The sequence below is a fragment of the Nelumbo lutea genome, chromosome 2 (genome assembly GCF_056320005.1).
Source record: "Nelumbo lutea isolate HS-2025 chromosome 2, American lotus-T2T, whole genome shotgun sequence".
Classification (NCBI taxonomy): domain Eukaryota; kingdom Viridiplantae; phylum Streptophyta; class Magnoliopsida; order Proteales; family Nelumbonaceae; genus Nelumbo; species Nelumbo lutea.
Genome location: NC_142685.1, coordinates 92,012,547 through 92,084,635, shown reverse-complemented (window position 1 = coordinate 92,084,635; position 72,089 = coordinate 92,012,547). Strand labels below are relative to the sequence as shown.

General features: G+C 41.9%; 1 protein-coding gene across 3 annotated transcripts; it reads left to right on the top strand.

The window, feature by feature from the left end:
• The first annotated feature begins 13,816 nt into the window (after positions 1–13,816).
• On the top strand, positions 13,817–46,103 carry LOC148871966 (binding protein). Of its 3 annotated transcripts, none has more exons than XR_016108139.1 (17): positions 13,817–14,038; positions 14,158–14,471; positions 14,554–14,714; positions 14,807–15,992; positions 16,509–16,700; positions 23,040–23,705; positions 23,891–24,067; positions 24,162–24,229; positions 28,053–28,275; positions 28,360–28,459; positions 28,541–28,656; positions 28,735–28,792; positions 44,415–44,566; positions 44,656–44,842; positions 45,060–45,236; positions 45,296–45,403; positions 45,863–46,103. XR_016108139.1 is itself a non-coding variant. In XM_088973599.1 (17 exons), exons 1-17 carry the CDS (start codon positions 13,906–13,908, stop codon positions 45,880–45,882), a joined length of 4,020 nt encoding a protein of 1,339 aa, XP_088829725.1. In that variant the 5' UTR covers positions 13,817–13,905; the 3' UTR covers positions 45,883–46,103. The 3 variants fall into 3 exon arrangements, 2 of the variants coding, with proteins under 2 accessions (XP_088829725.1, XP_088829726.1); XM_088973599.1 differs by having other exon boundaries at positions 45,314–45,403; XM_088973600.1 differs by lacking the exons at positions 44,415–44,566; positions 44,656–44,842; positions 45,060–45,236; positions 45,296–45,403; positions 45,863–46,103 and adding an exon at positions 38,506–38,804.
• The last annotated feature ends 25,986 nt before the right edge of the window (positions 46,104–72,089 follow it).

The following is a 72,089-nucleotide window of genomic DNA, read 5'->3' as shown; positions in this document are numbered from 1 at the left end:
AGCCCAGTTTGAAATGAGCTTTAGGCCCATCAAGCTTATGTGCTCACTTAACCTTCCTAACTGCTGCCCAATTGAGCTTCCTTGTATGGCGTGGGACCCAAGCATTGATCTACACATCAGCCACATGGGTTCGACCCAGCCTTTGTTACAAGGCCTGGTCGAATACACTGTTAAAGACAGTGCACCCCCTGAAACCCATCGAATGGGCTCTATGGGCCCAACACTTACCCTAAGTGGTCCCTGGGCCAAACCACCTTGTAACACCCAGGGACTGTGGGCAGATGCAAGATTAGCCCATCAGGTATTCTCCTCAATGGTCATACACTTAACCTCTCAGCCCTTAACGATCATACACTGCTCGACAAGAGAGGACCTCTCCCTCGGCTGCAAGGAACAGTGTTGCACTCTCCACTTATATGGATCCCGGGAATTAAAACCTTTTGCAAACATTTTAGAAACCATAATATATATACTTTTATATCTCATATAAAATATATTTTGCAAAACAAATCTCAACGGTTGAAATCAGTTGCCAACAGTCTTGGTTTCCAACAATGAGAGCGCATCCCCGATCATTACCTTTGTCCGACAAAGGGGCTGATCCTGTCACTATGATCACCCACTCAGATGAATTCTCGGATTGTCCCAACATACCCAGGTTTTGACCCCCGCTAAGGATCTCACTGATTGGTACATCAAAGACAGTTTGATCCGACACCTAGTGCAGTATCATAATCAAGTCTAGGGGTCGGGTGTAACTTTTCAGTTTTGCCCATCAATCTCCAAGGTCTAGGGCAATACTGGAAATCTGGTCTAGTTCAAATATTCAATTAATCCCACACTGTATGTGCTTAGGGTCTCACCCCGGTAGCTGAGACAAGCCACCCCAACCGACTTGGTGGCACCACAGTGTCAGCCTTGTTAGGATAGGTCTACCCAGATTGACCCACTGGCTGTGAACATTCTAAACTAACACAAGTCTCAATAAGTGTCCAGTTTAAGGGTATTACACAGAAACATACCAAGGGAACACGAATCAAATATGCACTTTTATTCATTTACAATAAACTCATAAGGTACATCAATTTTGATTGAAGCTAAGGGCATACAAAACTGTCTAACAAACCGCTGATAGGTAGTGCTGACATTCTTGAGGCCGAAAGGCATCACCTTGTAGCAATATAATCCGTGGTCGTGATCAAGGTCATTTTCTCCTAGTCATCTGGGTGCATCTGGATTTGATTGTATCTTGAGAAAGCATTCATAAAGCTCAGGAGTTCGTGTCCCGCCATTGCGTCGACGAGTTGGTCGATCCTCAGCAGGGGAAAGTTGTCATTGGGATAGGCTTTATTAAGTCGGTGAAGTCAATGCATATTCTCCACTTCCCATTGGCCTTCTTCACCATCACTACGTTGGCCAGCCAGTCGGGGTATTTCACTTTCCAAATGAAGCCAACGTCGAGCAATTTCTAGACCTTGTCAGTGATCACCTACCACCGTTCAGCGGCAAAGCTTCTATTCTTTTGCCTAATGGGTCGGTAGCGCGGGTCGACGTTCAAGTGGTGGGTGATGACCTTGGGGTCGACCCCCGGCATGTTCACCACCAACCAAGCGAACACATTGGCATGATCCTTCAGTAGCTCTACCAAGTCTTCCCAAAGGTGGTCGTCCAGGAGAGAGCCAATCTAGACCGTTCTCTTGGGGTCTTCCTCATTAAGCGGCACCTGGATGAGGTCTTCGACAGGTTGGCCGCGCTACGTCTTCACCTCATCCTGCAAGTCATAGGCTTCATCCATTAGCGTCTCTGCAGCAGGCGCAATACTCAGTAGGAAAGCAGGTAGCATTGCCATGCAGCCCTCTAGTCTCCACGTGCCACCCCTATGCCATATTGGGTTGGAAATTTCATAACAAGATGGAATGTGGAAACCGAGGCTGCAGAGCATTGAGCGTTGGCCTACCGAGGATGGCACTGTAGGATGAGGGACAACGGACTATGATGAAACCCACCATGGCCGTTGTAGTGGTGTTGCCATCTCCAATCAAAAGGGGGGGGGGGGGGGTTATCCTCCCGGTTGGCAGGAGAGACTCCCCGGAGAAGCCCATTAGGGGAGTGTTGATGGGGGTGAGGTGGTCATTGTCGATGTCCATTTTCTCGAATGCTTCTTTGAAGAGGACGTCAGTGGAGCTACCTGTGTCAACCAGGATGCGTCGCACTTCAAAGTTGGCAACCTCAACTGTGATTACTAGGGCATCGTCATGTGGGTTTTGGAACCCCCAAAGGTCATCACCAGTGAAGGTGATCAGTGTTAGATAGTTTTGTATGCCCTTAGCTTCAATCAAAATTGATGTACTTTATGAGTTTATTGTAAATGAATAAAAGTGCATATTTGATTCATGTTCCCTTGGTATGTTTCTGTGTAATACCCTTAAACTGGACACTTAATGAGACTCGTGTTAGTTTAGAATGTTTACAGCAAGAGGGTCGGTTTGGGGAGACCTATCCTGACAAAGCTGACACTGTGGTGCCACCGAGTCGGTTGGGGTGACCTGTCTCAGCTACCAGGGTGAGACCCTAGAAACATATAGTGTAGGATTAATTGAATCATTGAACTGAACCAGATTTCCAGTATTGCCCTGGACCTTGGAGGTTGATGGGCAAAACTGGAAAGTTACACCCGACCCCTAGACTCGATTATGACACTGCACTAGGTGTCAGATTGGGTTGTCTTTGATATACTAATCATTGAGATCCTTAGTGGGTGTCAAAACCTGGGTATGTTGGGACAGTTTGAGAATTCATCTGAGTGGGTGATCATAGTGACAGGATCAGCCCCTTTGTTGGACAAAGGTAATGATCGGGGATGCATTCTCACTAATAGAAACCAAGACTACCGGCAGCCGATTTCAATCATTGAGATTTGTTTTGCAAAATATAGTTTATATAAAAGTATCTATTATGGTTTCAAAATGATTTGCAAAAGGTTTTAATTCTCGGGATCCATATAAGCAGAGGGTACAACACTGTTCCTTGCAGCCGAGGGAGATGTCCTCTCTTGTCGGGCAGTGTATGATCATTATGGCTGAGAGGTTAAGTGTAAAACCATTGAGGATAATACCTGATGGGGTAATTTTGCATTTGCCCACAGTCCCTGGGTGTTATAAAGTGGCTTGGCCCAGAGACCACTTAGGGTAAGTGTTGGGCCCATAGAGCCCATAAGATGGGTTTCAAGGGGTGCACTGTCCATAACAGTGTATTCGGCCAGGCCTTGTAATAAAGGTTGGGCCGAACCTATGTGGCTGATGTGTAGATCAATGTTTGGGTCCCACGCCATACAAGGAAGCCCAACTGGGCAATAGTTTGGAAGCTAAGTGAGTACATAACCTTAAATGGGCCTTAAGCCCATTTCGAACTGGGCTGATTTGATCAGTCAATTAAAAAGAGGCGAATTCTGAGATGGATCAGCTGATAGGATTGGACCCAGACCCTATCCAATTAGAGAGTCCAAGATCTAAATAAGATTTAGATCTGGAGGCCTCCTAATTTGATTAGGAGATGGCTGATCTGATCTGCAGATAAGATAAGGGTTATCCCTTATCACTTAAATGGACTTCTAATCCAAATATGATTTGGATCAGTAACTCCTAATGGGATTAGGAGCTGATCCCTTTAAGTCTATAAAAGGAGGAGGGGGCGGCAGCCTTTTGATATGCAACCAACATACTCTTGTCTTCAGAGCTGAAATCACGAGAAGAGAGAATTCTGCACCCTGCAAATACTCTCTTACCGCCTCCTTCCTGCAGCCGCCGCCTCCAGCAGTTCGATCTCCTACTCTCTACAGGAGTAATCAAGATTTGATCTTGATACCAATCTTTTGGAGAAAAGATTGATTGGAGTTGTATTCACAAGCCATCCTATTGGTCTCGCACGAGCGCATGTACTTCTTACACCCCAAGATGCTCTCTCCTCCCACAGCGATCCCTCCTAATATCACATGAATCACACTGGTAGGAGGAGCTCGAGGTGGTGGCCAAACATTTTTTATAAGCGGCTCTTCTTGTACTAGCTTCTCACTCTTGTAGACGAATCCACCGAGGTACCCGCGCTTGATGAGGTCCTCAATGTGATTGCGGAGGTCAAAGCAGTTTTTTGTGCCATAGTCGTGCCTGTGGAACTCAAAATACTTGTCGCAGTTCCTCTTGTTGCCCTGTGTCTTCATCTTTTTGGGCCATCAGACATAGTTGCGGTCGCAAATCTGCATCAGAACTTCAGACTGTGGTGTATTCAATGGCATGAAGTTCTGATAGGTCGGCGGGGGGTCCGTGGTCTGTGGTTGGGCCAGCGATCCTGCCTCTTATGATTTCGACCCGATCTCTCTGCCTTCCGCTCCTCTGTGTCCCTCCTCTTCTTGTTGGGCCTTTCTTCCTCATCCCGTAGCTGTGCCTGGGCTTCTTCCGCGTTGATGTACTTCTGGGCATGGCTCATCAGTGCAGCTAGGGTCTGAAGAGGGTTCTTAGATATGGAGAAGTTGAATGGTGAGGGGCGGAGTCCGTGTTGTATGGCAGTGATGGCCACGGACTAGTTCAGGTTCCAGACCTGTAGTGCTTCTTTGTTGAATCTCGCTAGGTAGTCTTTGAGAGATTCTGTCTTCCTTTGTCGCACTTGCATGAGGCTGGCCAAACTTTTCTAGTGTTTCTTGCTCGCAGTAAACTGTGCCAGGAACTGGGTCTCCAGCTGCTCCCATGATGCTATGGAGCACGAGGGAAAGGAGGAATATTAGGTCAGGGTCGGGCCCCTAAGGGTGGCCATAAGAGCTTTACACATCAAGCCCTCGGACGATCCATGCAACAACATCTAGGCCTTTAGTGCTTCAATATGGTCGTCGGGGTCGGTATTTCCATCGTACTTGTCGAACTGAGGTGCCCGCCACCTCTCAGGAGGTATCTCATCCACTATCTCTTAGATGAAGGGCGGCTCTCTAATGGGCTGAACTGTCGACTGCACGGGCTGGTCTATAGGCGGTGCCATGCTTCGCTGAACTTGGCTGTGCTCCAACTCCATCAAACATTGTCAGAGCTCCCGAATCTCAGTGTCCTTGTTGTCTGGGGCTGTGGTGTGCGTGGCCCTCTCCTTCTTGGAATGTGCAGGACGCTCTTTTACTGAACTGGACTCGACAACAAAGACCACATGGGGCGGCGTCCGCTTGCCGAGCCTCTCTTTAGTGGGGATTCGTATAGTCTAATGCGTCCTACTACGCTTGTCAGGTTCACGAGAGCGGGCAGAGGAGACAAACTTTCTTGTCGTGTCTTGCTTTTCTTGATGGGACTGCACTCCCTTCTTGTTCGACCAATGCGTTTTGGGGTCCTCGAGGCAAGGATTGTCCTTCGTATTCATCGGGGCAAGAGGGGGGATGGTCTGATTGGGCAGTGCCGTGGACCCTAGTGTTTGCATCATCTCAAAGATCTTGTCGACCTTTCCTTGCATCGCCTAGAACTACACAGGGTCGACCGCGGCTAGAGGTTTTTGAGTTTCTTGGTGTGGGGGAATGCGACAGCGAGATTCCTGAGATGGGGATTAGCCTATTGATTGCTCGGAATGATTTTTAGGCATCTTGATCACTTTTTTTATTACACGGTGAGAGAGAGATTTCAAGAAAGGCTTTTTGTGTGTTTCCCACGGACGATGCCAATCTGATACTACTCGATCCGAGGTGGTGCATGAACCGAGGTTGTAGTCAGATAGTCCTTGCCAATAGAGCATAGCTGAGATGAAAGGATAGAGCCATGCTTTAAGACTTGTGATTAAGAAATGAAGGCCCGAGGAGTTTATCCTCGGATAGGCACTCTGACGCTCAAGTCAGTAATGGGTGGTGGATGGTCGGGCCGAGCAATGAGGGTGCTAGTCCGAGTAAAGTAATAGTATGGGTGCTAGAAGTTGGAATCCCTTACCTTGAGTGGGAGATACCTTTTTATAGCCGAAGGTCCGTGTCCTGATCGGATTAGGCTTCTGGGGCTGCCAGGATGAGGTTAACCGCCAAGGTCTTAGGGATAGAGTCCTAATCCCCAATGGAGTTGTCCCCATCTCTCTCCTGTTCTTGGTCGTACTTATCCGCATGACGTGGAGTTGATGTGGCTCAGAAGATAAGGTGGGGACTACGGAAGCAGCGTAGCGCAGTCATGGTCGTGGAGCTTGTAGGGCGGTGTCGACGTGGCATTTAAGGCCAGCTCAACCATGACCCAAACAATATTAAAAAAATAAGTGTAATAAAAAATAATTATTTCTATTGGTAATGAAAATGAAATACATAATTTAGAATTGACCAAAAATGAAATTATTTTACTGTATAGTAAGATCAATAGTTCAAAATTTGGGTCAAACATGCTAACCTTTAATGTCGTAAATAAATAATAAAATATAAAAATACAAAAATGAAAAAATACATAAATTTTACAAAAAAAAAGCATTTAGGCACGTGTATAATAAAATATATTTGTCATATTAAACAAAAAGTAAGTGTTACATATTAGAATTACTTTTACACACAAAAATACAAAAAAAATGTTATAGAAAAAACTAAACATATTTATAATTATATTTACATTGCTATTAAAAATATGAATAAGATTATGGAACTTTCTTTTGACTAAAATACTCATTTTTTGGAATTTAGTCTCTATTTAATTATGAGGTTTAAATTGTAAAATGAACTACTAATTTTCACCCCATTCAATTCCCTCTATTTAAATATTACAATTTTTGACAAATGAACAAAAAAAAGATACACCAACAAGATTAAAATATTACAAAAGGAGAATCTAGCCAAGCAAGTAGGCCTATCAATGATACTTGAAAATTTAAACTCAACCTGATTATCATATATTTGGATGAGGTGTTTATGTAATCAGATTTAAATTTTCAATCAGCATCCGATTAATAATAAAAAAACAAAAAATAAATAAAAAATGCATAAAGTTTATAAAAAATTTTGGATACATTGTTATATATGTGTATGTATATACATATATATGTTAGAGAGAGAGAGAGATTTGTGCTTGGACATCATTTGTATATATGTATGTATACATACATATATATATATATATATATATGGTGTGTGTGTGTGTGTGTGTGTGTGTGTGTGTGTACATATATACGTTAGAGAGAGAGAGAGAGAGATTTGTGCTTGCACATCATTTGTGGACCCACCATGCATGTGATGTGTAGATACATATCGATATCATGTAGGAATGGCAACGGGGCAGGTTCAGGGTAGGGTCATATTCCATGTTCCTCGATCCGGATTCTAAAATTAATCCCCACCCCGTCCTCAATCCTCACAAGGGATAAAATTTGTCCTCTATCCCCGATCCCTGACGGGGATGGGTTTCTTGTGGGGACCTGAATCCCCAAAATGTTTTTAGATAATATTATTTTTTGAAAAATAAATTTACTTAAAATAATAAAAAAAATTAAATTATAAGTAATATTTTAAATATTATATAAATAATACAATAGTATATTTAATATAAATAACATTTTAATATATATAATCAGGGTCGAGGTGGGGCGAGGACCTCAATCCCCATCCCCGACCCCAACCCTTATCGAGGATTCCTATTAATCCCCGTTCCCGTCCCCACCCTGGCAAAACAATTCCTGATGGTGCACGATCTGGTAGCTCCCTGTTAGTAGACAACTCAGACGCCAAACGTGGTAGGTCGCCTAGCTGATATGCAAAAGACGAGGCCATAGTGTTCGAGTTGCTTTACTAGGGGTGTGCACTCCAATGCTTAAGTCAGCAATTTGTTATTGATAATGTGAGAACTAGAAGACTAGAGGGGTGTGTACTCCTAGTTGATATGCAAACACGTCCGAAATCTCTAGCTCGTCTAATTTGGAGGTGGCTCCATGCCCAGAGATAGACTCTGCATAAGTTGATAATGCTTATCTAGTCTTTTCCGAGGCGGGCGAGATCGATATCAGCCCCGTTGATAGGTCATCGTGATCCCAAGGGAATTGAAGACAGCTACCTACCCGAGAAGGAATTCACCTGTTACGCCGACCTGACATCTATCGAGTTGTCCATAGGTTGTCCTGACGAGGTGGGGCCAATGAAATCGAGGTAGATGCCAAGTGTCCAAACTTTGCTTGCGTGGTGCCAATATGCTAGAATAATTCAATAGTGCCACGTGTCGTGATATCATTGGCGGACCAAATCACCCTTCTTCAATCCCCATCCCTAACCCCATCGGGTCGGGGAAGTCGGGTCCCCCATTGGGGATTGGGAAAATTGCCACCCCTAATATCATGTTTGAACTAGGGGTTATCATGGATTAGGCCGGGTGGGATTTTGCACTATAATAATGATTATAACCATTGCCTAGGCTTATCCTATTGCCCCACTCCTCAATCAATTCTTAAAATCTCTCACTCCAATCTATATCCACTATCTCTCATTTAAAATATTCATATAATCATATCTATACTATATTATAAAGCATTTTGGTTCCACGCCACCACCCATTCCCTCTTCTCTCTTCTCTCCTTAAACCTCTCTCATTTTTCCCTTACCCCTTTCTAGCTCTCTCATCTACTCTATCTCTTTCCTCTTCTTCTCTACACAGCCCACTCATTAAGCCACGCGGCAAGGGAGTTAGTTATCAAGGAAAAAAAGATAGATTTGGTTTTATAATATCTAGCCAAGTGGCAACACTTTCCCCCACCTTTCCCTAAATTATTTATAATTTTTATCTCTAAAATAATCTCTAATTAGGTAGAGAGTCTCTCTCTTAAATTATCTTTAATTCCTATATATCTTCTCTCACTTTTGATTTATATACATCTAAAAGAATTTTGAAATACAAAATTTAAGAATTATTTAAATATTATAATGAAATCATGTAATAACTTTAAAATATTTATTATCAATACAAAAATAGTATGTTTAAGGTTATTCAATTTAATAAATAAATAATATTTTAAATTTTAAATGATAGAATTATTTAAATATTATTCACATAATAAAAATATTATTTAAATATATCAATAACTAAATATTTTAAATAAAAATATTAAAAATAGATAATAATTATATAACATAAAATAAATGAAAATTAAATAAAAAATTTTAAATGTTTTACATATTATTAAAATGTTTATGTAACTAAATATTTTAATATTTATTATAAACACAAGAATAATATTTTTATGGATTATTCAATTTAATAGCTAAATAATATTTTCAAAATGTAAATGAAAAAATTATTTAAACGTGAAAAAATATTATTTAAAATTTTTAAATATTTTACATATTATTTAAATATTTAAATAACGAAATACTTAACATAACTAAATTTTAAATACTTAAAATAATGAAATTATATAATAATAGTACAAATTATTAAATTCAATAAATACTTAGTAATTTAAAATATAAATAATGACATTATTTGAATAGCTAAACAATATTGTAAATAACTAATTTTTAAATATGCTCAATATAAAAAGTTTAATAACTAAATCATATTTTGAATATTAATTAAAAGATAGTTTAAACAAGGAAATTATGTAATAACTTTAAAAAAATAATATTTATTCATAATAAATTTAAAATATATTTCTATATTTATTATATATTTTTATATGATAAAATTAATATTTAGTGTATTTTCAGTAATTATTTATTGTATTTATGATAAATACATTTTGGACAATTATGTGTAAATCTATTTTTGTTTTGTTATTTAACAGAAAATTTTCAATAATCATTGGAGTTAAAATATTATTTAACTTTTAAATTTATTTTTTGTACTTATTGGATTAATTGTATTTTTGTTATAATATTGATTAATATTTGTTAAAGATTAAACTATTATTAGATATTACACTATTTATTGACTTATTTAATATATTTATAGTAATTATTGTATTTCATAATTATTATATTCATTGTATATTTATTAGTTATTTGTTGTATTTTCGTTATCAATTTATTTTCAATAATTGTGTATTTTTGCTCTAAATTCTCGATAATTATTGGAGGTTCAACTATTGCTATTTATTAGAGACTAGACTATGAATTTGATTAAAATTAGGAGTGTTCGTGGGTCATTTCAGTTTGGTTGAAGGTTGTTTGGCGAACTAAACCAACTTGGTTGGACTGGGGATATAGTTGGTCACCCGAAACTAGATGTTCATGGGCTGGGTAGCCCGATGGGTTGGCCTGGCTTGGCCCATTCAAAACTGGGCTTGGATAATGTTTTCAGCCCACAGCCTCAGGCTCGGGCTTTAAACATTGGGCCTGACTATTTTTGTGCCAAGCTTGAGCTTTCTCAATAAAGCTCATCCCAAGCTCGACCCAATAATATTGTATATAGTAAAAAATATATAATATACATTAATAATACACAATATATTATATAATAATAAAATTAGTAGTGAAAAGGTATTATACATTATAATATATAGATAGAATAATATAAAATATAATTATTAATAATGTATAATTAATACAACATAAAATATTTATCTAGATCGGACTTCAGGCTCAAGATCTAAGCTTGATGGTTGGGCCAGGCTTGGGCTCAAGCTTGGCCATTTTCTGTTTATAAAGAGGAAAAGCCTGGCTTGGGCCTACCGTGCACAAGTCTACCCTAAACCAACCGACCATTAGTAAAAATCGACATAATTCAAGTGAAGTTAGGTTGGGTTGGTCGATTTCATTGGTTTCATCAATTTGATAAATCATCATAGCTGAAATTAATTATTATTATTTTTTGTATTGCAAAAAAAATAAAAGTATTATACAAAATATAAATAGTTATTAATTATTTAAAATTTTAAAATATAAAACAATTGTATACTCCTATGTATTTATATTGTAAAGCTTTTGCTTAACAAAGTCTGTCCATTGGACATGTCCCCACTAGTTAATTAATAAATAGTTAAATACGCTTAATATTTAATCAAACTCATATTCAACGAGTATTAAATAGTGTTATTACAAAAAGTTAATAAATATAATTAGTAAATTACCAAAAATTAATAAGTGTTATTATTAATTAATTCATCATGACTTTTTTAAAGTATTCTGGGTAAATATTGTTATATTAATGTTAATTAACAACATTTTATAAAAAATGGAAACTCTTTAACTAATTTATATAAAATTAAGAATTATGTTTAACAATTATCAAAAAGTATAAAATTTTAGTTGTTTCTATTATTATAGTTAATAATCAAATGCAGATGGGGAATAAAATATTATAATGTTGGAAAATTAAATTATTAATTAATTTATATTAGAAAATAAAATATATAAAATTTTTAAAGTTTATTTAAAATGTATAAAATAATTATTGAAAATTATTGGAATATTTTGGAAAAATTATTATATTTGATAGGTTTTTGAAAACTATCGAAATATTATGTAATTTTCATTGTAAATTATTAAAGCTAAATGAGTATGGGAAAGGGAAAACTATAATTTGCACCTAGTACAATATTGGAAAAAGGAAATTATTGATTGGTTTATATTAGAAAAATATAAGACAAATTAGTGTAGTTCTGCATGTAAACCATTTAAAAAGAAAATAAATCATTTAATAACAATTTAAAAATAGATGTGAATAAATTTTCCAAATTTTTCATAAAATTACATTTTTGTAAATTAAAGACAATTTAGTATACTTTCAATATCATGTGGTTGATACTAAGTATATCATTTTGATCATTTTTGTTGTCAAATTGAATATTGGGTTGACGAGGAGTGGGTGCCTTGCTTTGAACCTGTTCAACATTGGGGACGAAGCGGAGGAAATTTGAGGATTCCCCATCATTGATGAGGAGTGTGTGTCTTGCCTTGAACTTGCCCGACAATGAGGACGAGGTGGGGATGGGGTAGAGTGTCTTGATTATGGGGTGGGGACAAGGATGGGGTGCCTTGCCCTGTTGGCATTCCTATATAATTATTAATTATTAGTGAAATTAATAAAAATACTAGCTTTTGTAATTATTTATATTTATTTAAATTCAATCAAAATTTCATTTAAAAGAATGAAAATATTAACAATTATTAAAATTACTACAAATGATTAATAAAATAAAATTTATAAAAAATATTTGTTCATATTAAATTGACAATAATTATTTTCTACATATAAACATTAAATGAAAATACAATTATTAAAATTTTAAATATTGACAATAACGTTGAATGCTTTTAGTTAATTAACAACAAAATTTGATTATTAATTTATCAATTAATTAATAATAAATAAAATTATCCAATCTTTTTCAAATTTTTCTATGCATCGCATGGGTCTCCGCTAGTAATTAAATATATAAGAGCTAGTTTGGGCTGAACAAAAAAGCCTATGACCAAATTGGAAATTTTTGGGCTATATTGAAAATGATCATCTCTATTTGGAATGTGTTGGAAGGGATTATACGGGCTGGGCCTAAAGAGAAAAACCTATGACCAAGTCCATAATTCATGGACTAGGGTTGAAAATGATCACTAGACCTGTTCATGGGACGGGTACCCTGACGGGTCAGCTCAACCCGATCTATTATAAGTCGGGCTTGGACATGAATTTAGGCCCGCGGGCCTGAGCTTGGGCCTAAAATACCAAGCCTAACTTTTATTGGAGTTGGGCTCGGGCTTTTTTTGAAAAAGCTCGGCCTGAGCCCGAGCCCGAGCCCAACTTGATATTATATTTTATAGCAAAAAAATGTATTTTGTATAATAAAAATATACATATAATGTGTTTTTTTTTCTTTGTTCCTCTTTTAGATTTTCAAGCTTTTATTATTTTTGGGTTTTGAGGTATTTTAATATAAATAAAATATTTTTTTATATAGTAAAAAAATAAAAAATTTATATTTTTTCCAGTTTTCTCATTGGGCTTCGAGCTTTATATGAGGGCCGGGCTCGAGCTCAAGACCTAGGCCCGATGGTTGGGCTGAGCTCAAGCCTGATTGTATTCTATTAATATATGAAGACAAAGCCTGGTCCGGCCTTACCCATGAACAAGTCTAATAATACCCCCAAATTGGAATGAATTTACATATGCTTCCTACAAACTCCCCACATTCACATCTCACCATGCATTGGGAACATCTCCCGATGTTGTCAGGGGAGATATTCCCAATGCACGGTGAGATGTGTGTGGGGTGCATATTTGATCTCTCTCAATTGGAACGTGTTGGAAGGGATTCTTTTTTTGATAAACGAAAGGGATTTTTTTGTTGGCGGGAGATCCCGATTAGCCCGGGCATGACCACTCCTTGGTCAGGCTTCTCACACTTGGGCGCTTCACATGCACATCCACCATGCATTGGGAACATCTCCCGTGAAAAATAACTTACAAGTACGGGAGATGTTCCCAATACATGGTAGGATGTGCGTATGAGGCGCCTTATGTGAGGAGCAGAACCGATCTCCCTTGGTCCTGGCAGTCTGGCACCTATGTGCGATTGGACCGGTTCGGCTCAGTGATCAATTCAACGTTCATCGTCCGCTCGATTTTCCAAAACATGGACCGACCAACCAAACCAATCACAGGTGCATCCGTGCATCAGCAGACATGTAATAATGCTCCACCGGCGCAAGTTAAACCTTACCAGTTCTTAAACCAACGCGTGAGACCTGATCTGCTCCTCACACAAGGCGCCTTACACACACATCCTATCATCCATTGAGAATATCTCCCGTACTTATCAATTATAATTCACAGGAGATGTTCCTGTGAGGCGCCCATCTGTGAGGAGCAGATCCCATCACGTCACAAATACCAAAAGGCTTCCTTCCCGCTCATCTGGGTTTCATCCTTACTTGAATGAAAAGAAAGAGCTGAAGGTGCCGCTCCCTTGTACACTCCTCTTACCTCTACCCTTTCCTCTCTCTTCATGGTTCCTTCCTTCAATTTCCCGCCAAATCTCCGTGACCTCGAAACAGAGCACGATGACGACCGCCTTTCGGTTCAAGCCCCCGTCGACATTGGCTCCTTCCGTCCTTCCGAACTCGAAGAGTTCGTTAAAGGTCAGTTCTTCCTCCTCATTCTCCATAGAAAACCCTAATAACCCATTTTGTTTCAACTTTTACCATTCCAATTCTAAATTATTTTTGTCTTTTTTTTTTCTCTAATTTGTTTGGCAAAGGGGTCTCATTCGATCTATCCGACAAGGAGCTGTTCTGCGTGGAAGAGCAAGAGGTGTTCGATCGGGTGTATTCCGTCGTAAGAGAATTCTCTCTTCTCACCCCAGCATGTAAGTTCAATCTTGTCGAGAGCCTTCGGTCTAATCTCAGTGTTCTGCTCCCCAATGTTGATTCCCTCTCACGAGCCCCCCAAGATGAGGCACCCATCCTTGATCGCATTGCCTCATATCGTAACGCTTTTAAAATCTACTCGTTCTTCCTACTCAGTATCGTCCAAGTCGAGGAGTCCAATCAAAATGCGAGCAACAATTCAAAGGTAGATTATTGCTTTTTTTTTTTTCATTATATGATTTTGATTTTCCGGCGCTGTTTTTCTTAGTTTTGATTTATGGGTTTAGGCTGCTATCAATAATCGGAAGAAACATTCTACGAACTCGTGGAATTGGGAATCACAGAGAGGTCGGGTTCTTAATTTAGTTGCTAATTCACTAGAGATCAACCTCTCCTTGCTTTTTGGATCGACCGACCCAGATGAGAATTACTTGTCTTTCATCGTGAAGTAAGTTAAATGGTTTATCTTATATCCAACTGCTTTGGATTTTTTCCTCTATCTTCATCTTGATTTAATATTACTATTATGGGGTTTTCTAGAAATGCATTCTCCCTGTCTGAGAATGCAGCCTTACTTAAGGACTTGGAAACGAAAGAGGCGCTAAGTCGTATAATTGGCACCTGTGCAACCAAATACCATTATACAGCACAGTCATGTGCTTCAATCCTTCACTTGATCCACAAATATGACTTCGTTGTAAGCCACATGGCTGATACTGTTGCGGGGGCGGAGAAAAAGTATGCTGATGGTAGCTTGGCAATCTCCCTCATCAGAGAGGTTGGACGGACAAACCCAAAAGACTATGTCAGGGATACTGTTGGGGCTGAGAACATTGGCCGGTTCTTCGTGGAGCTTGCTGACCGGCTTCCAAAGTTGATGTCAATGAATATAGGAATCTTGGTTCCACATTTTGGTGGGGAATCTTACAAGATAAGGAATTCTCTGGTTGGGGTATTTGGGAAATTGGTCTCAAAAGCATTTAAAGATGTTGAAGGAGATATGAGCTCCAAGTCCCTCCGCCTGCGTACCAAACAAGCCATGTTAGATATCCTTCTTGAACGATGCCGAGATGTTTCGGCCTATACCAGGAGTCGTGTACTTCAGGTGTGGGCTGAGCTATGTGAAGAGCATGCTGTTTCAATTGGTTTGTGGAATGAGGTTGCAATGATTGCTGCTGGACGATTGGAGGATAAGAGTGCAATTGTAAGGAAATCAGCACTTAATTTACTGATCATGATGTTGCAGCACAATCCATTTGGACCCCAACTCCGTATTACCTCTTTTGAAGCAACTTTAGAAAAGTACAAAGAGAAGTTACGTGAACTTGAGCCAGCTGCCACTGCAGAGACTACGATGGATGATATACCATCTGATGGTGGTGCCTGTGAAGCAAATGGTGAGATTGAGCATGAAACCACTGAGGCAGAGGTTCCCAAACAGCAAGATAGTATCACAGATAGCTTGCCTCCTGTTAAAGATGATATGGTGCAAACGGATTGTTCAATACCAGATGTTGGGAATCTGGAGCAAACAAGGGCCTTGGTTGCATCGCTTGAGTCAGGTCTGAGGTTCTCAAAATGTATATCAGCTACTATGCCAACTCTTGTTCAACTTATGGCATCATCTTCTGCAACAGATGTTGAAAACGCGATTCTCTTGTTAATGAGGTGCAGACAATTCCAAATCGATGGCTCAGAAGCCTGTCTTCGTAAGATGTTACCTCTGGTAATGCACCTGAGTTTGGTTGTTCCATGCTATATTACTAAATTTTTTTGAGCATATTTCTAATTTGTCAACAATGTTAAATGGGCTTTCCTGAATGGATAAAGTATCCATGTCAAATGTCAGATTCTGACACATAAATTCTTGAGGGTACACCTATTCTTCTTTCTTGTTATTAGACATAAAGGAACATCTAATATACATAATGAACACCAACTTTTCTTATTGAATGTTTCTAGGTATTGAAAGATATACTTCTGGTTTTTTTGAGAAATCTTCAAATATATGATAATGGAAACTCACAAAATACAGAAACTTTTAAATAATAAATTCTGATTCTGGACTTCTCTAAGTCCATATTTTTCCATCCTGCCAAGTCAGACTGCAGGACACATGTCATAGTTTTGACTCCCGTGTCCATGTCTATGTCCATGTAAAACTGTTTCTCAGGTTGTTTTTGACATAAATTGGTTTGTTGACATGCACTCTTTATTAACGTTGTATGTATTCTTTCTTCAGGTATTTTCTCAAGACAAATCCATTTATGAAGCTGTAGAGAATGCATTCATTACAATATATATACGAAAAAGTCCCATGGAAACTGCTAAAAATCTGTTAAGTCTTGCCATCGATTCCAATATTGGAGATCTTGCAGCTTTGGAGTTCATAATTGCGTCCTTGGTGTCCAAAGGTGATATTTCCACTAGCATGGTACGTTTCTCTCTTTTCAGTTTTTGGATAATTTCTTTCTTTGTAAAAAAATTTCTATGTTTGGTCCATATAAATTTGGCAATGGAAACCGTGATTGACACAAAATTTATTTATTTTTCACCAAATGGTAACTTTGCTCATGTTTCATAAGCTATTTAACTAAAAGGGGTACAAAACTGAGAATCTTACATAAAGATTTGAAACATAGGAAATGGAAATATCCAAAACATATAAAGATGACCCTTGTACAAATAAATACGGGGCCCAACATAAATGAAATCTCCTCATACCTTTCCTAACAAGCCCATCAACAACCAATGGTAGCACTTAGATTCTAGAAGAATGAGGGGTTGAATCTAAGGATTCATAGTGGTGTAAAACATCCATCTAATCACAATATGGGAATCATTCTCGATAAGGATTTACTCAAATAACATTGTAAAAGAAAGTTTGAGGCCTTGAAGATGGGGAAAAGATCACTCCAGCCACCCATTACATTGAGTACGAAAGGATCTCTTCTCTATTGCCATTTGAGGCCCCCTAATTCTTGAGTGCTCATGCTTATAGAGGGAGCATCAATTAAATTGAACTTCATGGTATCTCAATTTGTGTGTGTGTGTGGGGAGGTGGGCCTGGTACTAATCACCATCCTAGTGGGATAGAACCAAGCAATTGAATGGGGGAACTTGGAGGACAACCAATACTAGAAAAGAGATTCTGAAATCTGAATAAAGAAGAAGGAGAAAAAACACTTTAAACTTGGTCTATACCTTTACCTTCTAATCTTTCATGGTCTAGATACAAGAAGGAGCGTTGTTGCAAGAAAGGGAGGCCTCGCCTTGGGTTGTAATCAAGAGTCTGGTTGTGATGATGTGGAGAGGGATAGTGTGTTATCGCAGAGGAGTTCCAAAAACATTTGAGTAGAAGTGATAGTTTGAAAGATTGGAGTTGATTTGTGTAGGAGGAAGTTGCTTGATTCCATTGTCTCTGGGGATGGCTCAGTGGCTATGAAGAAATTCAGAGGATTAAACAAATCACAATTTCTGCATATCACTAAGGTTTTCTTGTGTTTGAAAGGGGAGCTTGTTGGGGCTGGCCCTAGTAGTAAATATAAGAGAGTGTTTAAAAGAAGGGAGAATATAAGTGCCATGAATCGGAAGGTCCTTGGAGGGGTAAGCATTGATAGCCAAAATGATATTGCAACACATCTTTCTGAAGGAGAGGTTGGGAGGAAGGGAGTCTCAGAGGAAAAAAAAAGAAAGAAAAAGATGGTGACTGTGAACTTCTAAGGAAAGCTAATGATCTAAATATAGAGTTGGAGGGAGGAAAGAGAGGAACCCTGGACATAAAGAAAATTATGGATAGGGATGTGGAGGTTGGCAAGGCTTGGAGCTTATTTTTGTGGGGCAGAAGCTGGAGAGGCTTTTGCTAGAAGAGCTTTTGAAGAATTTAAGAAAACACAAAAGGAGTAAAGGTGTAAGGAGATCATTCTAGGGGAAGGGGAGAGACATGGGTTGAGGGAGAAGGATAGGAAGAGAACTTTGATGGGAAGGACCTATCTTGATGTATGGGAGGAGTTTGTGGGTTTTTTCTTTGTTTTGATTTTAAAAAGGGGAGGTGAATTGTATACTTTTGATTAGTGTGACCTTGCCACCTTTAGAGAGATACCTTGCCTTCTAGGATACCAATTTTTGGTCCATCCTTTTTAGGATTGGGTTCCATATTGCTTTAGAGATGCATCTGGTGCCAAGGGGCAGACCCAAATAAATTGAAGGCAGTCTACCCACTTTGCAGCCCAAGTGATCAACCAAGCTATGGTTGTTAGGCACTTCTCCCACAGCCAATACTTCACTTTTTGCTAAATTCACCTACAACCCTGATACAATCTCAAACCAAAATAGCAGACATTTTAGGTTTAGGATTTGGTCCTCCGAAACATTACAGAATAGGAGGGTGTCATCTGCATATTGCAGAATGGGGATTTTTGTTCTGTTAGGACATCAAAACCCTCCAAGAGATTCAGATCTGAGGCCCTGTCAACCAATTTACTGAGACCTTCCATCACAATTAGAAAAAGCAAAGGTGATAGTGGGTCTCCTTTTGCTGACCCATTTAGTAAGATTGAGAACCTTGGTGTGGAAATGCAAACTTTTATCCAGTTTCTCCACTTTGAGCCAAAAGGCATTCTTTCCAACATATAGACTAAAAAAGCCCAATTTACATGATCGTAGGCCTTTTCTAAGTCTAATTCACAAACCAGCCTATTCTTCCACTTCTTTTTCTTGAGTCAATTAACTCATTGACTATAAGAACTCCATCATGGACTTGTTTGTTATGTACAAAAGCACCTTGGTAGATAGAAATCAAAGAGTCCAGTCCTCTTAGCCTAGTTGCCAGGATTTTGGCTAAGATTTTGTACACACTACCAATCAAACTTATTGGCCTGAAGTCCTTCAGCTCTTTAGCTCCACTTTTCTTAGGCATTAGAGATAAGAAAGTTGCATTCAAACTTCTCTCTAGAGCAGCCGATTCATGAAATTCCCCTAAAACCTTTTAACAGATGTGTTTTAATTAGATCCCAAAATTTCTTATAGAAAAGGATAGTAAACCCATCTGGCCCAGGGGCCTTTTCCCCTTCCAAACTGCCAATGGTACTCTTTACCTCTTCTTCAGAGAAGGGTTCTTCTAACTCCATAGCCTGCTGTTCTGGGAGAGGCCCAAACTGTAGATCATTCAGCTTTGGTCTATGCTTACACGAATCACTGAAAAGGTTTTTAAAGAAGCTTTCAAAGGCTTCACCCAACTCCAGCTGATTTATGGAATTAACTCTTCTTCTAGTGTTCGCTATTTTATGAAAGAAGTTTGTATTACTGTCTCCTGCTTTCAGCCACATTGCCCTTTCCCTTTGTCTCCATTTAATTTCATTTTGATAGGTTAAGAAATCAGTCTTTTTTTGCCCGTGTCCTTTTCCTTCTGTTATCTTCATCCAGAGGACCTGCTTCCTTTGCTGCATCTAGATTATCAATTAATCTCAAGCACTCTTCCCTTTTTCCTCATCCTTTTTTGACCTTTCCTTCTGCTAAAGCTTTAATTTAGATTTTAGCCATTGAAGATTTTTGAAAAAAACATGACTGGCTGTGCCTTCAAAGGAGGCTTCATCCCATCACTGCTGAATGTTTGACACCAGTTCCTCTGAGTCCAGCCAACATTGTTCAAGTATAAAGGGGGAGGGATTTTTCCTTAAGCCACCTATGTCTAACATAAGTTGAATATGGTTTGAAACAACTCTAGGAAGAGCTTCTTGCTTTGAGTTGGGGAAAGTTTCTTCTCATTCCGGAGAAATCAAGATCCTATCTAACCTTACAAGTCCTGATTATTGGTCCAGGTGTAATTTTCTCCGGAGAGTGGTGGATTAATTAAATCCCATCTTTGAATAAATTCCATAAATATCTTATACCTCTATTAATCCTTGTACAAACTTTCTTGTCTTCTAGGTTGACAGTGACATTGAAATCCCCCCAATTACCCAAGGTCCTCCCCAATCTCTTCTAACCGAGTTTAGTTCTTCCCAAAAGACATCTTTTAGACTTGAATCCACTAGCCCATACACCCCTATTACCATTAATTGTTGGTTATTTGCTTCCCACAAAAACCTAGCTCAGATGGAAAACACTCCAATCTTCTTGTCTAAGAGTTTAAAGGCATTATTGTTCCATAAAAGGGCCATTCCACCAGCAGTGTTCACCGCTGGTATTTCAAGCCAATCGCAAGAGTCAAAACCCCCAAATGCTTCTCGCCACTTTGAAGGTTAGTTTTTGCAATTTAGTCTCCTGAAGTAATAGGGAACTAGGCTTTTTGTTTTTTAAGAAACCATCGATTACCAATCTTTTTCTACTAGAGCAAAGAACTCTTAACATTCCATGATGAAACTTTGATCCTCTCTATTTGTTAACTTTTTGAGTTTTTGTTGTCTCGTCTCACACTCCTGACGATGTTATTTAAGCCCTAGGCTAGTCTCAGTAGTTCTTTTGATTGCCTTTTGTTCTTTTTTCCTTTTTCCACTAAAAACTTGCTTTCAATGGCAACTAGTAGGGCTTTTGTTTCCTCTTCTAACCCTTTAAGGATACCCCCAAGAATTCCCTAGAGCTTAAAAACTTAGAAAGAACACATTAGAAATTTCATTTTCTTCAACATCCTCAGATTCACCATTGTCCACAACCTTATTAATGTCAACAACTTCATCAATTTGATGCGTTTCATCTATACAAGCTTCTTCCCAGTGTTTTAAAAGCGCAAGGCACAAGGGCGAATTTGCACCCAAGGCGAGAGGTGCAAGGTGAGGCGCACACCATTTTGAAGCAAGGTGCAAAAATACAAAAAATTGTTAAAAAATAAAAAAAAGTGTCAGAAAATTCAAAAAATGCAAAAAAATATTAAACACAATATTAGTAAGAAATATCAACTTAATTTTTAAAATTAATGGTTTTAGAAAACCTATTATCTAAAATTAAATCTTCAATTGCATTACTTCAAGTAGCTAATGTGATGTAAAACATATTACATTCCTAATTCTACTAGTTGCCTTTGTGCCACGCCCCTCGAGGCAAGCCCAAATAAGTCCATGTTAGGGTCCTAAATTCTTAGTTCTCAGACAAAAAAATAATGATTTAATAATTTTAATTGCTTTTTAAGAAAATATTTTAGTAGGATGAATGAATGAACAACATTACCAAAAAATAGTGATTTTAGTAGGAATCCTAAATACGAAATGAAGTCCTTGAGAACTTCTTAATTTGCAGTTGCTCATGTACCAATGTAGCCATTAGCCAAGACAAATCCGAACTTATACATTGTTGGTGTGAAAATTTTAATAAATTCTCATGCAACATAATTCCACTCAGTCAAGTGATTGAGTTTTTATTATTTTGGGTAAGGCCCATTCAGGGAATCATACGGATTATTCCCCTTAATTATTGCAAATCTGTGTTTTATTTAAAGTCAAGATTTGCAGTGTAATTACTGCATCAACATGTTTGCTGAAACAGCGTATCTGCTGTTTATTTAAAGTCAAGATTTGCAGTCTAATTACCGCAAAATTGGCTAAAAAACAGCAAATATGCTGATGCAGTGATTATACTGCAAATAATTACATCCCCACGAGAAAGTAGAGAACACCTTTTGATTCTGACTTGGAGAAATGAACGCATAGAACAAAAGAAAAGAACAATAGGATACTTAAAAAAAGAACTTTTCATTTGCTTTTCTTTTACATCAGGTGTACAAGAATGAGAAGAAAGAAAAAAAAATACAATTGAGAAACTATACAGCAATACATTTCTCTTTTCTTTAATACAAAGAAAATTTCCTTCTCACTCCTTTCTTCATAATAAGTTGTAGTCAATCAGATGAAATTCTGATTGTAGACAGCCTTGCTTCTTGGAATTTTGCATACAAAAAGGGAACTGTAGTCAGTCAAATTGAATATTTGATTGTAGACGATTTTCATCCCTCTGCTCTTCATTTTCATTTGAAGGGAACCATAATCAGCCTTTGAGATTTAGACTGTAGATGGTTTACTCCCTAACTTTGTCTTGAAAGAGGGACCACAATCAACCAAGTAGAGGCACCTGGTTGTAGATGGTTCATTCCCCCTCACTCTTCATTTTCATTTGAAGGGAACCATAATCAGTCTTCGAGAATTAGGCTGTAGATGGTTTAATCCCTAACTTTGTCTTGAAAGAGGGACCATAATCAGCCAAGTAAAAGCACCTGGTTGTACATGGTTTATTTTCCTCTTTTTCCTTTCTCAAAAGTAATAACAAAAGGGAGAGAAAGATGAATAGATAGCAGAAGACATAAATAGGAAGTATTCACAGAGAGGACTTTCCTTCTATCTACTTGTATTAATGAGATTTTTCCTTCCTTCCCTTCCCTTGAGCACTTCTCTCCTTATCTTTGTTTTTCTTAAGAATCTCTTGTGAAAATTTTCTCCAAAGAGTCTCTCTGTGTATGTGTTTCTAGCTTCCCCTTAAGGAGCTTAAATAGGGAGTGGGGTGGTTATGTAACTACCCCCTTCTCCTAGGTGAAGGACACCTGTCCCTCCCACTTAAAGAGAGAGAACTCCCCACTTAAGAGGGGGAACTCCCATACGGGATACTTTTTTATAATTTTAATGATTTGGCTAGTAGACTAGCTAGCCCACTTATTACAGATTATTTGAATAAAAAAATGACTTCAACATACATATTTTATGTCCACATTCTCTAGAATCTTCAAATCTTGTTCTTGTTCTGCCTTGCTGAGTTCAATTTCCTTCTTTATGTATCGTTCTGTTTGCAGATATCAGCCTTGTGGGATTTCTTTAGCTTTAATGTTAGTGGTGTCACAGCAGAGCAAAGTCGTGGAGCTTTGTCAGTTCTCTGCATGGCAGCAAAATCATCTAGTGCAATTCTTAGTTCCCACTTGCAGGATATAATCGACATTGGGTTTGGCCGTTGGGCAAAGCAGGAACCTCTTCTTGCAAGAACATCATGTATTGCTCTTCAAAGATTGTCTGAAGAAGACAAACATAAGTTGATTTCAGGTGCTGGAAACCGGGTCTTTGGTTTACTACAAAGTTTAATAACTGGTTTTTGGCTACCGGAAAACATATGGTATGCAGCTGCAGATAAAGCCATAAGTGCCATTTACGCCATTCACCCAACACCTGAAACCTTAGCTGCTGATATGGTGAAAAGATCTCTAAGTTCTGTATTTGATGGTAGTGAAGGAGGTGAAATGCCAAATGGTATTAAAAGTGGTACCTCTGTCAACCTTACCACAGTGCAAGTTGCTAAGCTCAGTAGATTTTTGTTTGTTGTAAGTCATGTGGCACTTAATCAATTGGTCTACATTGAATCCTGTGTTCGAAAGATTCAGAAACAGAAAGCAAAGAAAGAAAAATCAGATGCTGAGCCTCAAAATTCTCAGGATAGCTGCGAAAAACTCGCAGATGCACCTATAAAGGTCAGAACAGGATTTTGTATATTACTTGATTACTTCATTGATGGACCTGATTGCTTCCAGTAAGACAATTTATTTTTGTCTTTGGCAAGAAATTCTGCTGTGCAGCACAATATTCATTTTATTTTTTCTTAAATTGATATTCCATTTACTTTAACAGTGTTTTCCTATTTGTATATGGAATGCAGGACAGTGGTATAAATGCTGAATTGGGTCTTGCTGCCTCGGAAGATACAATACTTGATGCTCTCTCTGAGAAAGCAGAAAAAGAAATAGTCTCAGGGAGTTCCACTGAAAAGAGCTTAATTGGTGAATGTGCACCCTTCCTGTCTAAGCTCTGTAGAAATTTTAGTTTGATGCAGAAGGTAATTCTCTTCATAGAAATACTGTAGAGTGCATGGTTAATCTCCTAGAAAATTTATACTCGCATAACTGATATGATCTTTCTGTCAATTCTAGTATCCGGAGTTGCAAGCTGCTGGGATGCTTTCACTTTGCCGGTTCATGATTATAGATTCAGATTTCTGGTAAGATCTAATTCATTAGCTAAAGTGGTTAGGCAATGACTAGGGGGCCGTTTGGCAAGTCTTTTTGGGAAGATCTTCTGGTAGCTCTGACAGTCAAAAGACGCATTGACTTTTGCATTAAGATCTGAGCAGCCTGAAGCCTGTTTGGTTAAGACATGCCTTTTCGCACGAAGACGAATAGAAAAAAAAAACGCAAAAGCTCCGTTTAGAGCTTCTCGAAAATTGCCCGTTTTGGGCTTCTCGCGTCTTTTCCGTGTGTCGGCTTTTGGCGGATAAATCTACTGTGGACCAAACGGGAAAATAACGAATCGCGGTCTGTCGAGCTTGTCGACAGACGTGCTGAACGGGGCCTAGGTCTAGGTGTTTTAGATTGTTTCAGTAGTGCTGAACTGGCCTTTGAGCTTCAAAAATTTTGCTTTTAAAGGATCAGGTGGATAATATCTAGCACTAAGGCCTCGTTTGTGTTTTGGTAAATGGGGACGGGTAAGTTGGTCAGTGCGAGAGCTGACCAACTGACCTGCATTCGTGTTTCGATGTTAGTGGGTCTCAGAAAACTATGATTCCCGAGCAGCTCAGTTACCTGGGTAAGTATTACCCTGCGCCCACTTGGGTAATTAACTTTCTTGTCTGCGGTTGAGAATTGCTAACATGTGATGGAGCAACATTTCCCCTTCAATAATGGCACCTTTGTAGATAAAACGGTCATCGTTTAACTTTATCTGGGAAACAAAAGAACACTAGTAAGTGCACTTACCCGGGTAAGTGTTTCCTAGGAAACATTTACCTGGATAAGTGCATTTACTTAGGTAAATGACTTCCCTTAAAATGAACTATGCCTAAATCAAGAGGTTATCTGGAAAATATTTTTCCTTTTCAAAAAAAAAAAAAAAAGTAAAAGAGAGATTTTCATAAAAAACAGAAGAAATATACAAGATGTATTCAGGGTTTTTGGCCCCAACATCCTTCATGAAGTTTTACCACACGCTTAGTTGCCAAGGTGCCAAGGAGCCAAGGCATAGATAGTGCCCTGTTTCCTATTCAATGGATTTTAAAATAAAAAACCTAGATCCTAGGTGGTGGTTTCCTAGGTTTTGAGAAGCCACTTGGTGAGGTTAGGAGACTCTCAATGGATGCCTTGTTGCCTAGACATCACCTTGACAGCTATGACTGCACCCAACAATAAAAGCTTCAGAACACTACAAGAACTGCAGTCCCAACATAAAAGTCCAACTAATATAAACAAACACCCAAAACATGACAAATCAATCCTTATATTTTCTATTGACAGAAGTAAAATCAAGAAAAAACATCAACCCTAAGGCTGTATTTGGTTTGAAAGAAAAGATTGGGAAAGTAAGGGAAAGGTAAGGAAACTCATACAAACCTTGTACAGGTTTTCCTCCCTTTCCCTTCTTTTTCCTACATTTTCTTTCAAACCAAACACAGCCTAAAACCATAGATCTAATAAAAAACCATGGAAAACTTGTCTGTCCCCTAACATGAACTCACAAAGACCAAGTAACCATTTTTTTGATAGATAAAGACCAAATAACCATCACAGCCGAACGAAGCTTAGACCAATCTGAAACTTCTTCATAGAGTCTGCTCTCACCCTCCTCAACCATCAAAATTACCAGATGAATCAACTCCAGGCTGCAAAATGGATTTCATCAAAATGGTAATTATGGTATCAGGATTTTTATTTCACTCTCTACCTTCTAATTCCAAAAAAACTTCTGGCAAGATCGTCACCCTGCAGGAAGAACAAATCCAGACTCTTAGTTGTTCTTACCCTGAGTTTTCTGTCAAAGCACTATTAGACTCATACTGCTCCAGTGCTCCTTTCCTCTTCCGTTGATTCTGTCCAACACAATCACATTTGTACCCTCATCCCCTTCTGAACCTACATAACTTGTATGAGTGCCAGAGACCCAAGGCAAGCTTAGGCTACTTTCAAATGATAAAAATGCATCCCCTTTTCATCCAGCCTTTTCCTCTGATTTTCAACTCCTGGAGCCTCTCCAGTATTCAGCAAATCAGAGGCTTCAAAAGAGTTTCTACCTGAAAGCATCTTGGAAATGTCTTCTATATTGTTTCACTCCCAAAAGCAACTTAAGGATATGACTGCTGCCTTTAAACCTCTTCCTATTGTATACCCTCTTAAAACTCATATGATGACCAGCTCCCCATAATCCAATTGGATACCTGAATCAACCAACTATTTTTAGAAAATTTGAATTTTTTTCACTAAATTAATTTTCTTTTCCTTCTCATTCACTAAAAATTTGTCAACAGTTGATGATGATATTTTGCCTTAGAAACAATCCAAAGAGCGATATGACTGTCTTTCCTAATATGACCCAACTACACCCTGTGATTCCTCTGTGACTCTTTCTCTCTAATCTGTTAACCATTCTCCAAAGCTTACCTGCTCATCTACGTGCTGGAATTCCTTACTAGAACAATTTTAATACTCTTCAGATTCCTTTCTCCATCCTTCTTGTTGGATCCAGCTTCAACTGAATTCTCCACCAGTTGGACCTTGGAAGCCATCTCAACCCCTGCTGACAACAACTTGCTACACACACCACCAGCATCCATTTCATCCCCAACCAAACATGATTGAATGACACTTGGAGAGAGGAAGGATTAGCAACTATCTCGACCTACCTTTCACCTTCATCAATGCAACCTGTATGAGAGAGCTCCTCATTACAATCTTCAAGACTATTGCAAGACATAGAGATCAGAAACTTGCTTACATTGAGACGGTAGTGAAACATCAATGCCAACTCTCTTAGGCTGGTGCAATGAAGCATTGATTAATTTGATTCTCCTGACCAACTTCACTCCCTTTGATGAGTGGTGGCTGAATTATGTTGAACTCTTCCCACTGAACCTTCTTTTCATCTGAAGTAAACCTGTGCCCCTGGGTTAATGGGTGAGCCTGATCTCTTGCCTTCCCCATTCCCTTTCTATTGATACTATTTCATTGCCCCTCATGTGACAAACAATTAGATCCCCTTTTACTAAGATGTAAACACTTGATACTACCTGTATGCTTTTACAGAATGCTGTACTCCTATTAGTGATATATATCATATATTTTGTCGGGTAAAATAGTAAAAAGTATTTCTTTAGAGGTTCTAACATTCAAAACACCAAATATCATTATTACATTCAGAAGTACAGAAAAACATCTTGATTAGAAATGCTATTCAGAGCTTTCTTGTTTTCTAGAGGCAAGATCGCAAGAGTTCAGGTTTACCAAATGCCACACTAGCTTGGAAAGGCAAGTTGATGCAGAGATGACTACTAGGCATCCTGTAGGTGATGCACATGAATAAATAAATATATTGACGTTTTTAATGTCTGAGTAAATTATACATAAATATTATGTAGTCTGATGTCAATTATACACTACAAAACCACAAATTAAGTTGTTAAATGATTAAATGGCAACATACACCTGGATTTTAGGAAAAACTTAGTCCTTTAGTAACATCCTTGGTTCAAAGGAAAGCACACATACACATAAAGACTAAGTCCTAATGTTTACCTCTATATTCACTCTTACCAATGCAAAATTGGTTATACACTTTCAAATATATATAAGGGGTATAGTTAGTTATTTTCTTCCATTAGACGTTCATATCCATACTGCCTACCTAGTTAGTCACCTAGGTGATGAGCCTCTAAAATGTGTAGGTAGTAACCCAAGTGATGCTTTAACTATAGTAATCTTACTTTGTCTTTTTGTACATTGGTTCAAAAGAAAATAATAGCGTGAAATGTGAATTATTTCTAACTAGATGCATTTTAGTGAAGCAAATCTTCAACTTCTATTCACGGTTGTGGAAAGTGCACCATCTGAAACTGTTCGTTCCAACTGCACCATAGCCCTGGGAGACTTGGCTGTCCGTTTTCCTAATCTCTTAGAACCTTGGACTGAGAACATGTATGCTCGCTTAAGGGATCCTTCTATTCCTGTTCGAAAAAATGCTGTTCTAGTGCTTTCGCATCTTATATTGAATGACATGATGAAGGTTTGTTTGGTTGGATAACCACTATGACTTTAATATTCTATTATTAGTTATGGAGAGACTTATCATTTAATGTTACTTGATTAGGTGAAAGGTTATATAAATGAAATGGCCATGCGGTTAGAAGATGAAGATGAGAGGATTTCAAGTCTAGCCAAACTCTTCTTTCATGAGTTGTCAAAGAAGGGTAATCACCGTGATTGCCTAACTATGTTGATAAATGTCTCATTCTTGTTTCTCAATGCATCTTGGAAATTTTTGCCTACAGGAAGTAATCCAATTTATAATCTGCTTCCTGACATTATGGGGAGGTTATCCAACCAAAACTTGAAGAAAGAGGACTTTTGCAACATAATGCAGTTCTTAATAGGTTCCATCAAGAAGGTAAAGGTAACTTTTAATTGGTTGAAGGTAAAATCATCGGGTTTCAAGAACATCACATTGTGTTTAAACTTTCTCTAGGATAAACAAATGGAATCTCTTGTTGAGAAGCTTTGCAACAGATTTAGTGGAGTCACAGGTATGCATATTTAGCGATTGCAGCTTTTAGATACTATGGCATGCTTATACAGACTAAGATATATCTTAAAATTTTAAAACTTTTATGCATGCTTAAAAAGAGCCAATTTAGTTATCTACTGCAATTTCAATATTATTTTTTCAGTCTGTTTGAGTTGACTGATTTTTTGGTTGACTTGGCAAAGGATTTGCTTTAGATTTAACTGATTGACAGTCAATAGGAAATTCAGAGTTCTTTAAGTTGATTTACATATTGGTTAATTATATTTAATGAGTTCTTGCTAGATTAGTCATTTTATATTTATAATATTATAAAAACATAATATTCATCAAAAGAATATTATAAAAACATTATTACCAATTGGATTATCTAGTATTTATATTTTTGTCATATGTGTAGTGATAACATTTCAAATGGATTATCTAGGGTACGTTGTGTTATCACACCCAAAAAAATTCTTATATGTTATTGGTATAAAAAGTAAGAAAGTACCATTGTGCCCTTCTCTTACAAGAATGAAATCAATGTTTTAAAATGCGGAGGCGTGACGCGAGGCGTTCCACTACCAAGAGGCATGAGGTGTAGCTCAGAACGCAAGAGGCGTAAGCCTCCCGAACACAAGGAGGCATAAGCCTCCTTAAGAGGGGGGGGGGTTAGGAGGAGGATGAAGAGGAAGGGGGATCTCATTTTTTCTTTATTTTTAATAAAAATCTTTTATATTAAGAAGAATAAAAATGCATAACATTAGTTGAAAGGGGGGTCTTGTTGATAACAGATAAAATTTTCTTTATTTTTCCTTACACATTCCTCGCTTTGCGCCTTGTGCCTTGGGCGCAAAGTGCCCCTTGCGCTTTTAAAACAATGAGACTACCTTGTATGTAACAAATAATTTGGAGAACTATAGATATATGTTGCTATTGAGGAGAAAACACAGTTTACTAACCACTTAAACAACATAAGAGATGTTGGTGTAGTCATAGAAAGGTAAATGTGGTTGTCAACAAGTTGCTAGTAGAGTGTAGCATCAAGAAGGATCTCACCGTTGTCCTTAGAAAGTTTAAGGTTCATCTCAAGAGGAGTATCCACATGCTTGTTATTGGTCAGATTAGTAGGTTTCACAAGATTAAAAGCGTATTTGTTCTGGTTAACAAAGTATCCATGAGAGGAATGTGTAACTTCTAAGCCTAGGAAATAGGTTAGATGTCCAAGATCTTTGATCTTGAAGGATTTACTAAGTAGCTATTTCAAACAAGTAACACTGACAATCTAACATTATCATCTCCGGTGATAAGGATATCAATTATCACCCACATATAAAAGCATCAAAGTGATTCTTTGAGGTCACCTCAATATGAATGAGGAATAATCAATGGAGCTTTGAATAAACCCATATTATTTATGATAGAACATAATTTCTCTAACCAAGCTCGGGTAGCTTGTTTAAGACCATATAGAGATAGATTACTTAAGCTGACAGACCATAGAGATTTCTCAAGCAACTTCGGAATAGAAGAAGAGGAATCCATGGAACTTGAGTAGTCGAAAGAATGGAGCATAAATACAGATGTAGTAGGAAGTTTAACAATGTGAGCACAAAAGAAAATGTTCTTAAGAAAAATAACATTCCGAGACACAAAATTGATGGGTGCAAGGATAATAGCAAAGAAATCCATTGTAATCAGAACTGTATTCCACAAAAACACACATAGTTAATTGGGATGTGAGCTTTGCACTCTCATTGGGATTGGGGAGGAAGGTGAACAAAGCACACATAACCAAACACATGAAGCATAGAAAGGTCCATTGACTGATGAAATAAACATTGGAAAGGAGAGACAATATTCAAAGAAAGAAGTCGATAAGATGAACAATTGTCTTGGTCACCTCAACCCAAAAGTAGGAGCATGGGAATTATGAAGTAATGTCCCTACCACTCAAGATATATTTGCTCTCGTGCTTTGCCACTTTGTCTTGTTGTGGAGTGCTAGGGCAAGAGCTTTGTGATTGAAATCCATGGTTTATCTATTAGGTTTGGAATTCTCCAACTTCACCATCAAAGTGCTCATGTACTCACTCCTAAAGTTTGACTAAGGTGTTCAAATGGAAGTGTTAAATTGATTTTTGATCATGGATGAATATTATTTAAATGTTGGAAAAAACATCTGATTTCTTTCTCAAGAAATATACTTGAGTGTACTCGTCAATAAATAAAACAAAGTATCTATATCTCAAACTTGAAGTCTCTAGATATGACCAAACACCACCATGTTTCACTTTAAGAGAAACAATTGCATGCTTGTGGAAGAAGGGTAAAATATGGTTCTTACACAATTGCAAGAAAGAAACTTTAGGAGACAAATATCCAACCTGAAGCAAGGCACCCTTGGCTGGGCACCTTGCCCAAATGCCTTTACTTATAGCAACTTGGTGCTTGTCTAAGCGACAAAAATGACAAGACGAGCACCTTATTATAATATCAATTGTATTACTATATCTTGTTAATGTGTTAATACATTCTATTATATAATATATCTACACATATCCTTTGTTCTATATTTTCGTGTTTTACTATTGAAATTTAAAAGATAAAAGGGTTTTGAGGAGAGAAAAAGAAAGAATAAACATATAGATATAGACTTTTTTTTTTGTTTTTTTCCATGTTTCTCCCTCTCTTCAATTAAATAAAACAACTCCATCCTCCTATTTTGCTTCCATCTTGAAATTTTATCATATAAGGTTTTTGTTGCTAATCGATATGAAATTGCTCTATTAAATATTTATTATAGTAGTATTATTTTTGAAAATAATGAAATTAATATATTTAAAAGATTTTTGTCTTTTAGATTGATGATTTGCCACATTTTTAATGGGAATTTTATGTTTTAATAAAAAATTGCTATTTTTTTCAATTAATGTGCATGCTGAATGGTATATAAAACCAGGGAACTATCCAAAAGCTAATTCTTTATTTTATAAAATTCTTTGGGCATTGCCTACTCCCAGGCAAGTAACTTGCCAAAAGTTCTTTATTTATAAAATTCTTATTGCCTAGGCACCTACTTAGGTGACTAGGTACCCCAATGTTGCCTAGAATCACATAGATGCCTTGATAACTGTTGTAAGGCTTACTTAATTGTTACTTTATAGCTGTTGTTAGTAGGCTGTTGGACAGTTACAGTTACTTGTTTTTTCTTCTTTCTTTTTTCTTATTATTCTGATTCTAGGATATGCCGCCAGGGGCATACTTGTAATTTCTGATTCTTTTATGAAGTTAATATAAATAGAATATTGGCAGCAGCCAGAAGTGACTTTTTCCTCTCAACCGTACCTCTCTCTTCCTCTCTCTCTCTCTCTCTCTCTCTCTCTCTCTCTCTCTTTCCCAATCCCCACGAATCACCACATGGTATCAGAGCAGGTTTTCTGGGTTGAAAAAGACCTACGATCCCTCCCGTTCTATTTTTAACAAGTGTTTGGACGTGGCTGTTTTTGTAGAAACCCTAGTAGGTTTCTGGCGGCAACTTTTGTGATTTCTTTTTCTTGGCCGTAATAGCAAGAAAACCCTAGTCGGAGAAGGGTGATGCTGGTGCAGACTCCTCTGTTCGATGCTGTGAAGTCAAGTTCAGATTAGCACCTTCGTACAAGTGTTGAATAGGTGTGTTTTTTTGTTTCAGTTTGTCTCAGCCTTCTTTAGCCGATGGTGCATAGGGCTCATGTCTTGATTATATAGTTATTTGTTTGGACGTTGGGTGGTTAGAGTGTGTGAGCTACAGTCAGACCGATTGTAATGTCTGTATTGGTGGTGCTGAACTGATTACCGGACTGGTTTATTGTTCTGTTTGGACGTTGTGTTAACTGAACCCCTTGTTCTCAACTGTATTCCCTTTGTTCTCAGCAGTATTTAATGATTCTTTTGCTCACATTCTAGGAGTAAACCCTGAGTTGCTCACATTCTGATTGTGGCGGCTATGTTGTTGGGTGGTATTTGGATTGGTTTTCAGTAGTATTCGATGGCAAGTCATGAATTAATTTCATTGGGGGCTACACCAACCCGCAACACAACAGGTATGGGAGGTGAAATCATGGTATTTCCCATGCCAATTACCCCTTTAAACGGTCTGAATTACCTGGAGTGGGCTAAGAGTGTAAAACTCTATGTAACGACAAGGGGTAAAGTTGGTTACATCAATGGAAGGGTGAAAGAACCCAAGGGTGAGATGGCCTAACATGATAGGTGGGACCAAGAAAACAGTATGGTGATGTCTTGGCTCCTCGCAACCATGGAACCTGATGTGAAAAAGAATTTTATGTGGGCAGACACCGCCAGTGAGATCTGGGAACAGGCCAAACCTACCTATTTTGAGCAAAGGCATTACGCCAAGGTTTACCAGTTGCAAGCTGAATCCTCAACATGTAAACAGGGAAACCGTAGCTTGTCTTCATACTATTCAACCCTTACCTCCATATGGAAGGAGTTGGACCATTATTGATGGAGCGCGATCCGGCCGGTCTTAGCTGTCCGCAGCCTTGCTTCTGAACGGGGTAGCAGGGAACCTGAAATGGAGGAGATGGGGAAGCTCCGGGGGGAACCCAGTGTAGAGGCTCCGAAGCTCAAGTTAGAATCCTTCAAAAGCAAGGTAATACCAGATAGCGCAAAGTTTGCATACCTCGTTTGTCGGGGGGCAGGGAGCTCTTATAATCATTTCGTGCACTCGTCCCGAGGCCCTTGTCAGGTCGGGTATGATTACCCTTGTGCTTGTCAATTCGGTCGTCGTCCTTTCTGCTGAGACAGAACCGTCACTGCCTAACAGTCTTTCTAACTGGAGATGGCAGTGTCAGTGGCGGTGGCAGGTGGCCGTTTAGAGTGCTGCCGCCAAACGTCAGATCCCAAGTCAATCAGGCGCGGCGCCCTCGTGTCATGGGTGACTCCTTCATCGCGCCATCAAGCACCTACAGTGAGCCATCCGAGTGCCAGCCACGTGCTTTCATGGTGCCAACATGTGTGTCATGGGTGGGCTTTGCTTGTATTTTGTAAGGGGGACCGCCAATGGCGTAATTGTAATTACTTAGTATGCTTTTCCATTGTTTTGATGTTTCATATTGTCACTCCCCCAAAAGCTTAACGTACTCTTTGAGGGGAGGTAGGTAGTCGAGTGAGCTCATAAGCGTGTAAAGGTTAAGCACGAGATCCCCTCGACACTGTACTGTGTGCTTGTGCTTACCATTGATTAATGCAATACAAGTAGCCTTTTGCTAATTCGTGTGCCTTCTTGTTGCCTTTCTGTGTGTGTTTGCTTTGTTTCGTAGGCTTACTCGCCCATTTCGAGTGCCACACGGGGCCCCAAAGATTATCCCCGTGACAGTTGGTATCAGAGCGGGTTTCTCCTCAACGCTCGTGACCCTTGCATAGCAACACTAGTGGTGGCGCAATGAAGCACAACAAGGAACTCACCGACGAGATTGGGCATGGCCTTGCCCATGCGAGGGAGACTGATGAGTCTCTAGGCGATGAAGCCACCATAGAGAAGGCCCCAAGGGGTCGCACATCCAAGGCAAACAAGCCTGACAAGTTAGCTGACACGCTTGCTGCCTTCGACACACGCATCCTTCGCTGTGAAGTGACTGTTGGGGAGATGCGTGACCGAGTAGAAGAAATCCACTTGAATGTGGAAACAATTGAGAGCTCCATGGTGGAGCTAGAAGCCTGTTTAAATGGCATTGTGAATGAGGTCCAAGACGTCCTGAATAGAACCCTCAAGGAAGTCCTTGGAACAAAATCCCGACAAGAAGGGAGCTCATCTCGATCCGACATCCAAGACCAGGTGGATGAGATGAGAGCTGAATGGGGGGCCATGAAAGTAGCCATGGCCTCTCCCTCCGACCTCCAGACTCAATTGGATGATCTAAGAGGAGACATGACGCTCCTCAAGAGACTAGTGGCCAGCACTCCAAGCCCCTCCACAACACTGGCCCTTGCTTGTGCGAAGATTCGGGAGCCCACACCTTATGCTGGCTCCCGAGATGCCAGAGAACTTGACAACTTCTTGTGGCAAATGGAACAATATTTCCATGCTGCTGGCATTGATGATGACCTAACGCAAATTCGTACAGTGATTATGTATTTGACTGACATTGCTATGCTATGGTGGTGCAGGCGATGCCAAGACATTGAACGGGGTACGTGCACCATCGAGACATGGGCTGATTTCAAGCGAGAACTAAAGCGGCAATTCTACCCAGAGAACGTGGAGTACCTGGCGCGGAAGAAGTTGAAATCACTCAAGCATCAGGACTCACTCCACGATTATGTTAAAGAGTTTTCAGCCCTTACCTTGGAGATCACGAACATGTCCGACAAGGATCTACTGTTCAACTTCCTGGACGGACTGAAGCCATGGGCCGAATTAGAACTCCAACGCCGCAACGTACAGGACCTCGCCACGGCAATGGCAGTGGCGGAGCAACTCAATGAGACTAACTTATCAGATGAAGAAGCCCCTAAGCCAGAAAGCCCGCGTTCCCCTAATTTGAGTGGGGGAGCAGGTCCCTCACGCCCTCCGTACGACAACTCCCGCTTCAACAAGCCAGCAAGACAAGACTATGGGAAGAAGCCACAAGGAGAACAAGGCCCTCAGCACCGTTACAAGCCCAGAACCGCTGGGTCCTCAATTTCTTGCTTCCTTTGTGGGGGAAATCACTTGGTTCGCAACTGCCCAACCAAAAAGAAGATCAATGCCCTCGTCGCCAAGCTCAGTGATGATGAGCAAAGCGATGAGGAAAAATCTGTGCAGGCGCCTAGAGTGGGCGCCCTTCAACTCTTCAACGCCATGGTGAAGAAAGAGGCCAATCATGGAAGGCCAAAGAACGCCCAAAGGGGGCTGAAGTACGTAGACATCCTCCTCGGCGGGAAGCCGACCCAAGCCCTTGTTGATACAGGGGCCTCCCACAACTTCATTTCAGTTGCCGAGGCTAAGCGACTCAATCTGAATGCTGTGAAAGAGACAGGGTGGGTCAAGGCCGTGAACTCCGGGGCAAAGGCGATTGAAGGCATGGCTCGTGGGGTTGACCTCCAAGTTGGACCGTGGACAAGCAAGGTTAATCTTTCAGTGGTACCCCTAGATGATTTTCGAGTTGTCTTGGGAATGGACTTCATGAGACAAGCAGAAGCAGCACTCCTACCTCACATCAACTCTTTGTGCATCTTGGACGAGCGCTCCCCTTGCATGGTACTAGTTACGACTTCCACTAAGGTTCATGGGAAGCGAGTTTCTGCACTACAACTTTTTCACGAAGACAGTTCTACGTCAACAAGGAAGAACCCCTGTCAAGTACCTCACATCGACACTGGAACTGGTTGGGAAGTCGTCACTAGGAAGAAGTCACCCCCGAGACAGTTCCATTTTCAGCGCCAACACCAACGTCAGCGCCCAAGTCAACACCAGCAGCAACATCAGCTTCAACGCCAACCACATCAGCAGAAGTCGACTTCGCAGCAGAAGCCGCAAGTGCCCGCAACTGGTGGGCCCAACAGAAGAAGACCCAAGGCTGTGTCAAACCTTTCCCACACCTACTACCACGACCACCGGGGAGAGCGAGTGCCACCCAAGCCATCTAGGGACCACAATCACACTATCCCTAAGGCTAGTTCCTGTAGTAGCCCTGTGAGATACCCTTGGGGAAAAATGCATGGGAATCCACACCTTAATAATCCAAAACACCATTTTGATCATTCCCTGGCCCAAACCTACCCCTTAGCCAAACAGGACCAGCCACTAACATACCTTGAGGCTGCCAGGAAAGGACTTAGCCATAGGAAACCCCAACAGAATGAGCCAACCCGACCATGCCACCAAAATATACACCTCGGCCTTGGACGACAGCCGGTTCGGGGAGCAACAGAAGAACCTCCTTCCGCAACAATGACTCTAAGCGACCAGCCGAAGCCGATCTCCGAGGACGTAGATCGAATTGAGTGGGGGAGAATGTCACGGGTGACTCCTTCATCGCGCCATCAAGCACCTACAGTGAGCCATCCGAGTGCCAGCCACGTGCTTTCATGGTGCCAACATGTGTGTCATGGGTGGGCTTTGCTTGTATTTTGTAAGGGGGACCGCCAATGGCGTAATTGTAATTACTTAGTATGCTTTTCCATTGTTTTGATGTTTCATATTGTCACTCCCCCAAAAGCTTAACATACTCTTTGAGGGGAGGTAGGTAGTCGAGTGAGCTCATAAGCGTGTAAAGGTTAAGCACGAGATCCCCTCGACACTGTACTGTGTGCTTGTGCTTACCATTGATTAATGCAATACAAGTAGCCTTTTGCTAATTCGTGTGCCTTCTTGTTGCCTTTCTGTGTGTGTTTGCTTTGTTTCGTAGGCTTACTCGCCCATTTCGAGTGCCACACGGGGCCCCAAAGATTATCCCCGTGACACTCGGTCACGGACTTCCTTAGTATCAGGTGGTGCCCAGAAGGTGATGCGAAGTGTTGAGCGAGGCAAAGTCTTGAGCTCTGAGGTATCTATAGGGCATGTTAGTTCGGCGAGGTGTATCCCGAACTGTTACAAAGTGGGTCAGTTCGGCGAAGTGTATTCCGAGCTGTTACAAGGTGGGTCAGTTTGGCGAGGTATATCCCGAGCTGTTACAAAGGGTGAGTTTGGGCCCCCGGTAGGGAGTTCAGTCTGCTCGTGTCCCCTTGTTCCCGCCTAGGCTTGGCCCCTTTTGCCGAGCTGTTGTTTTTGCCACGTGTCACGTAATAGAGAGGTCGGGCCAAATCTTCCTTCATCAATTATTATGCCATAGAGTGGAAGCACGATGATGATGCTAAGGCCTATAGGAAGCTGGTCTCTCAGCAACGGGTGTTTGCTTTCTTGTTGGGACTGAACCCTGCATATGAACCGTTGAGGGTGCAAATCCTAGGAAGCAAAGAGTTGCCTATGGTTCACGAGGTATACTCCCTTGTCCAATCTGAAGAAAGCAGGCGGAATGTGATGGTTATAGCTGAGGGGGAGCAACAAGTTGCCTTGGCTGCAATGAATAATAGCTCCACGGGAAAGAAAAGTGACCCTAAGAAGGCGGATGATAAAGATAAGCTGTTCTGTACCCACTGTAGGCGTTCACGACATACACGTGACACTTGTTGGTACATCCACGGGAAACCCAAATGGGCAGCAAAGAATGAAGAATAGGGTAAAGGTCATTTGAAGAAAATGAGCACAACACATTTGGCAACCCAAGATACTCAATTTTCCGGTAGTACCCGGGACCACCCTAATAAGTCTAACCCCAAGGAGGATATAATGAATTCCTTCAGAGAGCACCTGGAATCTTATGGTAGGGCCTTGCGACAAATGGACAACTCAGTCACTAGTACTCTCTCTACTTCATTTGCATCTGCTTTAGGTAATATGGCTTCTTCATTCCATGCCACTCCCACAGATTCCCCTTGGACCATTGACTCAGGGGCCTCCAACCACATGACCGGTAAGCCTAACTTATTCCAGTCTTATATCCTTTTGTCATGAAGGGATAGAGTGAGACTTGTAGATGGTTCTTTTTCTTCCATTGCAGGCCAAGGATCAATATCCCTTCCCCATTGCCTTAACCTGAAATTTGTATTGCATGTCCCTTAGCTTCCAATAAACTTGCTTTCAATTAGTAGCATTACAAGCTCTTTGAATTGTAGTGTGATATTTTTTGCTGACTGATGTGTTTTTCAGGATCTAACTTCTGGGAGGACGATTGGTAGAGGAAGCCTAGTGGATGGTCTCTACATTCTCGACAACAAAGCTGGTCTCTCGGTGTCATCCTTAGAGTCACATAGTCAGTCAAATAAGAGTCAAATTTTCTTGTGGCATAGTCGTTTAGGTCATGTTTCTTTCGAAATAATAAAATCTTTGTTTCTAGTTTTATTTAAGTCATGTTCAGTGTCAGAGTTCATGTGCCAAACGTGTCAGTTAAGCAAACAATGTAGAACAACTTTTCACTCAAGTAATAAAAGATCAAATGTTCCGTTTCATGTTGTGTATTTTGATGTATGGGGACCTACCAATGTAATCTTCGAGGGCGGATGTAAGTACTTTATTACATTGATCAATGATTATTCTCGCTATACATGGGTAATTCCTATACATGGCAGAGCCGAAGTTCCAAAGATAGTGAAAGACTTCCAGAGGATGATGTTTACGTAGTTCCATGTTGAAATACAGATCTTCCAATCTGATAATGCGAAGGAATACTTCCATGGGGGGTTCATTGAGTTCTTCACCTCGCACGGATCTATTCATTGGAGCTCATGCGCCAGAACACCACAACAAAATGGTGTTGCAGAAAGGAAAAACATACACCTTCTTGAGGTAGCCCGTGGGATGATGTTACACATGAATGTCCCAAAAAGGTTTTGGGTGGATGCTATACTTGCAGCTGCGTATGTCATCAACCGCATGCCCTTCAACCACCTTGACAACCATGCAACCACCTTTGGATTATTAACTCCAATGCCTTTATCCATATGACAAGGGCATAGTCTAATCAATCCTTTAAATCTCAATACTCGAATAAGCATATTATTACTACTAGGGTGAAAAACTAGAAATTGTTGGATGTAATGATTTGTCCTTATTTCATCCATAACTTCTCTGTTTCATCCTCTTGAAACCCTTATTGTTCCTAATTTCATAATAAATTTGATTTCAATTTGTCAATTAGTTGAGAATGGTACCTCGTTTCATCTTCTCATGATGGTTGCTTGATATAAGACCAATGAATTGAGAAGATGAAGGGGAAGGGACATAAGTTGGGCCAACTATTAGATTTTGAAATTGAGAGAAGACAATAGGCTTGCTCTCTTCCATCTTGTTGCTTTCTACTACCACTAGTTCTAAAATTGTATACAAGAATAACATGTGCATAGTTATTGTGGTGATTCGTGGGGATTGGGGGAGAGAGAGAGAGAGAGAGAGAGAGAGAGAGAGAGAGAGAGAGAGAGAGGTATGGTTGAGAGGAAAAAGTCACTAATGGCTGTCGCCAGTATTCTATTAATATTAACTTCATAAATGAATCAGAAATTACAAGTATGCCCCTGGCGGCATATCCTAGAATAAGAATAATAAGAAAAAAGAAAGAAGAAAAAACAAGTATTTGTAACTGTTCAACAACCTACTAACAACAACTATAAACTAACAATTAAGTAAGCCTTACAACACTCCCCCTCAAGTTGGGCTGAAGATGTCTATCATGCCCAGCTTGTCACATAACTCATTGTGTCGCGAGCACAGAAGCCCCTTTGTAAGGACATCAACAAGTTGTTCCTTGGAGTTGACATAAGGGATGCAAATTTCCCCTTTTTCCAGTTTCTCCCTTATGAAGTGTTTATCCACCTCAATATGCATTGGTCCTCTCATGTAGGACTGGGTTGCTGGCGATGTTTATTGCAGCCTTGTTATCACAGTAAAGGGACATAGGACTATGAACAACAACTCCAAGCTCCCCTAGAAGGTTCTTTAGCCAAAGGACTTCAGCCACCCCATGTGCCATAGCTCTATATTCAGCTTCAGCACTTAACCTTGCTACCACACTTTGCTTCTTGCTCTTCCAGGTCACCAGATTTCCTCCCACAAATGTGCAATACCCACTAGTGAACTTTTTATCATCCACAGCTCCTGCCCAATCAACATTTGTAAAGACTTCCACCTTTAGGTGATTGTGTTTACTGAATATTTGGCTTGTTCCTGGATATTTCTTCAAGTATCTAAGGACTCTCTGTTGCCTCCATGTGTGGCTTCTTAGGAGAGTGCATAAACTGGCTCAGGACCCCAACGGAATAGGCAATGTCTGGACAGGTCATGGATAGATAAATTAGCTTTCCCACTAACTTTTGGAACTTCTTTACATCTTTCAGAGGTTCCCCAACACAGTCACCTAGCTTGTGGTCCACATTCATAGGAGTATCTGCTGGCCTTGCACCTAATTTACCTGTTTCCCGTAATAGATCAAGGGTATATTTCCTTTGAGAGACAAAGTTACCCTTTTCTGAGCGGGGCAACTTCAATCCCAAAGAAATACTTCAGGAGTCCTAGATCTTTCACTTCAAATTTAGATGCAAGGAATTGTTTCAAATTTTGTATCTCTGAGCTCTAACTTCTTGTAATGATGATATCGTCTACATACACTATCAATAGAACAACCTGTTCCTAACATCTCTTCACAAAGAGTGTATGATCAGACTGACATTGTTTGAATCCCATCTCTTGAACTGCCAAGTGAAACTTACTGAACCAGGCTCTGGGAGACTGTTTTAAGCCATAGAGAGACTTTCGTAGTTTGCACATCTTATTTTCACTCCCCTTGGCACAGAATCCAGGAGGTACCCTTTGGCTACTAGTCTTGCTTTGTACCTTTCAACAATTCCATCTGCCTTGTGCTTAATTGTGAACACCCATTTGCACCCTACAGGGTCTTTCCCCTTTGGAGGATCCACCAATTTCCAAGTTTGATTTTTGTGGAGGGCATTAATCTCCTCCATCATGGCATCTACCCATTCAGGGCATTTTAAGACTTCTGCAACATTTTTGGGATTAGGGATGCAATCAACTGCCGATAGGAAGGCTCAGTACGAGGGGGAAATGTCGTCATAGGAGACAAAGAACGTAATGGGGTGTTTGGTAGTGCAGGACCTAACTCCCTTTCGTTGGGCAATAGCAATGTCAAGCTCATCCACAGTAGGAGTAGGGTTATGGGGTGGACTTACCTCCTAGGAGTCTGATGATGTCAGTTGCTCAGTGTTTAGCTACTCCACATCTCTATCACACCGCTGATCTCTCCGACGTGTACGTTGGAAGACACGGAAGGGAGTAAGGTCCGGAATAGAAGGAAGAGATACTTGAACTTGCTTCTCCTCTTCCACACTACCACTCTCCCCTTGAGGAGAAGGAGGGAAGAATGGTTCGGACTCAAAGGACACATCCATAGACACAATAAATTTACGACTAATTGGGTCAAAGCACCGATACCCTTTTTGAGAAGAGGGGTACCCAAGAAAGACACAAGGAATGGACCGAGGGTCTAATTTACCTCGGAATGGAGACAAATCATAGACAAAGGCCCGGCAACCAAAGACTCTCATGGGGATGGAAAATACAAGAAAATGAGGCTACAATAATTGATGAGGGGCCATACTACTGGTATAAAATGTGAGAAAGGACCATTGTGGCCTTCTCTTGTGCCATCTTATTATGTAACTTTTAAATGTTATTCCATAATGGGCTTTTGCATTCTTCCTTGGCATTAGGATATGTTTTTCACCTAGGGTTTCCCTAGCTTTTACAACATTTAAGTGGGAATATTATATGTTATTCCATAATGGACTTTTGCATTTTGCCTTGGCACTAGGGTATGTTTTTCACCTAGGGTTTCCCTGGCTTTTACAACATTTAAGAGGGAATATTATATTTTATGGCTGCCAGGGAAGTAGAAAGCTGTTCACTCTCTTGTTAGACAGTTTTTGTATGCCCTTAGCTTCAATCTGATTTGATGTGCTTTTGTTATTTAGTGAAAATAAATAAAGTGCATGTTTGATTCATGTTGTTTGGTTTAATTCTGTGTAAAACCCTAAAACTGGACATTTATAGAGACTCGTGTTAGTTTTAAATGTTCACAGCCGTTGGATAAGTCTGGGGAGATTTATCCTGCCAAGGCTGATACTGGTGTGCCACCAAGTGTTGGGATGGCCTGTCTCAGCCACCAGGGTAAGACCCGAGGCACATGCAGTATGGGATTACTTGAATCCTTGAACCAGACCAGATTTCCAGTATTGCCATGGACCTTGGAGATAGATGGGCAAAACTGGAAAGTTACACCTGACCCCTAGACTCGATTATGACACTTCACTAGGTGTTGGATCGGGCTGCCTTTGATATGCCAATCAGTGAGATCCTTAGCGGGGATCAAAACCTGGGTATGTTGGGGCAGTTTGAGAATTCATCTGAGTGGGTGATCATAGTGATAGAATCAGCCACTTTGTCGGACAAAGGGTAATGATCGGGAATGCACTATCTCTGATGGAAACCAAACTGCCGGCAGTTGATTTCAATCGTTGGAATTTTGTTTTGCAAAATTAATATATTTATATATATATGTACAGTTTCGAATTGTTTGCAAATGGTTTTAATTCCCGGGATCCATGTGAGAGGATAGTGCGGCACTGTTCCTTGTAGCCGAGGGAGAGGTCCTCTCTTGTCGGGCAGTGCTTGATCATAAAGGGCTGAGAGGTTAAGTGTAAGACCATTGAGGATAATACCTGATGGGCTAATTTTGCACCTGCCCACAGTCCCTGGGTTTTTATAAGATGGCTTGGCCCAGGGACCACTTAATGTAAGTGTTGGGCCCATAGGGTCCATATGATGGACTCAAGGGGTTCATTGAGTTTTTCAGTGAATTCGGTTGGGCCTTGTATTAAAGGCTGGGCCGAACCCATGTGGTTGGTGTGTAGATCAATGCTTGGGTCCCACGCCATACAAAGAAGCCCAACTGGGCAGCAGATTGGAAAGTAATTAGACACTGAACACTTAATGGGTCAGAAGCCCATTTCGAGGTGGGCTGATATGATCACCCATCCTTGGGGCGAATCTGAGATTAATGTTAGTAAAAGGATTGGACCTTTTAGCCTTATCCACTCTTGGAGACCAAATTCAAATTAGATTTGAATCTGGTAACCTCCTGATAAGATCAGGAGTAAGTTAACTTTATCTGCAGATAGGATTAAGATTATCCCCTATCCAAATACTGATTTGGATTGGGATAACTCCTAATTAGGAGGATTCTTAATCAAGAAGAAAGGAAGAGAAACCCTAACCAAGAAAGAGAAATATCAGATTTCGAACCACCTTGAAGAGATATAGGATATCTCCTGTGAATTTAGATAGGATCTCATTTTCATACTCCAGAAAAAGAAAAAAAAGGCAGTTCAGCCTTTTCGCCTTTAGAGTTCTCCTCTTGCCGCCGTCATTTTTTTTGCAAGATTAGATCTTTGCAGAGAAGAAAGTCAAGAAATCTGTTCTTGACATTAGTCTTGCAAGAAAGACTGAAAGGATCCAGTGTTTAGTGTTTCGAGAGGATTCTTGTGAAGGATCCAGTGTGTAGGACGCACCCTGCTGGTTCTGTTCCATCCACAACTGTGTCATCTTCAGCAGGAACGGATCTTGGAGCATTCTTTGGGCGTGAACACCAACTTTGGGAGATACTGCTTCTCCGGATTAGGTATATTCCTCCCATTTATCTTTTGGTACAGATCTGGTTTGATTATGGTTCAAGTAGGATCCTTGAATATTGTATTCTAAATTTAGGGAATATGATTCCCAGTTGGGAGAAGGTAGGAAATTTTTGAAATTCGCCCACCCATTCTGCAACCTTTATGGTGTCCATTAGATGGATCCTACTTTTCTTTCATCTCTCTCTCATGTTTCTTTTTTCTGATAGTTTGAAAAACAGCACTTTCTTCTGATGTAGGGCTTTACCAACAAATGAATACTAAATTTGGTTATGACACAGGATCCATTTCACAAACTGCTGTTCTTAGTTCTTGTCAATGATTGGGGAAGTTGTTTTGTTACTTTGGGTACTTCTCTTGCAGATGTCAAACAGTGGGAAGATATTTCTTATTGCCTTTCGCAATTGACATTCACTGAAAAAGGACTGAAAAAGTTAATGGAGTCATTCAAAACCTATGAACATATTCTATCTGAAGATTCTGTGATGGAGCACTTCAAAAATATTATTGCCAAGGTATTGAAGTTATTTTTGGTGCATGCGTCATTCCCTTTGGTCTATCTACTAACATTTTTTTTTGTTTTATGTATATCAACTAAAATCAGGGTAAGAAATTTGCCAAGCCAGAGCTGAAATCCTGCATTGAGGAGTTCGAGGACAAGCTAAATAAATTCCACCTGGAAAAGAAGGAGCAAGAGATAATTGCTAGAAATGCCCAAGTTCACCAGCAGAGAGTGGGTAACTTGGAAGGCTTAATGGCGACCAATGGTGCTACAGAAGCTGCTGATGATGGTAGGCATAGCATAGTTAGTCAACAAGATGATCCCTAGGACATCTATTAATTATTTAGTGTCTTTTTCAAATGGTTTGTCCTTTGTAATCTAGTAAGTCAATTTCTGAAGCTTCCTGAATTTGATAACCACAACATGATTCTTTATAATGGTCATTTGCTACTTAACAGCCTGTTCTGCTAAATTCGTGTCTAAGTTGATTTTGCTTTTGCATGCAGATGGAGCAGCTAGTGAGATAATAGACCCTCTTATTGAGGAGGGATCAACTCAAACTTCCAATGAAGCAGCAACAAAATCCATGGAATTGGAAGGAAATTCGGGTGTCTCTAGTGAAGTTATAGAATCGAAACCAGGTGGTGGGGAGGTTCAATCACCAAAGTTTTCTCGAAGAAGAGGTAATCCAAGCTCTCTAGCTACTGGTATAAGATCAATATTGACATTATCATCTGAGTAGGGTGTTAACTGCTTGTAGGTATCTCAAAGGCCAAAAAAAGTGCTGGGATTCTTGTGAAAGATGAAAAAGATGACGCTCTGACCAGAAGAAAATCTGGTCACGTCAAAGGTTAGTTCACCTGTCTCAACTTCCTATTCACACACACATCCATACATCACTCTAATGTTTGTTTCTCTTCAAGCTCAACCAAGTATCCTGCCCTTTCCCTTTTGTGGTGTCTCCCTATATCCACCCATCCATCCTTCAGTTCTCTCTCTCTCTCTCATGTACACACACACAAACCGTCAAACACGCCCGCTCACACTGAAGGTCCAAAATGGGTCTAGCGGTTTTGACAGTTGGACATTTTGGTGTCAATGGCCATCAAACCGCTGATCTGGAGTGGAAATGGACCCATCCAAATTTCTGGTTTTTTAAAGTGTTGCATTACTGCATCCAGATAATGTGGGCTGCCTTCTCATATTAAATGTTAATTCCATCCCTTCTACTTTTGCGCGTTCTGCACCTATAGCTATAAATCAATTCCCTGACTTCAGATTATTATCTTTAATTATATGGTTAATGCAGGTAGAAGAGGAAGGAGTTAGATCAGGCGGCTCACTTCTTTAATGATGCCAACTGGGGAAGTCGCTTGCTTCCCAGTATAGTTCAATACTTTTGTTGTAATTTCTTTTGTTAAATACTTTTGTTGTAAGTTTTTGCCTCACCATATTGAAATGAATAGTATGGCTTGCAAAATGAAAATGCAAATGAACTTCTACTTAATCAATGATTGAATGCAGCACATGGTATTATGTTTTATGTCCAACCCAATGTCAAATTATTCTTTTCATCAACTGTATTAATCATTTAGGCTATGTTTGGTTTGAAGGAAAATGTAAGGAAAGGAAAGGTAGGGAGACCTTTACAAATCTTGTATTGGTTTTCCTGTCTTTCCCTTCTTTTCCCTACCTTTTCCTTCAAACCAAACATAGCTTTAATCTCATCCCCATCAATTTTATGGAAGTTAGCAGCAAGTCGGCAACTTCTATTTATATCATCCCCCTTATTATAATAATTTAACAATGATATTACATCAATACCCTTGTTTAATTAATAAAATGGCATTTTCTAAACTTCCCTTATTTTATTTTAAAGCTCAGTTTGGAAGGAGTACAACTGCAAATATGTAGAGTGCAAAATCTTGTATTTTGTATGTATTTATATTGTACATATTTGTATTTGTACTCCTTCCAAACATTGCCCAAGTAACAAAATTAAATGTTACTGGCGTGAATAGTAAACCAGAAGAGTACCAGGTGTGAACAATAAATTAGACCAGTACGGACGATATGCTCGTACCCTGAAAGGAAAAGTAGGAAAGTAGTATTTATAAAAAAAAAAAAAAAAAACGAAAGTATGAAAAATATCTTAGAATTGAAGCTGGCCATTTTATTTTATATTTTGTATAAATCTCAGATTTTCTTTCTAATGTACGTATTACCATTGGGCTACTTTCATGCTTGGATGCATCCCTTACCATGCGGTAAGGTGTTGTTGACTTTTGACTTTCGATTTAAAGTTGTGGTTATATACTAAAACAAGGCAATATTGAAAGTAAAGTTAAAACAATTGAAAATGTAAAGAATATTAGAAAGACAATTTTAAGAGATGTATTAAGATACAGTATGGATCTATCTATCTATTTATCTATAGTCTGGAAAAATAAGGCATATCAGTTTTTAAGGCCACTGAAATGTCAAATACTATGATTTATTGTTTTTTTTTTTTTTTGTAATTTTAATCATTATAAGGGTCTTAATGTTTTTCGCCAAGGAATTACATGATCCTGGAACATGTTGAAAACAAACAGTTTCGAAAGAGGCTACAAAAGTTTTTATATCCTGTCAAAAAGCATTTAAGGGAGAAAAGCAAGCCAAAGCAGTTGGATTGATAGCAGCTCGGATATCATTCACCTCCTCCAGCAAGTCTGATGCAAAAATCATCTTCACTCGACTGAATACTAAAGCTTCCATGCAACCCAACTGATGAAGGAAGATTTGGCCCGACCTCGTAATTACGCAACATGTGACAAAAGCAACAACTCGGCACAAACAACACTCCTAAGGCAAGAGCACTAAAGGAACAAACGGTCCGAACTCCCTACTGGGAACCCAAACTCTCCCTTAGGCCCCAAGCCAAACCCGAACTGGCCTGCCCTATGGCAGTTTGGAAAACATCTCACCGAATTGGCCTGCCTTATAGCAGTTCGGGACACGCCTCACCGAACTGGCCTGCCTTAAAGCAGTTTGGGACACACCTCACCGAACTGGCCTGCCCTATGGCAGTTCAGGACATACCTCCGAACTCAAGACTTCACCTCGCTCACCACTCCAGTACTTCGCCTCCAAGATGCCAAATTGAACAAACCGTACCATGCCTGACACCGAGGAAGTTTGTACCAAGGGGCGGCGCACCTGACTGACTTGGGATCTGACACTTGACGGCCGCACTTCAAACGGCCACCTGCCACCGCCACCTGACACCGCCATCTCCAGTTACAGAGACAGCTCCGACAAGGAGTAGTGGCGGTTCTGCCCCAGCAGAAAGGATGACACCCGAACTGGCAGAAACAGAGATAATCATACCCGACCTGACAGAGGCCTCGGAGTGAGTGCGGAAGTGGTTATAAAAGGCCCCCTACCCCCAACAACAAGGTATGGGAACTTTGCGCCATCTGGTCTTTACTTTGCCTTTGAGAGAATACTAACTTGAGCTTTGGAGTTATCTCACCTAGTTCCCCCTGGAGTTCCCTCATCTTCTCCATTTTAGGCTCCCCGTTGCTCCAGTCAGAGGCAAAATCGTTGACAGCTAAGATCGACCAGATTGCATTCCATCAATTGGCACCGTTTGTGGGATCGCTTCTAAAAGCCTCCCTCTAAATCTCTCTTACCTCCCTTACCTACTCTTCTTCCAAAAAACTCCAACACCCATGGCTTCCTCCAACAATGCCGGACGTGGCACAGAAACGACCACCACCGGAGAGCAACTCCAAGTTCTCGTGGTGTGCATTGGGCAGTTCACCATCCCTCTCTCAATGGATGGGATCCCCAGTTTGAATGTGCCACAAGCAGTGGCGCCCTTGAACCTTCCTTCGTTGGACACCCCTCTTCCACTCCCTATCGAAACAACCTTCGCTGAACCAACTGTTGTCCCACTGTCGACCAGCTAGAACCATCTGGACGGACCTAATGCAATGCATGCGGGCAATGCAAGCCCAAATGCAACAATTCCAACAACACCAACTCCAGCAACACCAGGTACTACACCACCTTTCCCAACACCATTATCAGTAGCAGTTCCCTCAGCTACCCCTAAACCAGTCACTGCTTCCCCCCCCGACACCCTGTTTCGAAGCCGGTTAAGGCCTCCCCTCAAGGTGGACGCCCTCACCGAAGAGAATCTTCCCAACTCCATAACCCCCCTAATAGTCAGGCCTCATCCCCAGGCTGAAAGCAAAGAAAAATTACCCCTGCCTCGCAGCTCGCAGATGGGTCAGGAACCTCGCCCACAAAGTTACCTCGGCGCTCCAAGCCTGAGTTCCCACTCATGGAGAACCAGTTCAACGCCCTAGTAACAGACCAACATTCTGGGCCCATCAAGCTTGGCAACACGGAGGCCAGTAGTGCCAGCACCTGGCCCGCTCAACGAAGGCGCCGACGAAGTCGCCGAACTGCTACCCGTGTTCTACCCGAGCTCAAAGGCAAGGAAGAGACGAGCTCAGAAGAGGTAAAAACTGTCCCAATTCTCTCAGTTCCTTCCCCCCTCGCATCAGAACTTCTAGCAGTCCCCATGCCCAAAGACTTCAAACTTCCATCTCTAGACAAGTATGATGGGTCCTTTGACCCCAACGACCACGTCGACACCTTCTAGTCACAAATGCACCTCGCTAGGGCCAGTGAGTCATGCATGTGCGTGGCCTTCACCACCACCTTCAGGGGGTGGCCCGCACCTGGTACCGGAACCTAGCTCCCGGGTCAATAAGAAGCTGGGCCCAGTTCGTGTAGATCTTCACCGCACACTTTATTACCAACAAGCGGTGCCCCAGAACCGAGGAAAGTATCTTCGGGGTAATCCAAAGGGAAGGAGAATCCATCTGGAGCTACATCAAGCGGTTCAATGAAGTATGCTTGCAGATACCGCGATTAGACCCCGCAGTACAGCTCGTGGCGGCCAAAAGAGGGGTAACGCACAAAGAGTTCAAATGGCACATGGTGGCCAGCCAGTCAGCAACCGTGGCCGATTTCCTCAAGCTCGCAGACAAGTTCATGAGAACAGAGGAAGAAATCAACCAAAGAGCCGAAGGCAGGGTCGAGAAAAGAAAAAGAGAAGGTGAGCCCTCCAACCCAGGCGGCAGAAGAAGCCAGGCCCGAGAGGCGAAGCCAAGCCAGCCGTCCCGAGCTCCCTTAGCAGTTAGGACGGATTACACGCCGTTGAACACAAGGCAGACCGAGATCTTGATGACGATCAAGGACGCCCCCTACGTAAAGTGGCCACCTTGCCTAAAGAGTAATCCAAACGAGAGGAATAAAAACCTATACTGTAGTTTTATAGAGATCACGGTCATAGTACCGAACAATGTAATAATCCCTGGGACGAGATAGAGGGACTCATCCATCGCGGATACTTGAGAAATTTTGTACAAAATGACAATAATAATAAAGCAGGTCGGCAAGGGGAGCACGGAAAGGATGCCCCCGAGTCCAGAAGAGAGGCCAGTTCGGGGAACCATCCATGTGGTAGTGGGTGGTTCGGTGGTAGCAGGTTGTACTTCGGTAGCAGCACGGATGTCAGTTCACGAGGCAGCTCGAGAAGAACAGAACCCTCCAAAGAGGCCAAAGATGGAAGAACCGATCTTTTTCATGGAAGACGACGTGTGAGGTGTCCACTATCCCCATGATGATGCGCTCGTCATAAAACTAAGGATCAACGACTTCGAAGTCCAGCGCGTACTTGTAGACTCAGGCAGTTCGGCGGACATCCTCTTCAAATCGGCGTTCGACCAATTACAGTTGCAGAGAAGCGAGTTGAAGCCCGCAAACGCTCCTCTAGTGGGCTTCAGCGGAGAGGAAGTCAGGCCCCTGGGGAAGATAACCGTACATGTGGAAGTTGACACATGGCCTTGCGCGGTAAGACTCGACCACGATTTCCTGGTGGTCGCGACCCCCTCCCCATACAGTGCCATAATAGGGTGGCCAATCATGCATATTTTGTAGGCAGTGGTGTCCACCTACTATCTGGCAATGAAGTTCCCCACGGACTTCGGTGTGGGGGTAGCGCGGGGCGACCAGCTTAAGTCCTGCAAATGTTATGTTGCCGCCCTGAAGGGAAAAACAAAGGCAGCCGACGACCTCGAACTGGAGCGGCCTACGAAGCAGGGTGAGGAACGAGCTTTGCCCACTGAGGAAATGGTCGCGATCCCGACCTCGGCTATAGATCTGACACGAACGATACAGATTGGTGCTTCCGTCAAGGAGCCTCTATGAACTGAACAGGTGAGTTTTTTACTTAAAAATTTAGATATTTTTGCATGGTCTGCGACTGATATGCCCGGTATTGACCCTGGCCTTATAACTCACAAACTTAACACTGACCCTGTAATCAGACCCATTAGATAGAAGAAACGCAACTTAGCCCCGGAGCGCTGGAGGGCGGTTGACGAAGAAGTTAAAAGCTCATCGCAGCGGACTTCATAAGGGAAGTTCATTACCTGAGCTAGGTAGCCAACCCATTGCTGGTGAAAAAAGCAAACGGCAAGTGGCGCATGTGCGTCGACAACACCGACCTGAACCAAGCTTGCCCAAAAAGACTACTTCCCCCTGCCCCGAATTGACCGCCTGGTGGACGCGACCTCGGGACATGAGCTGCTAAGCTTCTTGGACGCCTACTCAAGCTACAACCAAATCAAGATGGACCAGTCCGATGAGGAAAAAACCAACTTCATAATCGAGTTCGACTTGTACTGTTACAAGGTGATGCCCTTCGGACTAAAGAATGTTGGGGTGACCTTCCAAAGACTTGTAAATAAGCTTTTTCGGCCCTTAATTGGCATGAAAATAGAATGTTATGTAGACGACATGGTCGTCAAAACGCAGTTCTCGCAGGAATTAATAAAAGAATTAGATTCCATCTTCCAAATTCTACGTGAATATAGAATGAGACTGAACCCAAACAAGTGTGTCTTCGGTGTCACCTCAGGTAATTTTCTAGGGTACATTGTCAACCGGCGCGGTACTAATAAAGGAAGTAGATCGGGTCCAGCGGCCTGTCTATTATGTTAGTAAAATTCTGCATGGAGCAGAGATGAGATAGTCACAGATAGAAAAACTAGCGTACGCACTGGTGATTTTAGCTTGAAAACTCCGCCCGTATTTCCAGGCTCACACCGTCGTCATCTTGACTGACAAACCTCTGAGACAAGTCTTACTCAAGCCCAAGGTTTTCGGTCGGCTGGCGAAGTGGGCCATCGAGCTTAGCGAGTACAACCTCTAGTACAAACCACAGACTGCCATTAAGACCCAAGCCTTAGCAGATATTATCGCCGAGTGCACATTTAGCCTCGAAGCCTCTGAACAGGTTGAGCCCGAGATCCCCAGTTCGAGTGAACCCGGAGCTCCCAAGAAAATAGAGTCTGAACCCCGTGAAGTAGCAGCCAGTGTGGCATCTCTCCTGGTTAGGCTGAGCGCGAACTGGGATGAGGAGCCCTGGATCCTTCACGTAGATGGCTCCTCGAACCAACAGGGCAGCGGGGCTGGAATAGTCTTATGCGGCCCGGGTGGCACAAAATTGGAATATGCACTACACTTTGAGTTCGCGGCATCCAACAATGAGGTAGAGTACGAGGCACTGATAGCCGGGCTGAACCTAGCACAAAAGGTTAAGAGCAAAGCACATAATCATCTGCAACGATTCCCATCTCGTGGTCAACCAGGTTACGGGCGAGTACGAAGCACACAAGCTCTCCTTGATCGCATACTTAGTGAAAGTAAAAGAGACCCAGCTCAACTTCCAGTCACACTTCTGAAAGAATGGTAGGATCCATCTAATGGACGCCATAAAGGTTGCAGAATGGGTGGGCGAATTTCAAAAATTTCCTACCTTCTCTCAACTGGGAATCATATTCCCTAAATTTAGCATACAATATTCAAGGATCCTACTTGAACCATAATCAAACCAGATCTGTACAAAAAGATAAATGGGAGGAATATACCTGATCCGGAGAAGCAGTATCTCCCAAAGTTGGTGTTCACGCCCAAAGAATACTCCAAGATCCGTTCCTACTGAAGATGACACAGCTGTGAATGGAACAGAACCAGCAGGGTGCGTCCTACACACTGGATCCTTCACAAGAATCCTCTGGAAGTAATAAACACTGAATCCTTTTCAGTCTTTCTTGCAAGACTGATGTCAAGAACAGATTTCTTGACTTTCTTTTCTGCAAAGATCTAATCTTGCAATGGCAGATGGCGGCGGCAGGAGGAGATCTCCAGAACAAAAGGGCTGAACTGCTTTTTCTGTTTTTCTGGAGAGTATGAATCAGATCAGATCTGAATTCGCAGGAGGTATCCTATACCTCTACAAGGTGGTTCGAAATCTCCTCCTTTCTTCTTGATTAAGAAACCTCCTTTTTAGGAGTTATCCCAATCCAAATCAGTATTTGGATAGGGGATAATCTTAATCCTTTTCTGCAGATAGAGTTAGCTTACTCCTGATCTTATCAGGAGGTTACCAGATTCAAATCTAATTTGAATTTGGTCTCTAAGAGTGGATAAGGCTAAAATGCCCAATTCTTTTACTAACTTTAATCTCAAATTCGCCCCATGGATGGGTGATCATATCAGCCCACCTCGAAATGGGCTTTTGGCCAATTAAGTGTTCAGTGTCTAATTACTTTCCAATCTGCTGCCCAGTTGGGCTTCTTTGTATGGCGTGGGACCCAAGCATTGATCTACACACCAGCCACATGGGTTCGGCCCAGCCTTTAATACAAGGCCCAGCCGAATTCACTGAAAAACTCAATGAACCCCTTGAGTCCATCGTATGGACCCTATGGGCCCAACACTTACATTAAGTGGTCCCTGGGCCACGCCATCTTATAAAAACCCAGGGACTGTGGGCAGGTGCAAAATTAGCCCATCAGGTATTATCCTCAATGGTCTTACACTTAACCTCTCAGCCCTTAATGATCAAGCACTGCCCGACAAGAGAGGACCTCTCCCTCGGCTGCAAGGTACGGTGCCGCACTCTCCTCTCACATGGATCCCGGGAATTAAAACCATTTGCAAACAATTCGAAACCGTACATATATATATATATATATATATATATATATATATATATATATATATATATAAATATATTAATTTTGCAAAACAAAATTCCAACGATTGAAATCAACTGCCGGCAGTTTGGTTTCCATCAGAGAGAGTGCATTCCCGATCATTACCCTTTGTCCGACAAAGTGGCTGATTCTGTCACTATGATCACCCACTCAGATGAATTCTCAAACTGCCCCAACATACCCAGGTTTTGATCCCCGCTAAGGATCTCACTGATTGGCATATCAAAGGCAGCCCGATCCAACACCTAGTGAAGTGTCATAATCGAGTCTAGGGGTCAGGTGTAACTTTTCAGTTTTGCCCATCTATCTCCAAGGTCCAGGGCAATACTGGAAATCTGGTCCGGTTCAAGGATTCAAATAATCCCATACTGCATGTGCCTCGGGTCTTACCCTGATGGCTGAGACAGGCCATCCCAACACTTGGTGGCACACCAGTATCAGCCTTGGCAGGATAAATCTCCCTAGACTTATCCAACGGCTGTGAACATTTAAAACTAACTAGAGTCTCTATAAATGTCCAGTTTTAGGGTTTTTCACAGAATTAAACCAAACAACATGAATCAAATATGCACTTTATTTATTTCCACTAAATAACAAAAGTACATCAAATCAGATTGAAGCTAAGGGCATACAAAAACTGTCTAACAGCTCCCACTTGCACTTATGTCCAATCTGGTACAAGCCGGAGTCCCATACTTTCCACGTGTTTCTCAAACACCTTCTGTGTCAGTGGCTTAGTCAATGGGTCTACCACATTCTCCGCTGATGCTACCTCTTGCTATCATCCTCCCGTAGGTCCAGTGTTGTCATACAACAATGGAATGGGTGATGTGCTGAATTCCAAATTCATGAATGAACACCTTCATTCATAAGGCAACATCACTTATGGCAATGTGCTCGGCTTGGGTTGTGGACTATTAATTTGCAACTTAGGACCCCTGTTTGCTGACATTCAAGAAACAACACACGATCCTATTGTGAAAATATACCCAGATGTAGACTTTCTATCATCTGGATCCGACTGGAAATCGGCATCGGTATACCCTAGAACTTGCAGTGAACTACCATCGAATACCAGACAAAACTCTTTTGTCCTTCGAAGGTATTTGAGTATGTTCTTCACAGCAGTCCAATGCTTTTGCCCTGGGTTTGCCTGGAATCTGCTTACTACACTCACCGCCTGAGCAATGTCAGGGCGAGTGCACAGCATGGCATACATGATGCTCCCTACGGCTGAGGCATAGGGAACGTCTCTAATGCTCTCAATCTCCTCAGAAGTCTTGGGAGACATCTTCTTGGAGAGAGTGACTCCGTGCCTGAAAGGAACGTTTCCTTTCTTGGAGTTCTCCATGCTGTACCTCTTGACAATTTTGTCAATGTAAGCAGCCAGGGATAATCCAATTATCCGCTTCGATCTATCTCTATAGAGTCGAAGACCCAGTATGTATGAAGCTTCTCCAAGATCTTTCATGGAGAACTACTGTGATAGCCATACCTTGACCGAAGTCAACATTCCTACATCATTCCCAATGAGTAGGATATCGTCCACGTACAACACCAAAAAGGTGATCTTATCCCCACTGGACTTCCTGTAAACACAGGGCTCATCCGGATTCTGCTCAAAGTCAAACGTTTTGACTGCAGAATCAAAACGGATGTTCCAACTCCTAGAAGCCTGCTTAAGTCCATATATGGATTTATTAAGTTTACATACCCTTTGTCCGACAAAGTGGCTGATTCTGTCACTATGATCACCCACTCAGATGAATTCTCAAATTGCCCCAACATACCCAAGTTTTGATCCCCGCTAAGGATCTCACTGAATGGCATATCAAAGGCAGCCTGATCCAACACCTAGTGAAATGTCATAATCGAGTCTAGGGGTCAGGTGTAACTTTCCAGTTTTGCCCATCTATCTCCAAGGTCCAGGGCAATACTGGAAATCTGGTCCGGTTCAAGGATTCAAGTAATCCCATACCGCATGTGCCTCGGGTCTTACCCTGGTGGCTGAGACAGGCCATCCCAACACTTGGTGGCACACCAGTATCAGCCTTGGCAGGATAAATCTCCCCAGACTTATCCAACGGCTGTGAACATTTAAAACTAACATGAGTCTCTATAAATGTCCAGTTTTAGGGTTTTACACAGAATTAAACCAAACAACATGAATCAAACATGCACTTTATTTATTTCCACTAAATAACAAAAGTACATCAAATCAGATTGAAGCTAAGGGCATACAAAAACTGTCTAACAACTTCATCAGGCGAATCCTGAGGTTAGAGAACACTGAGGCCGATGCTCTGTCCCAGTTAGCCAGCACGAGTCACAACACCATGAGAACCGTGTACATAGAGGACTTACCTTGGCCTAGCATTCTTGGTGGGGCAGAGGAGGTTGCTCCCGTCCTTGAAGCAGAGCCGAGCTGGATTGACCCACTTGCGAGCGTCTTACTAGATGGAACCCTCCCTGTGGGCCGCAGTGCAGACAAGAGTGTGTAGTGCCAGACAACCAAATACGATATAATAGATGAACAGTTGTACCGATGGTCCTACACGCTCCCTTACTTGCGTTGCCTGCGACTTGCCAAAGCCAAGCTCGTACTTTGCGACACTCATGAAGGTCTATGCGGTGGACACCTGGGGGGCAAAGCACTCACCCAAAAGGCACTTCGACAAGGATACTACTGGCCAACTATGAAGGCAGAAGCCGTTGAGCTCGTCAGAAAATGTGACAATTGTCAGAAGCACGCCAATATCCACCATCAGCCTGTTTCCGACCTCAAATACCTCACCAGTCCATGGCCCTTTGCACAATGAGGCATCAACCTCCTGGGGCCATTCTCGCCAGCAACAGGTGGGAGAAAGTTCCTAGTGGTGGCAGTAGATTATTTCACAAAGTGGATAGAAGTTGAACCTCTAGCAACAGTTACAACCCGAAACATACAGAACTTCTTTTGGAAGAACATAGTATGTCAATTCGGGTTACCTCGGGTGCTGATCTCCGACAACGAAAAGTAGTTCGAGGATATCAAGTTCCAAGAATGGTGCTAGAATATGAGAATACATTAGAACTTCACATCGGTCACACACCCGCAGGCAAACGGTCATACAGAAGTAATGAAAAGAGCCATCCTGTGCGGACTGAAAGCACATCTAGACCGAGCTAAAGGGTTGTGGTCGGACGAGCTACCAAGTGTTTTATGGGCTCACCGGACTACAGAAAAAACCGCCACGGGAAAAACCCCCTTTAACCTCACCTACGACACTGAAGCAGTAATCCCAGCGAAAGCCGAAATACCTACACTGCGACTAGAAGCATATGACGATCAGGCAAATGGAGACAAGCTACGTACCAACCTCGACCTACTAGATGAGGTAAGAGACCTCATGCACATCCGGACAGCGGCCTACCAGCAACAAGTAGCTCAGTACTACAATGCTAGAGTAAAGAAGCAAAGCTTCCAAGTCGGCGACCTGGTTCTCCGTAAGATTATAGTGCCTGAACCCGGCGTAGGCAAACTTGGACCAAATTGGGAAGGGCCCTACAGAGCAAAGAGAGAGCTCGAAGGGGCATACGAGCTTGAAACCTTGGAAGGCAAACAAGTACCCCAAGCATGGAATATCGTCAACTTGAAGCGATACTACCTATAGACCGCCAAGCGAAGTGGACGAAACCACTACCAAAGCCTAAGCTAGGATGCCGAGCTGACAAAGGAACCTCGGCATAGGTAAAGAGACGGGAGAAGCGAAGTATTAAACACCAAAACAGGTCGCGCGAGTGCAATAACCCAGGCAAGAAACATATCAGGCATATTATCAGTTCGGCAATTATGTCAGTTCGGGAGAAAGAAAAACACTTAAAAAAAAGAGAAGTCCATTCCATTGCAAGAAAAGGAAGAGTACATTAAAAAAATCACAAGCCCGGAGCTACTTCTTCCTCATCAGAAGGCACTTCAACGACACCCGAAGGTCCTGCCTCGCTCTCTGAATCCGGCTCGCCATCAGCAGCATTGGCCATCTCCTGAGTTATACGCGAAGTGGATATTGCACTAATATCGAGCTAGGGGTACGTGTTCCAGATCATCCACCAGCTCAGTTTGAATCCCCTTCTGTAAGAATCCACCATCAGGTCATCAAAGTGCGGTGAGGCGATGTAGTCATCAACAACCTTCTTAGTATCTTCGATGCGTTGGGAAAAGATCTGCATTTTCTCCCTTATGTCCTCCTGAAGGTATTCCACCTGATGCTGCAGATCCAGCCTCAGGTCCGCCATATGCTTCACAACCACCCCCATGGCCTCGGCATCCCTCTGAGACCTCACCTGCCTGGCCATAGCAACACGAGCATCCTCCTCGGTAGCATGAGCAGCCGCCTCTGCAGCTCGGGTAGTCGCCTCGGCGACATGAAAAGCCTCTTCGGCAGCTCACGCCTGCCTCGAGCTCCTCTCCACCTGGGTCACTAAGGCATGAATAGAAGAGTTCACCTACCAAAAGGAACAAGTGATCAAGAGAACGACAACAAGAAGGATAAAAACAAAGAGGACTGACAAGAAAATTTGACTCACCACCATAGCATGAGTTGCGACACAACATTCGATCTGGTTCAAGGGAAGATCGGTCCACGCCGTGATCTCCTTGGGGAAAGTGGCCTCCCTACTCTTCTGAAGAGCGTAGTTCGGCGACAACATGCTCTTGAACTCCCCTTGAGCTCCCGAGCCCGAGGGCCAAGCTCGTGTATGAGCGGACCTAGAGTAAGCAGAAGCACTAGATTAGGCAGGAGCACCTGTGTGAGTTGTCTCGGCATAAGGGGCCCCTACCGCTTCCTGCATTGAAGGAGCCACCTCGGGCTCCTTGTGCGGATCCTCTGACGTGTAGTCTGGAACTTGAGGCTCCGCATCCTGGGGCAGCTCGGTACGAGTTCGCTTGGCGACCTGCTTCCTCCTCTTCATGCCTTGGAACAGGCACCCGCCGTGAGTCATCTCTGAGTCCATCACACCTGCAAAAAAGAGTTCGACATCAGAAAAAATGAAAGAACAAAGTGAACAAGAAACCTCTGAGCAAGGAACCTTCTTGAACTCAGGTCGGTCGCAATAAGCTTGGCCTCCATTAGGTACTGATGGCATTTTAGCCCTAGCCGTGCCCATTGACAGAGGCCTTTCAATGTCTCTTTATCGAGAGTGACACCAGAATCAGGGGCGGCCTTCCCCCACCCGGTCTGAAAAGGCCACCCTTGTGCACTTCGCAACCCGAAGTAGTCCCGCTTCCATGCCGGGACCTTGTTGGGAAGTTCGTGCAAGAGCTTAAAACCCAGGCGAGGAGACAGGTAATACGCCCGCCTACCCCCGGGAAGAGAACCCGCTTGTTTCTTGAGCATTAAAATGGAGGAGAATATCTCCAAGTCTAAAGGGAAGCCCTGTTCGCAAAAAGAGGGAGATTGTCCCCACCAAGTTAGGAATAGAGTTCAGATGAAGCTGGCCAACGATAATGCCGAAGTGGTTTATGACCTTGACGAGAAGGGGGTGGAAAGGCAATCGCAGCCCCGTAGCGAACTGCTCCTGAAATATCACGATCTCATCAGGACCGTGTTCCCAAGGAAAGCTACCTAAAGGAATGAAATAGGTGTACCCCCCAGGCAAATTGTAAGAGATAATAAGAGATTGGAGCCCCTCGGGCGTCATGGTCGAAGGACCAAACCTATCTAGCATCCGACCTTGATGAAAGGTAGACGCCAAATTGCCCGAAGCGGCTCGGCCTATGGGTTCGAAGTCGTCCTCAAGTTCCACCTCAGGATCACTGAGGCCATTGGGGGATGCGACTCGGTTCATAGAACCGACATCAGACATACTTGAAGAATCGTCTGAGCTATCCAAGCTAGACATCAAGGAGAAAAGGTGGATTCTAGAAGGTACTCACCCGAAAAATTTTTTCAAGGCTCTAGAAATTGGAACAAGCAAAAAACCTTGAAGGCGAAATAACAAGCCTAGACGCGAGCTCAAGAAGCAAAACGCAGAAGTGACAAATCGACTGGGGTCCCCTACTATTTATACCCACAGTAACTGAGAACCAACAGTGCAGATCAGAGCCAATCCGACGGCCCGCATTCGTGCTGACAGCACGTCCCCTGAGACCGAGATGTGATTGGCGCATGTCTTTCTGAAATTGAGGAAATATCGACGCATGCCTTTCTGAAATTGATGATGCGTCGGTGTGCGTCTTTCTGAAATAGATGATGTGCCATGCACGTCTTTCTGTAACTGACAACTGTCAGCGCACGTCTCCTCGCCTTTCAAACGGTAGTGGCACGCTTTTTTTCAAAATCAAAAGACCCGCTGTCATGTCTCCCAGTGGCGCGCTTTTTTGAAATTTGAAATAAGTGTGCGCTGCCACATCTGTTAGCATTTGTAAGCAGGTAGGCGTGTCTCCCGCCTTTTGGTGTTAGACAGTTTTGTATGCCCTTAGCTTCAACCAAAATTGATGTACCTTATGCGTTTATTGTAAATGAATAAAAGTGCATATTTGATTCATGTTCCCTTGGTATGTTTCTGTGTAAGACCCTTAAACTGGACACTTATTGAGACTCGTGTTAGTTTAGAATGTTCACAGCCAGTGGGTCGGTTTGGGGAGACCTATCCTGACAAGGCTGACACTGTGGTGCCACCAAGTCGGTTGGGGTGGCTTGTCTCAGCTACCGGGGTGAGACCCTAGGCACATACAGTGTGGGATTAATTGAATCTTTGAACTGAACCAGATTTCCAGTATTGCCCTCGACCTTGGAGATTGATGGGAAAAACTAGAAAGTTACACCCGACCCCTAGACTCGATTATGATACTGCACTAGGTGTCGGATTGGGTTGTCTTTGATGTACCAATTAGTGAGATCCTTAGCGGGGGTCAAAACTTGGGTATGTTGGGACAATACGAGAATTCATCTGAGTGAGTGATCATAGTGACAGGATCAACCCCTTTGTCGGACAAAGGTAATGATCGGGGATGTGCTCTCACTGTTGGAAACCAAGACTGCCGGCAGTCGATTTCAACCGTTGAGATTTGTTTTGCAAAGTATATTTTATATGAGATATAAAAGTATATATATTATGGTTTCTAAAATGTTTGCAAAAAGGTTTTAATTCTCGAGATCTATATAAGTGGAGAGTGCAACACTGTTCCTTGCAGTCGAGAGAGAGGTCCTCTCTTGTCGGGCAGTGTAAGATCATTATGGGCTGAGAGGTTAAGTGTAAGACCATTGAGGATAATACCTGATGGGTTAATCTTGCATCTGCCCACAGTCCCTGGGTGTTACAATGTGGCTTGGCCCAGGGACCACTTAGGGTAAGTGTTGGGCCCATAGAGCCCATTTGATGGGTTTCAGGGGGTGCACTGTCTTTAATAGTGTATTCGACCAGGCCTTGTAACAAAGGCTGGGCCGAACACATGTGGCTGATGTGTAGATCAATGCTTGGGTCCCATGCCATACAAGTAAGCCCAACTGGGCAGCAGTTAGGAAGGTTGAGTGAACACATAAGCTTAATGGGCCTAAAGCCCATTTCAAACTGGGCTATTTATTTAGTTAATTAAAGGGGCGAATTCTGAGATAGATTAGCAGATAGGATAGGGTCTTAACCCTATCCACTCAGAGAGTCTAGATCTGAATGTGATTCAGATCTAGAAACCTTCTAATGGGATTAGGATAAAGCTAATCTAATCTGCAGATAAGATAAGGGTTTATCCTTATCACTAGAAGAGAAGGATGATCCAAATATGATTTGGATAAGCACCTCCTAATGGGATTAGGGGATAATCTTTTCAAGTTAACAAAAAGAAGGAGGGGGCGGCAGCCTTGAGAGAGAGAAGAAAAAATCATCAGATCCTCTTTACTGCTGAAATCAAGAAGAGAGAATTCTGCAGCCTGCAAATACTCTCTTGCCTTCTCCCTGCTCTTGCCGCCCTGTTTGTCAGTTCGATCTCTAGCTGTGGGAGAAGTCAAGATTGGATCTTGACATCAGTTCTTTGAGAAAGGATTGAAAAGGAAGTTGTGCTCACGTTCCATCCCACTGTTTCTTGCGAAGGGCAGAGTTCTTGGGGAAGAACACTGCTGATTCTGCTCCATCCTGCACTGCACCATCTTGAGTGGGAGCAGTCTTTGGATCCTTCCTTGGGCATGAACACCTTCGTTGGGAGATATTACTTCTCCGTATCAGGTATTATTCTCTTCCATTCCTTTTGGTTCAGATCTGGTTCAGTTTAAGGTTCAGGATTTATCTTTGAAAATATGATTTTCTAAATAGGGAATGTGATTCCCAGTTGAAGGGAGAGAAAAATTTTTGAAATTTGCCTCTTATTCCGCAATCTTTGGGTGTCCATGTGATGGATCTCTCATCTCTTTCAGTGGTATCAGAGCCACAGGTTCAAATCTTGAACCATTCTGTTTCAGATCTGAACTTGCGCAATTAGGGAGAAGGCGTTCTACCCAATTTGCGCAGATTTGGTTTTTGGGAAATTTGTTCCCAAAACAGATGGGCAAATAATCTGAAATTAATTTTAAATAAATCTGATTATTATTTAGAATTGTTCTTTATAATTTTCTCGATTTATGGGCTGTTCGTACAAGAGGAGATCGAATTCTTGGTTTGCGCAGGGAACCTGCGATTTTGCAGTTCTTGTTTTTTTTTTGGGTCTGTAAATAATTTGTTTTTATTTTCTAGACTCAATGTATAGGTATTTGATCTGATGTAATTATTAATAGAAATAGGATTTCTATTTTTTTTATTTTGGATCGAAGTTGGCGGCGCAGAAAAGGAGATTTCGCAGATGAGAGAAATGCTATCTTCGATTTGCAGTTTGTGAAACTGCATTCTGTGATCTAACCTCTGTTTTGTAGGAATGATTGTGCGAACAACCCTGTTTGACTGATTCTTGTTTTTCCTTTTATCAGTATTTAATTTCATATTTTTTTCTTGAATTAAGGATTTAATTAAAATCAAACCCTAGACCCATTCGAACAAAGATTGCTTCAAAACTGTTTGAACCAATTCTAGGGTTTAATCAAGGCTGAAAGTCAGCCCTAATTTCCCACTAATGGGCCTAAGGATTGATATTTAATTAAATGGTTAATTCGGCGCATCCTGTAAAGGCCCAGTTTTAAATAGTTAAAACTGCAAAAGCCCATTTTAAAGGATAAAGCTATATGGGCCGAACTGGGTAACCCTAATTCAGCCCATATACCTAGATAATATTAATGGTTAATATTATGGAATTTTAATGGGCTTCCAACGAGCCTTACAGATAATTAATTGATTGGATCAATTTATCCCTGCATGTGATGTATGGATGTGTGATGTGCTGCGTACATGGGCCTTAAGTACTTGGCCCATGCTCATTCGATAGTGGCTCTTGCGCACACCATGGCTGAATTCACATCATTTCCATGGTGTCCCTATTGGTCATTGGATGACTTCCCTCAGTGGTGGGCCCCACACCTCATCAAGAGGTTACGTGTAGAACCCTAGCCGATTCAAGGTCCACCGAAATCTGACTTTATGAAAGTCAGTGGGAGCCACTTTGGTTTGACCTAAATCAAACTAGGGCGTAATTTTGTTCCCTCCAGCTAATATGAGTGCATGTGATAGGGAGATTCATATGATGAACTCTCTAAAGGCCTTCCATCATTAGCATGAGGATGGGTCCTTCAGTAATGAGGAAATGCACCAGAAAATGGGCTATCCATTAGCTGTTGTGCTTGTCTGAGTGTTTCATAAGATGATAGGGTCGTCATAGACCGATGTGGGAGGGTCTTCACCAGAAAATGGGAACTCTCTCACGGTACCTTGGCGTGCACGAATATGATGGGTAAGCACTCACTGGACAGAAAGGTTTACCTGAAAATGGCTCTGAACCTTGTCTGACAGAGGTCAAAGGGAAAACTCATATGAGTGGATGTGATCTTTCACAGAAAGGTGGTGGGGTTATGCAGCTGAAACAGTTGGCTCCATGCACCCTATGTGATTTCCCACATTTCCAGAGACAACCCGTAGTCTCCGTCACTGAGAGAGGAGGGAAATCTCAGAGATGAATAAATGGAAATGGATCGTAGATTAAAATCCATATCTATGAAATGAACATGAATCAAATTAGGTTGTGGACTGATGTTTGCTCTTTTATCAGAAAATGGCAAACGGATCTTTTGCAAAACTGCTTGATGACAACAAGTTGAAGGGCCCAAACTATGCTGACTGGTACAGGAACCTTATGTTGGTCCTAGCTTCTGAAAAGCTGGACAAAGTGGCAAAGAATCCTGCCCCGGAGCATCCGGGTGATAGGGCTTCTGAGGTCCGAAGGAGAGACTATCAAGAATGGGAGGAGAAAAACTCCCTTGCCCGGTGTTACATCATTGCCTCCTTAGACAACCCGATACAGAGGCAGTTCGATCAGATCGAACTTGCCAAAGACATATTCGACAGTCTCAGGACAATGTATGAAGAGCAGAATCGTTCTACTCGACAAAAGGTCTTGAAACAGTTCATGACCGCTCAAATGTCCAAGGGTCAACAAGTTCACGACCATTATCATCGGATGATGGGATACATCAACGAACTGGAGGCTCTTGGATCCGGGCTGGACCTTGCAACCCAGATAGATGCTATCCTTAACTCTTTGCCTCCTTCCTTTAATCCGTTCATCATGAACTATAACATGAACAAGCTGAAAGTCAGTTTACAAGAGCTCAGCAAAATGTTGCAAAGAGCTGAAGAACTGATTAGAAAGGATGAGCCAGTAGCCATGCTTGTTGAAGTAGCAAGATAGGCAAGAGAAAGAGGATGGCAAAGAAGCCTAAGAAGAAAGCCGCTAAGAGCAAGAAGCAGAAGAAAGACAAAGCATCGGATGCCTGTCACTTTTGCAAGAAGACCGGCCACTGGAAAAGGAATTGTCCTGCCTACCTAGAATCCAAGAAAGGTAACTTCGAAACTTGGGTTATAGAAACCAATTTGTTGGTAGCTTTTACATCCTGGTGTATTGACTCCGGGGCTTCAACCCATGCTTGTAACTCACTGCAGGGGTTCAAGGTTAGCAGAAGGCTGAGTGAAGGAGAAGTCACACTCTTCTTGGGGACTACTGCAACTGTTGCAGCCGCAGCCATAGGAACCGTGGAATTAATTTTTAGAGAAGGAATAATTGTAGTGAAAGACTGTCTTTATGTGCAAAATTTAAGGAGAAATTTGATTTTTGTCTCAAAACTGTGTGCAGATGGTTATTCTGTCTTCTTTAGTAATACGATTATTATTAAAAGAAACAACAGATTCATCGCATACGGGGAACTGGAGAACGGTCTCTATGTTCTACATCCTTCTCTAGAAACTAACATAACCGAAACTACGTCAGCTGAAATCCCTAAGAAGAGAGTTCGTGATACAGTTAATCCCACGTGTCTGTGGCATTATCGACATGGCCACATCGGTGTTGGCCGAATCACAACGTTGGTAAAGGATGGTCCTTTGGATTTTCTAACTGTAGAAGATCTTCCCACTTGTAAGCCTTGTAACGGTAAGCCTGAAAGATGTACGGGCACACTTGACCTAATACATACTGATGTATGTGGTCCCCTGAGTGTTAGGACACGAAATCAACACGTGTATTTCATCACCTTCACAGATGATTTTTCATGATATGGTTACGTGTACCTAATGAGACACAAGTCTGAATCCTTTGAAAAGTTCAAAGAGTTCAGACAAGAGGTCGAGAAACAGTTAGGGAGAGAAATTAAGGCCCTTCGATCAGATCGAGGTGGCGAGTATCTCTCTGACGAATTCAGGGACTACTTAAAGGACAATGGGATAGTATCACAATTAACTCCTCCTGCTACACCACAACTTAACGGTGTTTCGGAGAGGAGGAATAGGACCTTATTGGATATGGTCTGATCACTTCTCATACACTCAGAGTTACCCACATCCTTTTGGGGTTACGCATTAGAGACTGCGATTTATGTGCTGAATCGGGTTCCAATGAAATAGGTTCCGAATACTCCACATGAACTTTGGACCGGAAAGAAACCAAGTGTCAGACACTTGAAGATTTGGGGTTGTCTAGCACACGTTAAGAGAACGAGTGTAGACAAGTTGGAATCCAAGACCAGCCGTTGCCTATTTGTAGGCTACCCAAAAGGCTCTGTAGGTTACCTATTCTATGACCCAAGTGAGCAGAAAGTGTTCTGCAGTCGTAACGCACAATTCTTGGAAACCGACTATATCCTAGACACCCATCGTCAGGATGTTGTTCTTGATGAGTAGAGCTCAGGAGCTGTGGGAGATGTCCCACAAGTTCCAGGTAGTGACCAACCTAGAAGATCCACTCGGGTATCCAGGCCACCAGTCCGTTATGGTTATGACCAGGATAGTTACCTGGTGGAAACCTTGACTAGTGAGGAGAATCCCGTGACTTACACAGAAGCTATGTTGGACATAGATTCCCAGAGCAGAGATGGACTCAATGGAGACCAATGGAGTCTGGACTCTAGTAGATCCGCCCTCTTGGGTAAAAGCAATCGGTTGCAAATGGATTTACAAGAGGAAGAAGGGCCCCGATGGTAAGGTTGAGACCTTCAAGGCTCGTCTGGTGGCAAAAGGGTACACTCAGAAAGAGGGCATCGATTATGAGGAAACCTTTTCGCCCGTGGTCATGCTTAAATCCATTTGGATCCTGCTAGCTGTAGCAGCATACCATGATTATGAGATTTGGCAAATGGATGTCAAAACTGCATTCCTGAATCGAGATCTTACTGAAGATATCTATATGCAGCAGCCGCAAGGCTTCATTGCTGCAAGTCAGGAAAACAAGGTATGTAAACTTAATAGATCCGTTTATGGACTTAAGCAAGTTTCTTGAAGTTGGAACATCCATTTTGACTCTACCATCAAATCGTTTGACTTCGAGCAGAATCCGGATGAACCTTGTGTCAACAGGAAGTACAGTGAAGATAAGGTTACCTTCTTGGTTCTGTATGTAGATGACATTCTACTCATTGGGAATGATGTAGGTATGTTAACTACGGTGAAAGTATGGCTATCACAACAATTCTCCATGAAAGATCTTGGAGAAGCCTCCTATATACTGGGTTTTCGACTCTATAGAGATAGATCGAAGCGGAGAATAGGATTATCCCAATTTGCTTATATTGACAAAATAGTCAAGAGATACAGCATGGAAACTCCAAGAAAGGAAATGTTCATTTCAGGCACGGAGTCACTCTCTCCAAGAAGATGTCTCTCAAGATTTTTGAGGAGATTGATGGCATGAAAGACGTTCCCTATGCCTCTGCCGTGGGGAGTATCATGTTTGCCATGCTGTGCACTCGTCCTGACATAGCTCAGGCAGTGAGTGTAGTAAGCAGATTTCAGGCCAACCCAAGGCAGGTGCATTGGACTGCTGTGAAAAACATAGCTAAATACCTTAGAAGGAGAAAAGAGTTTGGTCTAGTATTCGACGGTAGCTCACTACAGATCCAAGGGTATACAGATGCCGATTTCCAGTCAGACCCAGTTGATAGAAAGTCTACATCTGGATATGTTTTCACGATAGGATTGTGTGCTGTTTGCTGGAAAAGTAGCAAACAGGGGTCCAGTGCAGACTCCACGACCGAGGCCGAGTACGTTGCCGCAAGTGAGGCTGCCAAAGAAGCCGTATGGATGAAGAAGTTCATTCATGAGTTGGGAGTAGTTCCGTCTGACACATCACCCATCACATTGTTGTGTGACAACAATGGAGCCATTGCTCAGGCTAAGGAGCGACGAGCCCACTCGAAGTCGAAGCACATCGAGAGGAAGTACCACGTACTGCGGGAGATTGTTGGTAGAGGGGACGTCCTGATTCAGAAGGTAGCGTCAGCGGATAATGTAGCAGACCCATTGACAAAGCCACTATCACAGAAAGTGTTTGAGAAACACATGGAAAGCATGGGAATCTGGCTAGTACCTGATTGGACCTAGGTGCAAGTGGTAGCTGTTAGATAGTTTTGTATGCCCTTAGCTTCAATAAAAATTGATGTACTTTATGAGTTTATTGTAAATGAATAAAAGTGCATTATTGATTCATGTTCCCTTGGTATGTTTCTGTGTAATACCCTTAAACTGGATACTTATTGTGACTCATGTTAGTTTAGAATGTTCACAGCCAATGGGTCGGTCTGGGGAGACCTATCCTGACAAGGTTGACACTGTGGTGCCACCAAGTCGGTTGGGGTGGCTTGTCTCAGCTACCGGGGTGAGACCCTAGGCACATACAGTGTGGGATTAATGGAATCTTTGAACTGGATCAGATTTCCAGTATTGCCCTGGACCTTGGAGATTGATGGGCAAAACTGGAAAGTTACACCCGACCCCTAGACTCGATTATGATACTGCACTAGGTGTCGGATCGGGCTGTCTTTGATGTACCAATCAGGGAGATCCTTAGCGGGGGTCAAAACCTGGGTATGTTGGGACAATCCGAGAATTCATCTGAGTGGGCGATCATAGTGACAAGATCAGCCCCTTTGTCGGACAAAGGTACTGATTGGGGATGCGCTCTCACTGTTGGAAACCAAGACTGTCGGCAGCCGATTTCAACCGTTGAGATTTGTTTTGCAATGTATATTTTATATGAGATATAAAACTATATATATTATGGTTTCTAAAATGTTTGCAAAAAGGTTTTAATTCCCGGGATCCATATAAGTGGAGAGTGCAACACTGTTCCTTGCAGCCGAGGGAGAGGTCCTCTCTTGTTGGGCAGTGTAAGATCATTATGGGTTGAGAGGTTAAGTGTAAGAACATTGAAGATAATACCTGATGGGCTAATCTAGCATCTGCCCATAGTCCCTGGGTGTTACAAGGTGGCTTGGCCTAGGGACCACTTAGGGTAAGTGTTGGGCCCATAGAACCCATTTGATGGGTTTCAGGGGGTGCATTGTTTTTAATAGTGTATTCGACCAGGCCTTGTAACAAAGGCTGGGCCAAACCCATGTGGCTGATGTGTAGATCAATGCTTGGGTCCCACGCCATACAAGGAAGCCCAACTGGGCAGCAGTTAGGAAGGTTGAGTGAGCACATAAGCTTAATGGGCCTAAAGCCCATTTCGAACTGGGCTATTTATTTAGTTAATTAAAGGGGCGAATTCTGAGATAGGTTAGCAGATTGGATAGGGTCTTAACCCTATCCACTCAGAGAGTCCAAATCTGAATGTGATTCAGATCTAGAAACCTCCTAATGGGATTAGGATAAAGCTAATCTAATCTGTAGATAAGATAAATGTTTATCTTTATCACTAGAAGAGAAGGCTGATCCAAATATGATTTGGATAAGCACCTCCTAATGGGTTTAGGAGCCGATCTTTTCAAGTTAACAAAAAGAAGGAGGGGGCGGCAGCCGTGAGAGAGGGAAGAAAAAATCATCAGATCCTTTTTACTGCTGAAATCAAGAAGAGAGAATTCTGCAGCCTGCGAATACTCTCTTGCCACCTCCCTGCTATTGCCGCCCTATTTGTCAGTTCGATCTACAGCTGTGGGAGAAGTCAAGATTGGATTTTGACATCAGTTCTTTGAGAAATGATTGAAAAGGAAGCTGTGCTCACGTTCCATCCTACTGTTTATTGCGAAGGACAGAGTTCTTGGGGAAAAACACTGCTGATTCTGCTCCATCCTGCACTGCGCCATTTTGAGTGGGAGCAGTCTTTGGATCCTTCCTTGGGCGTAAACACCTTCGTTGGGAGATATTACTTCTCCGTATCAGGTATTATTCTCTCCCATTCCTTTTGGTTCAGATTTGGTTCAGTTTAAGGTTCAAGATTTATCCTTGAAAATATGATTTTCTAAATAGGGAATGTGATTCCCAGTTGTAGGGAGAGAAAAATTTTTGAAATTCACCCCTTATTCCGCAATCTTTGGGCGTCCATGTGATGGATCTCTCATCTCTTTCATTTGGGACACTCGAGAAAACCGAAGAACTCTGACAACGCACCTCGCGCTATCAAGATCCGAAGTACGGGACAAATCCACCTAGCACCTCGCGAAACTCCCCGTGCCAGGGCAGGACACTTGGCATGAGGAGTGGGGGGCAATTGATGAAGGAAGATTTGGCCAGACCTCGTAATTACGCAACACATGGCAAAGGCAACAGCTCCGCACGAACAATGCACCTAGGGCAAGAGCACTGAAGGAACCAACGGTCCGAACTCCCTTCTGGGAACCCGAACTCTCCCTTAGGCCCCAAGCCAATCCCAAACTGGCCTACCCTATGGAAGTTCGAAACACACCTCACCGAACTGGCCTACCATATAGCAGTTTAGGACACGCCTCACCGAACTGGCCTACCTTAAAATAGTTCGGGACACACCTCACCGAACTGGCCTGCCCTATGGCAGCTCAAGACATACCTTTGAACTCAAGACTTCACCTCGCTTACCACTCCAGCACTTCGCCTCCAGGATGCCAAACTGAACAAACCGTACCATGCTTGACACCGAAGAAGTTCATACCCAGGGGCGGCGCACTTGACTGACTTGGGATCTAACGCTTAACGGCCACCTGCCACCGCCACCTGACACCGCCATCTCCAGTTACAGAGACAGTTCTGACAAGGAGAAGTGGCGGTTCTGTCTGTTAGATAATTTTGTATGCCCTTAGCTTCAATCCGATTTGATGTACTTTTGACATTTAGTGTAAATAAACAAAGTACATGTTTGATTCATGTTGTTTGGTATATTTCTGTGTAAGACCCTAAAACTGGACACTTATAGAGACTCGGGTTAGTTTTAAATGTTCACAGCCATTGGATAAATCTGGAGAGATTTATCCTACCAAGGCTGATACTGATGTGACACCAAGTGTTGGGATGGCTTGTCTCGCCATCAGGATAAGATCCAAGGCACATGTAGTATGAGATTGCTTGAATCATTAAACCTGACCAGATTTCCAGTATTACCCAAGACCTTGGAGACAGATGGGCAAAACTGGAAAGTTACACCTGACCCCTAGACTCGATTATGACATTTCACTAGGTGTTGGATCAGGCTGCCTTTGATATGCCAATCAGTGAGATCCTTAGCGGGGATCAAAACCTGGGTATGTTGGGGCAGTTTGAGAATTCATCTGAGTGGGTGATCATAATGACAGAATCAGCCACTTTGTCGGACAAAGGGTAATGATCGGGAATGCACTCTCTCTGATGGAAACCAAACTGCCGGCAGTTGATTTCAATCGTTGGAATTTTGTTTTGAAAAATTAATATATTTATATATATATATGTACGTTTTCAAATTGTTTGCAAATGTTTCTAATTCCCGGGATCCATGTGAGAGGAGAGTGCGGCACTGTTCCTTGCAGCCGAGGGAGAGGTCCTCTCTTGTCGGGCAGTGCTTGATCATAAAGGGCTGAGAGGTTAAGTGTAAGACCATTGAGGATAATACCTGATGGGCTAATCTTGCACCTGCCCACAGTCCCTGGGTTTTTATAAGATGGCTTGGCCCAGGGACCACTTAATGTAAGTGTTGGGCCCATAGGGTCCATATGATGGACTCAAGGGGTTCATTGAGTTTTTCAGTGAATTCGGCTGGGCCTTGTATTAAAGGCTGGGCCGAACCCATGTGGCTGGTGTGTAGATCAATGCTTGGGTCCCATGCCATACTAAGAAGCCCAACTGGGCAGCAGATTGGAAAGTAATTAGACACTGAACACTTAATGGGCCAAAAGCCCATTTCGAGGTGGGCTGATATGATCACCCTTCCATGGGGCGAATTTGAGATTAAAGTTAGTAAAAGGATTGGGCCTTTTAGCCTTATCCACTCTAAGAGACCAAATTCAAATTAGATTTGAATCTGGTAACCTCCTGATAAGATCAGGAGTAAGCTAACTCTATCTGCATAAAGGATTAAGATTATCCCCTATCCAAATACTGATTTGGATTGGGATAACTCCTAAAAAGGAGGTTTCTTAATCAAGAAGAAAGGAGGAGATTTCGAACCACCTTGAAGAGGTATAGGATACCTCCTGCGAATTCAGATCTGATTTGATTCATACTCTCCAGAAAAACAGAAAAAGAAGTTCAGCCTTTTTCGATTTGGAGATCTCCTCCTGCCGCCGCCATCTGCCATTGCAAGATTAGATCTTTGCAGAAAAGAAAGTCAAGAAATCTGTTCTTGACATAAGTCTTGCAAGAAAGACTGAAAAGGATTCAGTGTTTAGTACTTCCAGAGGATTCTTGTGAAGGATCCAGTGTGTAGGACGCACCCTGCTGGTTCTGTTCCATCCACAGCTGTGTCATCTTCAGCAGGAACGGATCTTGGAGCATTCTTTGGGCGTGAACACCAACTTTGGGAGATACTGCTTCTCCGGATCAGGTATATTCCTCCCATTTATCTTTTGGTACAGATCTGGTTTGATTATGGTT

Coding starts and splice junctions, on each gene's coding strand:
- LOC148871966 (XM_088973599.1), top strand. CDS start 13,906: ATGGTTCCTTCCTTCAATTTCCCGCCAAATCTCCGTGACCTCGAAACA. Junction 16,701..23,039: donor GTGATATTTCCACTAGCATG/GTACGTTTCTCT, acceptor TTCTGTTTGCAG/ATATCAGCCTTGTGGGATTT. Junction 24,230..28,052: donor ATTATAGATTCAGATTTCTG/GTAAGATCTAAT, acceptor GATGCATTTTAG/TGAAGCAAATCTTCAACTTC.